The sequence below is a fragment of the Macaca nemestrina genome, chromosome 10, assembly GCF_043159975.1.
Source record: "Macaca nemestrina isolate mMacNem1 chromosome 10, mMacNem.hap1, whole genome shotgun sequence".
In the NCBI taxonomy this organism is placed as follows: Eukaryota; Metazoa; Chordata; class Mammalia; order Primates; family Cercopithecidae; genus Macaca; species Macaca nemestrina.
The window spans coordinates 72197646-72269734 of NC_092134.1; the positions used below are offsets into that span (position 1 = coordinate 72197646).

At 34.8% G+C, this 72089-nt stretch overlaps 1 long non-coding RNA gene across 1 annotated transcript; it reads left to right on the top strand.

Annotated features, from left to right (window-relative positions):
- The first annotated feature begins 24527 nt into the window (after positions 1-24527).
- On the top strand, positions 24528-44507 carry LOC105474048 (uncharacterized). Its single transcript, XR_982641.2, has 5 exons — positions 24528-24657; positions 33258-33363; positions 36506-36680; positions 38671-38752; positions 44251-44507. It is a non-coding gene; the product is annotated as an uncharacterized lncRNA (long non-coding RNA).
- The last annotated feature ends 27582 nt before the right edge of the window (positions 44508-72089 follow it).

The window sequence follows — 72089 nt, forward strand, 5'->3', positions numbered from 1 at the left end:
ATGTTACAGTCTTTTAAATTTGCAATAACATGTCTAAACAATGTATATAGCTTAACTAAAAATACTTTATTGCTAAAGCATGCTAATGTGGATGTATATAAGAAGCACATGCTTTTGGAAAAATGGTGCTAATAGGGTTGATCAAAGAAGTTGCAACAAATCTTCAATATGCAAAAACACAATAATTGTAAAGTACAATAAAGTGCATTAAAATGAGGTTTGTCAGTACTCAGCATTGTACTATTAAAAATAGATGCCCCTTTACAAATTATTTTATTGCTATCTCCAATAATAGCCTCCTCCTAACAAACAGGGATATGGGATGCTTAATACTGAAGGTCACTATTTTAAGTCTTCTTTGCTACTGAAGTTTAAAGTGCTGATTGTCATCACTGTAATCTGAATTGTCTTAATTTAACAAGTGCAGTATAAATTCTTTAATTAGTGTTAATTTAATTAGAAGCCCAAAGAAAAAATATTAATATAATTATAATTTTTGCTAATAATAAATTGCCATGGTACACTGGGGCAAATTCAAGCTCTGCACTTCAAGGCAAGGTCAATAAAATTTTTAGAGAAAGTAAAAATTCAGTTGAATAAAGAAAATAACAGGGAAATTTTTACTCCAAAAAGAGTGGAGTCAGTATGTTTCAGGCAAAAAAGACTTGGTGAAAAGGTTGAACAAAAACAGAAAATGATCCAATTTGATCTGTTAGTCATTTTTACTTGTTAATATATTAAATATTCTTTAGCATAAATAAATTAGTTTTTCTAAATATGCACATTTCGAGCACTATACAGTAGTCCTCCTTATCCGTGGTCTCACCTTTGGGTGTTTCAGTTAATCATGGTCAACTGTGCTTCAAAAATATTAAATGAAATGTTTCAGATATCAACATTTCTTCAGTTTTAAATTGTGCGTCATTCTGAGCAACGTGATGAAATTTCATGCCACCCACTTCATCCTGCCCTAGACATAAATCCTCCTTTTGTCTGGTGTATCCACACTGTATATGCTACCTACCTGTAGTAACTTAGTAACCACCTGGGTTATCAGATTGACTGATGTGGTATTGAATTGCCTGTGCTTAAGTAACCCTTACTTTACTTCATAATGGCCTTTAAATGCAAGATTAGTGATGCTGACATATTGTTATAATTGTTCTGACATATTGTTATAATTGTATAATAAATTGTTCTATTTATTATAATTGTTGATATCTTACTATGCCTAATTTATAAATTTAAACTCTGTCAGATGTATGTATGTATAGAAAAAAGTGTTCTTAATTTATATAAATATAATATTATATATGGAGATATATATAAATATATATGTATAAATACATATGCAGATGCAGATGAGAGGGAATTACTGCAGGTATAAGCATGGTCTTTCCAATCTTACTTGCACAGAAGAGAAATCTGATCACATATAATTAGGGTATGGTGCATGTGGGGATGAATATAGCTATAAATATTCTTGCAAGTGTCCCTGCAAATTCTTGAAAGATGTTGGATCAGGAGCATGATGGATCCTGAGAGAGGAAGTCCAGCTGTGCTACCTGAAGTTTATTCTCTGAAGCAGCTTGGAGCAGACAAACATGTGCAAGACCTTATCAGCTTCTGGGGCACCACAGAGCAGGTCATTTAACTTGTCCTATTTAGAGTTTAATTATAGAATCACCACTATATTTTTTCTTGAGGCAGAGAAAAGGTCAATATTTTGAAAGCTGAATGTAGAATTTTATGCTATGTTGGTCAAGCCTTATTACTGAAAGTTGCTTCCACAAACTTTTGAAAAGTATTAAATAAAGTGAGCTTGGGGTGATTATACTTTGACAGCTAAAACTAAGAGACATTATTTCCCAGCTTCTTGAACCATTTCAGTATAGCTGAGCTCATGCTGTCCATGGTGAATTATTAGAAGTCACTCTGTGTGCTCAGTTTCAAAGAAAAATGTTCATTTCACCCAGCCTCAGTACCATTGCTTTGTTTGGTTTTTATAGCATCTAACAGATTTTGTCATCTGGAAATTTATATTGCTGCAAAACTGGCAGAAAAGTACTGAGAAAAGAGTATATGAGGCAGTTTAAAGCAATACTGAATGATGCAAAGCTCAATCAAAAGAGGACACATGAGGCCCCATTTGTTTACTACCTTAGTCTGAACTATTTAAAACTTGTGTCTATACTGAGACAGTGGCACATTTCATGCACACACAAGAGAATAGTGTAGTTAGTTTCCATAACATTCACAGGAGTGGTTTCTATGAGTGAAAACTCATACATGTATATATCTGAACACATATATACACATAGGTATATGGGTACATTATATCAATGTATATGTACATATGCATATGTAATATAATGTATTGATATTATATAATGTAGATATTGATATATGTATTTATAGCACCTAACAGATTATTTTGCCTTAAGAAAAAATAGAGTGGTGATTCTATAAACTCTAAATAGGAGTTTAAATCTGTTAGATGCTATAGATCATTGATATATGTGTTTTACATTTATCAATGTCTATATTATATAACATCTATACATTATATTAATGTATATAAAATACATATATGCATACACATTTTATACATAGATGTATAAAATACAATCCATTCAAATATACTGTATAAAATACACTTTATATATGTTATACATTTTATACATATACATAAAATATATAATACATTATAAATATATAGTATATTTTATACATACATGTGTTTATATATGTATTGCACACATATATCTATGTGTTTTAACATGACTGAATTTACAAAAGGAAGAGCAGGTCATATTTCAGTGAAAATACACACTAATTATGTATAATTTCATTATTATGTCATAATATTAGGGATATATTTCAGTACACACAGTTTATTCATTCCTTTAATATATAGAGAGAGTAGCTATTTTATGCTACATATTGTGCAAACATAGAAGACACTACATGAGTCTGATCCTTAACTGCTTAAAAGAAATTTTAGGCCGGGCGCGGTGGCTCAAGCCTGTAATCCCAGCACTTTGGGAGGCCGAGATGGGCGGATCACGAGGTCAGGAGATCGAGACCATCCTGGCTAACACGGTGAAACCCCGTCTCTACTAAAAAAAATACAAAAAACTAGCCGGGCGAGTTGGTAGGCGCCTGTAGTCCCAGCTACTCCGGAGGCTGAGGCAGGAGAATGGCGTAAACCCGGGAGGCGGAGCTTGCAGTGAGCCGAGATCCGGCCACTGCACTCCAGCCCAGGCGACAGAGCAAGACTCCGTCTCAAAAAAAAAAAAAAAAAAAAGAAATTTTAAAGGTAAATTTCAAGTTGAAAAAAGATAACAAATAAAAATATGAAAATATATAAAAGTATAAAACTCCCTTGTAAATGTAAGTATCTAGTCAAATTTAAAATACTTGAATACTTTAAAGGTGGTATGTAAGTCATTCTTAACTTTAGTATAAGAGTTTAAAAAAATATTAAAACAACTCTGACTATAAATAATTGGTGAATAAACACAATATAATTAGATGTAAAGTATGACATCAAAAGTGTACAATGTAGTGGTTGGAAAAGAAGTAAAATTTAGAGTATTTGTATGCGATTGAAGTTAAGGAAACATCAGCTTACATTAGTTCATTATAACAATAATATGCTTAATGTAAGCCTTATAATAACCACAAGAATAAAACCTCCAGTAAATACACAAAAGATAAACAAATAATTCAAGCATACAACTATAAAAATGCAACAAATTAAAAATACAGTAGCAAAATTGGAATAGAAGAACATGATGACTACAGAACAGTTCGTAAAAGTAACAAAATATTACTAGCAAATCTTTACCTATCAATAATTAATTTACATGTAAATGGATTAAATTCTCCAATCAAAAGACAAAGACTGGCTGGATGGATTTTTAAAAGATTCAACATATGGTGCCTACAAGAGACACACTTTAACCGTAAGGACACACAGAGACTGAAAGTGAAGGGACGGAAAAAGATACTGTAGGCAAATGGTGACCAAAAGATTACAGGGGTAGATATTTAAACAAAATAGACTTTAAATGTAAAACTATAAAAAGAAACAAAGAAAATCGTCATGAGAAAGAGGTCAAATTCATTAAGAAGTTGTAAAAATTTTAAATATATATGCATCCAACATTGGAGCACCTAAATATATAAAGCAAACCTTATTAGATCAGATGGGTGAGACAGGCTGCAATTTAATAAGAGCAGGATACTTCATTACACTTTCACCAATAGACAGATCACTTGGACGTAGAATCAATAAGAAAATTGTGAACTTGAACAGCATTATAGGTCAAATGGTCTAACGGACATATACAGAACATCCTACCCAATGGCAGCACAATACACATTCTTCTCAAGCTCACATGAAACATTCTTTAAAATAAATCATATATTAATTTGCAAAACTAGCCTTAACAAATTTGAAAAGATTGAAGGTAATACTTATAGTTCAATACAAAGAAAAAAGGAAACTATATTTTATATGCCAAATTTAATCAGTTGTTAGTGCTCTCTAGCATGACAGCAATATAAATTACTAGTCTAGTATCACCAATAAAAAAGAAAAGAAGGATGAGGATGAATTTAAAAAGAAAAAGGGAAAAAAACAAGGATGCTACATTTGAATTGTGGGTAAGGAAACCATTGATAATTCTCTAATCTTCAACTTTTCTATGTATAAAGTTAATAAAAATTATGCTGGCGTTGCCTACCCCATTTGATTTTAGACAATATCAAATTTGGTAAAATATGTAAAATGTTTAAACTCAAATCGCTACACTTTAATGATTATTTTGATATTTTACAAGTGACTAGAGATACATGTTGGCTGGCAGAAATGCATTACTTCATATGTTTGATCAAGAATTCATAATTTCCTTTTATAAAGAGTGAGTGATAATTTATGTGTCTTCTGACTTGGAATTTAAGAAAAGAGAAAGGGCCAGTTTCTATATTTTACAATGCTCGGATAGATAAAAGCACATGAAAACAAAATGAGGCACAATATATTTTTAAAATGCTCTATTTTCTCTTTAATTTCCAAATTCTAAAGGGAAAACAGATAATATTTTCTGCAGTGCTATACTTTAAATATATGAGAACATTTAGATGTTTGAAACATTTTTAACATTCATTTATTCTTTAAGTAAATGAACATTTCTCACAAAGCTACTGTGTTAGTAAGTGAAATGTAAAAACAAATGTAAGAGTCTTTCTTGCTATTCAGGACTTTGCGAAGCAATCCAGATTTTTATGTCAGTCAACAAAGGTGAAACTGTGGCAATATGGTATTGTGGTTAGGACCACAGGTTTGCATGCAGGCGGGGGTTTGAACTATTCTAGTTTGGCAATGTACTAAGGTACAATCTCAAGCATGTTATTCCATCTCTGTAAGGCTCAGATTCTTCTCAATAGAGGATAAATGCACATGTCAAAGGGGAATAATAATAAAAGTATATACTAAACAGTTGTTGCCAAAATTGGTTGAGGTAATAGATGGAAAATGGATTACACAGTATTTGACATACACAAGTGTATGATAATGGTAGTTATAATTTTTATGTTTTATCAAACATATATTTAGTATTTTTGTTCTTCATAAAAAAGAAGACTATTTTAGAATGAAGAATACTATATGAAGACCAGAAATTCAGGATAATGGGAAATATTAGAAGTGCTTTATGTGGTTTCAGTTGTATCTTTTATTCAGCCATGGAAACTTGCAAAACATTACTTCACACTATTTTATTTTGTTTCCTCTTGTAATAAACAGCGTAATAACAGCTACTCTCCAAGACTGTAGAAAAAATCAATGACATAATGTAGGGAAGAACCGGAAGTCCTCTTAAAAAGAAAAATGCCTTTTTTTTGAAGGAGTGCTTACATACATATTTTGAGGTAGGAGAGAAGATGCTGAGACTACTAATCTAAGTCATGTCCTCTCTCCCCAAAATGTTTTCATTAGAAAATAAGAATAACTTCCATTACTGCTGAGAAAAGAAGGGAAAACAATGATGAGCAAAGACCTGATTGACAGGAGAAATGAACTAGTTGTAAATACAATAAAATATTTATATCATTAAGTAATGATGCTATCATTGATACTGTTGCGGGTAACGAGATTCTCAGTTTTCTCAAGTTCTCCCATTTTAGTTGCAATGACTCTGCTCAATTCTGTGGCTCCTCAATTAACTGTAGACCTCTCAATATATTATGCTTCCATGTTGTAATGTGGTAGGATGTAGAAAATCTAAAACCATTGAAATGCATATTTGATTAATGTATTCAATCACATCTAGTTTACCTAATGGCAAGATGACACCTTGCAAAGGGACACTCAGTCAATCAGTACTTTCTTTGTCTCTATAGTATCAAATCAATGAATTTTAGATGCTTCTACACTACTTACCATTGGCTGGGATGAACATTAGTTTAGACAAAATGAAAATGTAATCATATTTGTGTTTTTATTGTAGTTAGTAAAAGTATCTTCAAATCAAATAGAAACTCTTTCAACAAACCTGATTTGTTTCTTCTCGTATGAATGAAGCTAAACCACTCACCAAGCAAATACCTGGAATGCCCAAAAACTTGTTAGGGTCACTGGCACCAAAATGGAATCAGAAAATCTTCAATTTAGTTGTGCCACTAATTCTTGTTTTTAAAATTATTAACCCTTCAGGGCCTTTGCTTCTCTGTTATTGTTGTTTTGGTTTTCTTTGGAACTCAGCTCTAGGAATTAAACTGCCAATTTCAATAGATAATATACAAAATTTTTATTTGTCTGCTTTTATCCATAAAAAGCCCTAGGATGTTGACTTCTATATTTGCTTATGGCTCCATGACTACATTTAAGATGAATCTAGCCTAAATACTACCAGCTAGGCTTTGCAGTGTCTATAGGGCAGGTTCCTAAAAGAGCCGACTTCTCACAAAACTTGCCCTCAAAATCAGCTTTCGTTCACAGCAATGCGACATCAGATCCGGTGAAAAGCAGACTTCACTAATCATAATTATTGTAGGTAAATACAATTTTATAATACATAAATCTGTGGATGCCAGAAAGGAATGGAAAACTGCTTTAGCCTGTTTTAGGGCAAATTTACATGCTAAGACTTTATAAAAAATAAATATTAAGGCAGAAATAGTAAAGTGAGGCAAGGAAGGAGGAAACACAAATACATTGTTATGTCTTACTAAGCTAGTCACACCTTCATAAGAAAACAAGTTGTTAAGTCACAGTATTTTCTGAAGGAGCCGTGTGGAATTGCCCCACTTGGGACAGACGGGTGGTAGGAAAAATAAAGTGAGAAAAATGGATCTGCCAGAGGTTTCTTTCTTACCTAAACTCACAGCACATAGCACTAGATCCCTTGAATTTCCTGGTTTTGATACCTGTCCCCTTCAAGCAACTGCCAGGGAAGTCAGATCCTACACACACAGAGGAGGAGCCACTGACTTAACTCAGGCTGTGGCAGACACAGTAGAGATTAGGCCACCTGGAGGAACATGAGACAGGTGGTGAGGCTACAGAGAAGGCAACCAGAGTTTTACAGTGATGAAGTTGTTGAGGTTTAGGGCAGATTGGTTTGATCAAATCTGGGTGGATTTATACATTTGGGAGGTTAGAGAAATTTTAAAATCAGAATTGCAACCCTCAAATTGATGCAACAGATGACAATCTGATATAAACTCGAGAAAAAGAGCTGGTGATGTAATGGTAATGCAAGAATTAGAAACAAGGTTTTATACTTTATGCTATAAATTGGGCAACAGAAAAGTTGCTCCCAGTAAAAGGAAGTTATAAGAATACCACTCTTTAGGAACAAGAAGGTTCACTTCTGTATTCTGAGTAGAGGAAAAAAATCCCCATAATAAATTGTAAAGATAAGCATCTAAAATACATAAACGTGGCCAGGTGTGATTGCTCACATCTGTAATCCAGCAATTTGAAAGGCCAAGGTGGGAGGATTGCTTGAGACCAGAACTTCACACTAGCCTATGCAACACAGTTAAATGCCACCTCCACAATTTTTTTTTTTTTAATTAGCCAGGTGTGTTAGCACATGCTACTTGAGAGGCTGAGGCAGTAGGATGTCTTGAGTCTAGGGGTTTGAGGCTGCAATGAACTGTAATTTTGCCACTGCACTCCAGCCTAAGTAACAGAGTGAGACGGTGTCTCTAAAAATATAAATGAATAAATAAATAAATAAATAATAAAATACATGAAAGCAAATTCAAAATTATACTGCCCTTCTGGGGCAGGAATTCCCAAGTAGAAAAATTATTTTTAGAATAGTTCTGTGAACTTTTGAATATCCTTATTACGGTGTTATGAATTGGCTATTATCAAGTGATTAAAATAAAACTCTTGCCTAGGACCTTGGATATTGAGTTCTTGGAATTTTCCTGCCACATCAAATTGGACAGGGAGCACTCACTCTACATCTGCCCCAAATATCTTTATGAAGCTTAAAACTGCCTCCACACATAATAATCTCTGAAAATAACCTTCTTTTTAAAATCTGAAACTCACTTTTTTGGCACTCTGCACTGTCAAACTGAAAATAAAGTGAATGATGAAAGAAACCATATACTGTGATATACAAACGCACCAAGCAAAAGTAGGAAAATGCTGTCTTGATTACGTATCCTTAAGAAAATTAATTTTGTGACAGAACATTGCCATTTTATATGTACATTATTAATATGATATTGTTAATAATGATACTGGTCTTATTCAAAATTGACTTCAGATCATTGAATAAAATAAATTAGAAATTATACTTATGTTATTAATAATCAGGATTTCCACATAGAAAGAACAAAAGATATGGTATAAAATCAAAGAAAGGAAGAAGGACTGATGTCACTTTGGAACAAAATTGAAAATACCAGTGTTCGCTGATGATTTTTAAAAATTGTGAATTAATTTTAGCTCTGTACAATATAATCATCTAACAGAGATGCCATTTTACCAGGATAAACCTAACATAATGCTCTTGCGGTTCAGATTATCATTTGCCACTCAAAGGAACCATGGCTTTCTACTTGAAGCAATGGTCAATTTCATGTTTGGGGCAGGAAATATACAGGGTAATACTGGCACATCTTATTTTAGCAGACAGCAAGGAATTTTAATCTGGTTGTGTCAAGAAACTCAAGAACTAGATTGAAAGGTCAATCTGACAGTAGTCAGATTGTGATAATTTAATTATCAAAATAATAATTGCAAAAGGTTGAGACATAGTGCATCTATAAAATACCATGAGTACATAATGATATCACAAATAATATTGAAAGATTATCATAGTGTCAAAAATTTTAATACACACAAGTCTTAGATTTAACTTAAAGTTTAATATGTGTTAATACTTCACTGTTATCTGGTAATGAGATTTTAGGAGAAGACAACCATAACTCTTATTCCATATATTATTTGATAGGCAGCATGTTAACGAGGAATAAAAAGAGTCATGTTCTGTGGATTTGATGATGTCCCTGATTTCTACCCTTCTAATCTTCCAAATCTCTCTTTTTTTTTTTTTTTTTTTTTTTCGGTAAAAGGCTCAGTAGAGGACTATTCTGGTGCTAACATATAACTATATTTTTTCCAGTTGGGATCTAATGAAACATAATCCTCTAATAATCGGTTCTGACCAGAAACTCTTCAGACTCCAAACTAGAGTGTAGGCAATCAGATGTAAGATATTATTACGCCTTTTTCATGAGATAATCATAATGCTATACAATATGTTTAGTCAATCAATACACATTTTCTCTTGTTTCATTAGTGAAAAACTAATTGTAAAGTTTCACAATTGTTCTTAACAAAGCCTCTGGTAATAAGTAGTGGTCTATATATCTATTTTGCTTATCAAAAATATATTTTCCAAAAAGGACCTAATAATTATAAACGATCAATTGCTTTGTTTGCAATACCAGCCTAGAAGATTCTAATGAGCCTAAACTCAAATTTTAATAGGTTTAGATGAGACTAGACTCAATATTGAGTCTCAGTTTTAAGTATTTCCTGCCATTCCACATGAGATTCCCAGGTCTTACAACCAGGCTCTTCCAGGCAAATGGCACAATAAAATCTCTTCGTGGATATAATGGACTAAATAAGTGCCCTCTCAAAATTTATATGCTGAATTTTGAACCCTCAGTGTGACAGTATTAGGAGCTCAGCCTTTGGGAGGTAATTAATCATGCAAATGAAACCCTCATGAATGAGATTAGTGCCCTTATGAAAGAAACTCCAAAGCACTTTCTTGCCCTCTTTCTGCCATGCAAAGACACAGCTAGAAGTCTATTCTCTAGAAGATGGCTTTCACCATAACCTGGCTCTACAGGCACCCTGACCTTGCTTCCAGCTAATCAAACCATGAGAAATAAATTTTTGTTGTTTTTAAAACACCCAGTCTATGGCAATTTTTTATAGCAGCACGAAGTGATACAATAGTGGATTATTACAAATAGGTCATAAATTGTATTATTTCCAGGCAAAAAATGACATTCCAGTTATCTGTTGCCTTGGAACAAACCACCATCAAACTCACTAGCTTAATAACAAACGTTTTATTATCTCTTACAATTTTTGCGGTTCAGGAATATGAGAAGAGTTTGGTTGGGTAGTTGTATTTTGGGTTTTTATGATTGTAACCAGCTGTCACATAACACAAGACAACTGAGAACTAAAGCATCCAGGAGCTGGCTGGACATCACTGTCTTTCCCTCTATGTAGCATTAAGACACTAACATGAGGTTCCCATAGGTGGAATAGTTTGAGCTTCCTCACAGCTCAAACTATTTTATTTTCATACTACTTAAATTTTCAATATAATATCTGACATAATTTTCATCCAGTAATAATTTGGCACATATCTTGTATTATCCTGTATGTAAAAAATGATAGCAGCTACAGTTAAAAATCTTAAATTAGAGGTGCGTAAATTTGCCTGCTACGAATTTGCCTGCTGAGGGAAGGAAAGGAACCCTCAGCTTGACTCCACCATTTCTATTTGTATAACCTTGGGAAAATTATTTAACCTCACTAGGCCTGAATTTTCTCATTTGTAAATTGTGAATAAAAATACCACCTTATAGAGTTATTGTTAATATGATGAATGTCAATCCCAATGTTGAGATGAGATAATACATGTCTGAATTTACAAGAGAGGAAGCATTGTTTATATATGATTTTTAAAAATAAGACTAAGGAAGCCTAAATAATTTGACCTGGATCATAAAAAGAATGGGAATAGCAAGTAATCACTTTTTTTCTTTTTTATTTATTTGCTTGTAAACTAGAGTTTTGGACTTGGATAAAACTATTTGTAATTTAATGTCACAATAATGTATGAGAATGGAAAGTAAACCAGAAATGGAGGATTTTAGGGATAAAATAATCTTAACATCTTTGAAAAGAGGTTCAGTCTATACAATATGATAGACAGGCATACCTCAGAAATATTGTGGGTTTGGGTCCAGATCATAGCAATAAAACTAATATCGCAAAAAGCAAGTCACACTAATTTATTGGTTTCCCTGTGCATAAAATGTTACACTATAGTTTATTAAGTATACAATAGCAATGTCTCCAAAAATACTCGTTAATTAAAATACTTTATTGTTAAAAAATACTAAGAATCATCTGAGCATTTAGAAAGTCATAAACATTTTCCTGGTGGAGAATCTTGTCTAGATGTCAATGTGTGTTGATGAATCAGGGGGATGATTGCTGAGGACTGGGGTGGCTGTGACCATTTCTTAAAATCTGACAACACTGAAGGTTGTCGCATTGATTGACTTATCTTGTCCTACAAGATTTATTTGCAACATATGATGTTATTTGCTAACATTAAAAAACTTTTATTTTATTACATGTTTAGGTTTGTTATATAGGTAAATTGCATATTGTGGGGGTTTAGTGTACAGATTATTTCATCACCCAGGTAATAAGCACTGAAACCAATAGGTAGTTTTCCAAGCATCACCCTCCTCTCTCGCTTCACCTTCAATTAGGTCCTGGTGTCCTTTGTTCCCTTCTTTGTAACCATATGTAATCGATATTTAGCTCCCACTTATAAGTGAGAACATGTGGTATTTGTTTTTCTGCTCCTGGGTGAGTTTGCTTAGGAGAATGACTTTCAGCTCTATCCATGTTCCTGCAAAGAACATGGTTTCATTCTTTTTCATGGTTGCATAGTATTCCATGGTATAAATGTACCACATTTACTTTATCAAGTCTACTATTGATGGGCATTTAGGTTGATTCCAAGTCTTTGCTAATGTGAATAGTACTACATTGAACATACAGGTGCATGTGTCTTTATGGTAGAACCATTTTTATTCGTTTGGGTATATAACAATAATGAGATTGCTGGATCAAGTGGTAATTCTGTTCTTTCAGTAATTCTGTTTTGTAATTAATTCTGTTCTTTGAGTAATTAAGTTCTTTGGTAAATTGTGAAACAGATTTTAACAATGACTGAACCTAATTTATATCCCCAACATCAGTGTATTAGTGTTCCCTTCTCTCCACAACCTTGCCAGTATCATTCTGATAGGTGTGAGAGAGAATTTTATTGTGGTTTTCATTTGCATTTATGTAATGATTAGTCATGTTCAGCATTTTTTCGTATGCTCCCTGCCTGTGTGTGTGTCTTTTGAATGGTGTCTATTCATGTCCATTGCCCACTCTTTAAAGTATTTTTGTTGTTTTTTGCTTGAAAATTTAAGTTCCTTTTAGATTCCAGATATTGAACCTTTGTCAGATTCACAATATGCAAGTATTTTCTCCCATTGTGTAGGTTTTGTGTTTACACTGTTGATAGGTCCTTCTTCTGTGCAGAAGCTCTTTAGTTTAATTAGGCCCCATTGTCAATTTTTGCTTTTGTTGCAATTGCTTTTGGTGTCTTCATCATTATAATGATGAACTTTGCCAGTTCCTGTTTCCGGAGTGGTATTTCTGAGGCTATTTTCCAAGGTTTTTATAGTTTTAGGTTTTACAGTTAAGTCTTAATCCAACTTTAGTTGCTTTTTTGTATCTGGTGTAAGGAAAGGGCCCAGTTTTAATACTCTGCATATAGCTATCCAGTTATCCCAGCATTACATATTGAATAAGGAGTTCTTTCCTATTTCTTATTTGTGTCAACTTTGTCAAAGAGAAGAACCAAATAACCATAATCAGAAATGACAAAGGGGACATTACCACTGACTCCACAGTAATACAAACAAACAAACAAACATCTCCAGGGATCGCAGTTCTACCAGATGTATAAAGAAGAGAGTGCACCATTTCTACCAAAAATACACCCCCCCCCACAAAAAAAAAAAAAAAACCAAGGAGGAGGGACTCCACCGTAACTAATTCTATGAGACCAGCTTCATTTTGATTCCAAAATCTGGCACAGACACAGCAAAAAAAGAAAATGTCAGGCCAATATCCTTGATGAACACAGACACCAAAATCCTCAACAAAATACCAGCAAACTGAATTTAGCACGTCAAAAAGTGAAACCACCACAATCAATTAGGCTTTACTTCTGGCATGCAAGGTTGGCTCAACATATGCAAATCAACAAATGTGATTCATCGCAAATAGAATAAAAAATAAAAATGATACGATTATCTCAATAGATAAAGAAAAGGCTTTTGACAAAAATCAACATTGCTTCACGTTAAAAACACTAAAAAAACCTAGGCATTGAAAGAATATATTTCAAAATAACAAGAGCCATCTATGAAAAGCCCACACTAAACCTCACACTGAATGGGCAAAAGCTGGAAACATTCCCCTTGAAAATCAGAATAAGAAGAGGATACCCTCTCTCACTACTGCTGTCCAATATAGTACTGGAAGTCCTAACCAGAGCAATCAGGCAAGAGGAAGAAATAAAAAGCACAGAAATAGGAAGAGGGGAACTTTAAATACCCTTGTCTGCAGACGGTATGAATCTATACCAAGAAAACTCCATAGTCTCTGCCCAAAAGCTCCTTGATCTGATACAGAAATTTTGTAACATTTCAGGAAACAAAATTGTGTAAATACATTGGTAGCACACTTATACAACAACAACATCCAAGCTGAGAGCAAAATCAAGAATACAATCACATTCACAATAGCCACAAAAAGAATAAAATCCATAGGAATACAGCTGACCTGGAAGTTGAAATATCTCTAAAATGAGAATTACAAAACACTGCTCAAATAAATCAGAGATGATGCAAACATATTAAAGCTGATTGATAACAAATCAATATTGATTCTTCCTATCTATGAGCATGGAAAAACATTTAATGCTCATGGATAGGTGAGCATGGAAAAACATTCCATGCCCATAGACAGGAAGGATCAATATTACTAAAATAACTGATAGTTTGATATGAATAGCTAGAAGGCATTTTATAGATTCAATGCTATTACTATCAAAATATTAGTAACATTCTTCACAGAATTAAAAAATAAACTATTTTGAAATTCATATGAAACCAAAACAAAAGCCCGAATAGCCAAGGCAATCCTAGGCATCAAAATAACATCAAACAGCAAAGCTGGAGGCATCATATTACTTGACTTCAAACTATACCACAAGGCTACAATAACCAAAACACCTTGGTACTGGTACAAAAGCAGATACATAGACAAATGAAACAGAATAGAGATCCCAGGTATAATGCAACACACCTACAGACGTCTCTTTTATTTTACCCACAGCATTTTACCCACAATAGAACTTCTTTCAAACATTGGAATCAATGTTCTCAAACTCTGTCACTGCTTTATAAACTAAGTTTTTATAATGTTCTAAGTCCTTTGTTATTTCAACAATGTTCATAGCGTTTTTATTATGAGTAGTTTCCATGTCAAGAAACTATTTTCTTTGCTCATCCTTAAAAGCAACTCCTCATTCGTTAAAGTTTATTCATGAGATTGCAGCAACCTTGTCACATCTTTAGCTTTAGACTACTTCTAACTTGTTTCATTTCTACTCCCACCACCTTCTAATGTTACTTCCTCCACTGAAGTCTGGAACCCCTCTAAGTCAACCATGAGAGTTGAAATAAACTTCTTCCAAACTCCTGTTAATGTTGATATTTTGACTTCCTCTCATGAAACATGAATGTTCTTAATGGAATCTACAATGGTGATTCTGGTTTTTGATTTACTTTGCCCACATCCATTGGAGGAATCATTATCTCTGGCAACTACAGTCTTTTAAAATGTATTTATTTAATAATAAGACTTGAAAGTAAGAAATTGCTCTTTGATTCATGGGCTGGAGAATAAATATTCTGTTAGCAGGAATGAAAACAGCATTAATCTCCTTATAATTCTCCATCACTATTCTTTTGTAACCAGGTACATTGTCAATAAGCAGTACTATTTTGAAAAGAATCTTTTTTATTTTTTAATTCTCAGCAGATAGGTCTTAACAGCAGGCTTAAAATATTCAGTAAATCATTCTGTAACCAGATGTGCTTTCATCTAGTCTTTGTTTTTCCATTTATAAAGCACAAGCAGAGTGGATTTAGCATCATTCTTAGGGGCCTTAGCATTTATGGAATGGTAAATGAATATTGGCTTCAACTTTAAGTCACTAGCTGCATTAGCTCCTAACAAGAGTGCCAGCCTGTCTTTTGAAGCTATAAAACCAGGTATTGACTTTTCCTCTTTGAGAGTTCTAGATGGTATTTTCTTCCAGTAGAAGGCTGTTTCATCTACATTAAAACTGTTTTTTATTGTAATCATTTTAGCTAAATATCCTGAATAACTTGTTATAGCTTCCACATCAGCATGTGCTGCTTCACCTTGCACTTTTAAGATACAGAGACGGCTTCTTAAACCTCATGAACCACCTCCAGCTGACTTCAAACTTTTCTTCTTCAACTTCTTCACCTCTCCTGGTCCTCTAGAATTGGAAAGAGTTAGGGCCTTGTTCTGGATTAGGCTTTGGCTTAAGGGGATGTTGTGGCTGGTTTGATCTTCTATTCAGACTGCTAAAACTTCCTCAATATCAGCAATAAGCCTGCTTTTCTTTCTTATCATTTGTGTGTTCACTGAAGTAGCACTTTTAATTTCCTTCAAGAGCTTTGCATTCACCAGTTGGCTAACTGATTGGTGCAAGAGATATAGCTTTCAGCCTCTCTAGGATTTTGACATGTCTTTCTCACTAAGCTTAATAATTTCTAACTTTTTATTTAAAGTAAGAGATGTGTGACTCCTTCTTTTACTTCACTGTGTAGAGGCCATTGTAGGGTTAGTAACTGGCCTAATTTCAATATTGATGTGTCTCAGGGAAAAGGGAAAACTAAAGAATGTGAAAGAGATGGGGCCATGGCTGGTTGTAGAGCAGTTAGAACACACACAACATTCATTGATTAAATTTACTGTCTTACATGCACATGTTTCATAGTGCCTCAAAACAGTTAAAATGCTAATATCTATGATTAGTGATTACAGGTCACTAAAACAGGTATAGCAGTAATGAAAAAAGTTTGCAATATTGTAAGAATTACCAAAATGTGACACTGAAACACAAAGTGAGCACATGCAGTTGGAAAGCTGTGTCAATAGACTGGCTCCAGGCAGTGCTTCCACAAACCTTCAATTTGTAACAAGTGTTAAAAATCTCCAAAGCTCAATAAAGTGCAATAAAACCAGACATGACTTTACTTTCTTGCCAAGGTTGGAAGTTAATAAGTCTGATCACATCTTTGAGTTTCATTATCTCTATATTATTTAGGAAACACTAATTTAGATCAAAACCACATGGAGATGAATCCCAGCAGCAACAACAACAGCTGAAGATGATTGAACATTTTGCATGTTACTCTTTTTCAGGCATTGTTGCAATAGCACTGCATGGTTTAACTGGCTTAAATTTTACCACAACTATCTACAAGGCATGTTATTATAGTTATTCAAATTTTATATAACATGGACCTGAAACCTGGATCTGTTAAACAGTGTACTGCTATGTTCTGAATTTTTGTGCTTCAGAACAAAATGGCATGGCCCTCATGATTAAGATTTGTGCCCTTATAAAAGAGACTGAAGAGAGCTAGGTAGCCACTTCTATCATGTGATGTTACACTGAGAAGACAAATCTGTCTTAATCTTGGACTTCCCAGTCTCCAAAACTGCAGGAAATAATATCTAGTGTTTAAAACTACCTAGTTTATGGTATTTTGTTATATAGCAGCCTGAGCAGATTAAGACATTAATATGGTTTGAATATTTATTCCCTCCAAATATGTTGAAATGTAACCCCCAATGTTGGAGGTGAGAGGTGTTTCGGTCATGAGGGCAGATCCCTCATTAATGGTGTGATGCCCTCCCCATGGTAATGAGTGTGTTCTCACTGTGAGTGCATGTGAAATCTGGTGGCTTAAGAGTGTGGCACTTCCTTCTCTCTCTCTTGCTCCCGCCATCATCATGTGACATACCTGCTCCCCCTTTGCCTTCTGTCATGACTGTAAGCTTCCTGAGGCTCTCACTAGAATCAGATGCTAGCACAACACTTCCTGTACAGCATGAAGAATGAATTAAACCTTTTTTTCTATATAAATCATCCAGTTTCAGGCGTTCATTTTTAGTAACTCAAAAACAGCCTAACACATACATATATCAATATTACAAAGTTAAAAATCATGAATGAGTTCCAAATTCAAACCATTTAGCTCTAGTTTACACTCATCTTTTACATAGAAGTTACTCCCAGATACAATAGAAACATCCTCAATCACGAACAAAGAATTAGGCCCCTTGTTAGTCTTCCATTCTTTTCTTTGGAGCACAAATTAATGAGAGAAGCATTCCTTATACATTTGGAGATGACTGACATGATTCCTTCTACCTGGCTATGTTTGAACTGCTTCAGAATTTGCTTTATCAGTGTGCATTATAGAAATCTTACCTAAAGAATGTCTGGAAGGCATTTTCACTGATTATGTGTCCATTAATTCTTCATCTAAAACCTCCTATAGTTTCTGTGTAGACTCAATCTAACCCTTACTTTTCTCTAAATGGTTGACCATATTTAGAAAAATCAAGCTTAATATATGTGTCCAGATAAGTCTGCAACTTAAGACTCATAATGATACCAGTGTTTCTGTATACATTCTTGATTCCATAATTAATTACCTTACAGTAAAGCTAATAAATTCCCAAATTAATTAGGTTCACAAAATGTCTATGACAGAAATGTGAATCCACATGCTTCTACACTTAGTGTAGTTACCTTATAACTGCACAAGAACATTAAAATATTTTTAATGGGGAGTAATACAGTATACATGGCTATGCACACTAGAAAAAACTTTCAGTAGTTCAGGCTGTACAAAAATAATAACATTAGAACAAATGTGTTGAAAAGTGAGAGTACAAAGGTTTCCACAAGAGTAACAGAAAATAAAAAAGTAATTTCTCATTAAAACTGAGTTTAGATGTGAATTTAGTTAGTGCCTTAGAACAGCATAAGAGAAAATTAATGTAATCTAATTTTATCCATATTACTTATTACAGCTTACCTCCTGTATTAATTAAATTTCCTCTAGGAAATTAGCAAGTTAAATCTAAAATGCTAATGATTAGACAAAAGACATGTAGTGATTTTAAATTTTTTTTCACTGTTACAGATCAAAGCCATTTATTTTTTGAACAAGAATATTTGCTTTCAGAAACAATGAAACAATAGATTTTTCAAGCTACAAGTTTCCTACGAATTATCTGTCTTGAATAGGAAGAGTTAAAAGTTGGGAATTTTAAACTGATTTGAAGGAGTTTGAGGGATGTATCATAATACGTTAGTATTATAGAGTCCTTAATAAGACATTTGTTAGTTTCTCCTTGAAGTTTGAATGGGAATAATATTCTTTACAGGTAGCTGCAGTACTTAAAAATTGAGAATATCAATTGAGCATAGTTAAATATGAAATAAGTGCCAGAAATAGTTTTTAGCATTTTCCTCTTTAGAGAATATTAAAATATAAGTTGGCTAGATCCTGTTAACACCCAATTCAAAGATTCCCTCTACCTTCTTTTATTTGAGGTTTATAACCTATTGCCATTATAACTTTGATGAATTGATTGTTACTATTTCAACCACGATTTCTTTGGCAGTATAAAGTATTCTTAATTCAAAAAAATGTGTTCTTAAACCTTGAAATAACCAATGTACAATAATCAAGTTTTTACTGTGTACACAAGACAAAATAAATCTGCTTTACCATCAACTTGTGTGGCACAATATCATATTATGTGGCCATAAAAATAATGTCCAATGAGCACTGAAAACAAAGCTCTATTATGATTATGTGCTCTATGTAATAAAGAATTTAATGTCAGCTAAAGAGAGTTCTGGCCCTTGCCCTTGTCTATGGGGAGGCAATCTCTATGCTCTGAGCAAATGTCTTCATTTATCTGGGAGCCTTAAGCCAGTCAGATACTAACAATGTGATTTGTAATGGGGGCTTTAGGTCCCATGGTACAAGCTTAACTTCCAAAGGGGTTGGAGAATGAAGTCAGCCAGGTGGCCAGCCAACCAGGCTTACACGATTTACCCTCAGGAAAGACTCTGGACATGGAGACTTGGATGAAATTTCCAGATTGAAAATCCTCTGTGCATACTGTCACACACTGATGCTAGGAATATAAGAATGTTCATGACACTGGAAACTCCACATTTGGAACGTTTCTGAACTTTGCTCCATACATCCCTGCCCTTGGCTGCTTTTAATATGTATCTTTTACCTTAAATAAACTGTGAGTATAATAGTTCTGTGAGTCCTTCTAGCAAATTATTGAACCTTAGGTTTTGTAATACCCCTGAACTTGCAATTGGTGTCAAAAAGGAAAGTAGTCTTGGAAATCCTGGTTTCATTAAACCTGCAGCCATCTACCATAAAAAGAATTTTTAAAAAATCATCAAATACTTCTTATTATGCTTATGCAATCTTACAGTGAAATCTTTTTCACCAGGTGGCATAAAAATTCTTTTGAAAAGATGTATGTGTGGACAACCTAGAGAAGAAATGACTTTTCTATTTATCTTCTCAATTCTACTAGCTAAAACCCTGCAGTGATATTACTTATCAATGCTATGATCAATAAATTTGAAAAAAAAAAACAAACCATGTATTCAATTTCCATTGACTTACATGGTAGGCCTGTAATAATACTAAAATAATGATGTAGATAACATAATTCTTGCCATGAAATAATTTACAAAAATCTTGCATAATATTATATATACAAAACTATCTATAATTTCAGTTAGAAATGCAATGAAATTAATAATACTCATCCAGTGTAGAAATAAGAATAACCTAGGATGTACCTTAAAATGGATTTGGATATGATGAGTTTTTTATTTATTTGTACATTCTTCAGTTTCTTTCACCAATGTTTGGTAATTTTCATTTCACATGTCTTTTACCTCTTCGATGAAGTTAATTCTTAAATATCTTTTGATATGTTTGTAAATTGAATTACTTTCTTAATTTAGTTTTTGTGTTGTTTATGTTTAGTATATAGAAACCCATTGATTTTTGCCTGTTGATTTTGTATTCTGCTATTTTACCAAATTTGTGTTTGTGCGGGGTGTGTGTGTGTGTGTGTGTGTGTGTAGAATATTTAGGGTTTTCACTTGTAAGTGGGAGCTAAACATTGAGTACACAAGGATACAAAGAAGGTAACAACAAACACTGGGGCCTACTTGAGGATGGAAGGTAAGAGAAGGATGAGGATTGAAAAACTACCTGTTAGGTACTACCCTTATTACTAGGTGACAAAGTAATCTGTACACAAAACCCCTGTGACACACAAGTTACCAATATAACAAACCCATACGTGTACCCCCAATCCTAAAATAAAATTTGGAGAAAAAAATGTAAGGACATAATGATTATGAAAAATCAGGAAAATATGACACACCAAAAGAAACTAAGATATTTTCAGTAATGGAAGAAAAATGAATTTTATTCCTAATGAAAAATTAGATTAGTCACAGTATACAAAATAAAATACATATTTTCCCTATGAATTTCCCAATACTGTACATGATATCTGATTTTTAGTTACATTGGTAAAGAGTTACATATTTAAATAAATATCACAAATATGTATGGAAAAATTGTTTTTGAATATATGTAATTTAGAACGTAACTTTAAAAGCTAGTGGATGTATTGAGAGCTCAGCAGTTCTCAACTTTTTTGGCACCAGGGATCAGTTTCATGGAAGATAATCTTTCCACAGACAGTGGGGAAGGGAGGACGGTTTTGGGATGAAACTGTTCCACCTCAGATAATCAAGTATTAGATTCTCATAAAAAGCACGCAACCTAGATTCCTTGCATGTCCAGTTCAAAATAGGGTTTGTACGTCTATGAGAATCTAATGCCACCACTGATCTGACAGGAGGCGGAGCTCAGGCAGTAGTGCCTGCTGGCCCACTGCTCACCTCCTGCTGTGTACACCAGTTACTAACAGACCATGGACCGGAACAGGTATGTGGCCCAGGGGTTGAGGACCTCCTATGTTAACTCATCAAAGTGTATACTAAAATGCGTGCATTTTAATTATTTTTAAATGGTATTTCAATAAAGTTCAGTCAAAATGGAATGCCAACAGAAAAAGAGAAATGGAATACCAACAGAAACAGATACCTACTCTGTAGTCAACATAATTTTTCTTTTGTATATAGTGTGTAAATATAAAAAAAAAATCCATCCTTTTAATTTAATGAAGCTTGGGTAGGGCCACTGTGTGGGGTATTGAAAAAAGGTGTGTTAGAATGAACTACATCTATATTCTCTTATTGCATGAATATAATATATTATAGCATTAAAACAGTGAGATTTCTACAGCAGTAGAGATTAGTAAAAGGGAAGTCATTTTTTCCAGTTAATCTCTAAAATCTTTTATTTAGTAATTTTTAAAAACCTGTAGAAATCATTTAAAAAGCAAATCAAATAAGACTAAATGTTCAAGAGTGCACTTACAATTTAATTAGTTCTTCCCTGGGGACTGAGATAAGTATCACTAGTTTGTGAGTTAGTCATAGGCCGTACTAATTCTGAAATTATTTTAGTAGCTATGCTTGATATTATCTTATCTGTTTAGCTATTCTTTTTCTCCCAGAAAATATTAAATGCTAATGAATCATCCACAAATTGCTATATTGGTATATTATCAAAATTGTGAAGGCTCTGGTAAGGTAAGGACATCTATAATTTTAAATGAAATATAATTTGAAAATATATATGTTCTCTAAATTCACTGCATTGCGACTAGCATGCACTTTGTAATACTGCAAGGATTTCTTGTCTTAACCAGTTATCAGCTATTCAACAAATACTTTTTGTGTATACGCACTTAAAAGTATTCATCACTATTTTAGGTGTTCTGGAGGTGAATAAAGTATAAAACTTTTCATATGTCCTCTAATGAGCTTCAAATTAGCTGCAGATATAACTAAGAAAGAACAAGAGCCCTGAGCTATTTCAGAAGAAAGGGGATTATCGATGTGGGTTCCCGTAGATGAATTCTGAACTGGTGCATATAACATGGATTAAGAATAGTCTTAACTGGAAAAAATATAAAGAATCAGCAAGTAAACTATAAAGATTCAAGTCTTTTAAATTCTCATTACTCTTGCACAGAAACCAAGGAATTCTGTTGGGCATCTGTTTTGGGTTTGCCTTTCAAGAAAGGGACTTTATCTTTTTCTCTCTCATTTGTAAGGAGGAAATACTTATGTCAGTGGAGAAATAAACAGACTATTATAGTATTATCCAGTGGCCTGGATTTGGTGTATCAATTGCATATTGGATTTGCTGAGAAATACAGCTGCTCAGCACCTTAGGTACTGGCAACCATGGGCACTAACCTCTAAGGGAAATTATATACCCCTCCCCAGAAGAACATAATCTGCACTCATTTTCTTCCCAGTGCTATATGTCCCTCATGTATCTAAAAATATTTTTCCCAAATAGTTGTTCTATTTCTTTATAACCATCATCTATGCTTGTTTGCCACAACCTGGGAATTCTCTTTCTGGATGTTCTCTCATGACCAACTATGTTTTGTATTAGTGCATCAGCTTTTCATCGCTGTTATTGCTGACAACGTTCAAAGAAATTTGGTTTATTAATATCCATGAAAAACTGTATGAAAAATGTAGCTTTTCTATTAAACCAGACTGTAGCCTCCATGGCAATACTGAATTTTGAATTTAACCGTTATCTTCACATCCATTTTATGAGTGCGGAAGGCATGTCTTCTCTCTCCAGATTAACCAGTATGGTACTTTGTTCTGAATCAAAGCCCCAGTGAACCTCTCCTTACTACCTCACATTAGACCTCACTCAATTACATGAAGAAAAATAAAGAACTAAGCCTCTTATAATTTTCACAGCCAAGAAGGCATTAGTCTATGGAGATTTATTTTCTTCCCAGACATTGGGACATTTCACATGTATCTGATTTTTTAAGCCCCTACATGGTGCATTGGTTAATTAATTAACCACCCATTTACCCATATGGCAGCCTGTGGAATATTATTTAATGTCCTTCATGACTGTAGTCATGAGGGGACAGCAGGACCTATGGATTCATAAGGAGAAGTCAAAAGACTAAATTAGGAACATTCCTCTATTAAAATAGACATCTCAAGAAGGTCACTTATTATTCTAAAGACACAAAATATCTGCCTCTCCCCCTGAGAAAGGCCAAAAAATCTCTATTGATTAGATATAAACATATTTGACGCCCTATCTGAACCCCAAGAAATAATGATGTGCAAACAGATCACTGTCAGTAATCACTCTTTTTTCTGTTTCATATAGGGACAGGATAATTCCCAAGATAAACTGAATGTATTTGACAAGCATTGAGCATCAGGGAATGCACCATGATATAATAAGGAGATTGAAAATAAACTTGAAATCTTACTTAAATTTTTAAAAAATTCTTTTAAATTATTCATTCATTGATTTTTTTTGAGAGGAGTCTCACTCTATCACCCAGGCTGTACCGTAGTAGTAAGAGCATTGCTCACTATAACCTCAAACTCCTAGGCTCAAGAGATCCTCCTGCCTCAGCCTCCTGAGTAGCTAGGACTGCAGGTGCATGCCACTATACTTGGCTATTTTTTTATTTTTTATTTTTAGCAGATAATGTGGTCTTGCTATGTTGCCCAGGTTGATCTCAAACTCCTGGCCTCAAGTGGTCCTCCTCCTCAGGCTCTGAAAATGCTGGGATTGTGAGTATGAGCCGTTGAACTGGGCCTGCAATCTCACTTTGATTTTTTGTAACAGAGAGGTTCTTGGGACTAGGAATTCTGCTTTACTAGCAGGATAAGTTTCATTTAACCTTGGTGTTTTTTGGTTTTGTTTGTTTGTTTTTTTCCCTCTAACAAGAAGTTTTGTGCCTGACTCTAACTTCTCATTGACCTCAGGTTCTACAGTTGCTTAGCAATTGTCTTACCCGTAAACTGTTGACAAAATGGTTTGGTGTTAAGACATCTGTTTACAGACCAATGATAAGGTTGTAGTTGCTCTTGTCTCATGAAACTGGAGAGAAGTATGAGGTGGAATACTTTCCTCAGAAAGGTAACCTACAGCACATGCAGAAGAGTGGACTGGGCTCAGCAAAACTCTTTGTGGGGATGAGGGTCTGATTCCCTACCATTCACTAACTTTATCTTCAGCACCCACTTATATTTCTCTCTTCATTCTCCTCCTTTCTTTAGCATCCTAAATGAACAACAGTCATATTTCTAAATATTCTCTTAAAATTGCTGTACCAAATAGAAGATCAGTAGAAACTAAACATCTAGAGCTGAGCTGAGGACTGCAATTAAGGATTTTACTAAACTTTGGAAAAACAAAAAAATTGGTGCTGAATTTCAAATACTGATTACTTTAAATACTTTTTCCTATCCTACCAGTTAATTAAGGTCTGACTAAATTAACTGGTAGCATACGATATGCTATCTCCCCAGTCTGACTCCATGTTTCTCTCCATCTCAGTTTTCCTATCATTTACCTATTCCTCATTCTTTCCACACTTCTCAAACTTTGCTAAATGAAGACATTCCTTTGATTACTGTAACTACTTGCATATTTTATTTCCTCCTTTTGATGTTGGGAAGCTATTTTTTAAGTTTTAGTTTAAAATTAACTTTGTGAAGCATGTTTTCCACCATATCTCATCAACTAATCCAATATCTAAACTGTAAACCAACTTGTTTCTTGTCCTTTTATAACACTTGCTTGTTGTATTATAATTTATTTTCTTATATGTTCTTCTAAAATGTTATGTAATCTTCATAACATTTTATATATAATCAGTACCTTATTCATCTGTGCATCCCTTAAGCCAATGACTAAAATATTTCAATAAATGAGTGTTGAATGAATAAATAAATGACTTTTCTTCCAAACACCGGAAACCCTTAAAGGTATTTGGCCACAGAAGAAGCCATGCACACACCAGAAGGTAAATACATGTTGCTGACTTTTGATCATCCGTGCAGAGAGTTAAAAGTGGTGAAGTTTTAATTCATGCCTTATTTCAAATATATTCCAGCTGTTTCCTGCCTCCTAGACAATATTTATCCAGGCAATCACAATTCCAACTAATATTAGCATGAACAAATATATAATTATATAAATAAACTGACTAGAAAAATATCTAAACACTCTTTGAATTGTCTAGATGTCTATTCCTATCTGTTGACATAGAAAATTGAAGGTTTTGTCTGTTTTAAGCTTTGTGAAACATGCAAACCTTTGTAAAAATGAATATAAAATTTGAAAAAAGGATTTCCCACTTTATCTTTCTTAAGAGAATGTGTAGGTGTATTACAAAATTCTTAATGTTGGTCAGGGTTATAGTAGACCCAGATGCCCTAGCAGTGCCAACATCATGAGAACAGCTATAGGGTACAAAAGAGACCCAGTACATCTACAAGGGAGACATAACACCCCTACAAGTCATGCAAAGCATATATATTACTCACAAATGAGTGGCAATAAATAGAAGCACGTTAGTTCACGTGAGCTGCTATAACAAAATATCTTAGCCTGGGTAACTTATAAATGACAGAAACTTATGGTTCACAGTTCTGGATGATAGGAAATCCAAGATAAAGATAGCAGAAGATTTAATGTCTTGTGAGGGCTCACTCTCTGCTTCAAAGATGGTAACTTTTCTGTGTGTCTTCATATACTGAAAAAGGTAAACAAGCTCCCTCTGGCCCTTTTCATAAGGCACTAATCCCCCTATGTGTATGTGTGTACTCTGTTTTAGAAAATTCCTGTAAAATTTTCTACCACCCGCCAGAGTCCCCACTTCTTAATACTATTAAATTGGGATTAAGTAATAACATATGAATTTTGAGGAGGAACAAACATGCAGACCATAACCCCTAGGATCCGAAGTGAGCCAGTGCCTTAAGCTGCCCAGGGCTTATGAAGGCAGGTCTGTGATGCTCCATTTTGCACCATGGGTGATGAATTTGTAAAGAATGTTACACTGAGTTCCACACCTTTCGTAACTATCACATATAAATGATGTTTTTCACTACACTTCAACTGGATTTAAAAGTGCTTATGGTCTTTATCTACTGATTAACTCATGGTATACCAAAGTCATTTCTCCTTCTATTTTCCAATATGATCTCCTTTACATTATACAGGCTCTGCAATTGTTTGTTTGTTGGTTTGTCTTTTTATAAAGGAAAAACCTATCGGACAGATTTTTAAATGTTTTTGAGACAGGGCATGGCTCTAACTTCAGCATAGAGTGGTTTTTGGGTGCTTGGATGGGTGCTTCTGGAATCCTAAGGTGTTTCTTGGGTCACTCAGGTGATTCTTGAATCACTAAGTTCAAGTGTTGCCATATATCCTGTTCTAGGAGTGATGAAGACATAGCTCAGGTTTTGCCAGCACTTTCTCTTTAACTTAGGATGTTGCATTTTTGTATCTAAGAACTACAAGCACAAGGGGGAAGAAATGGATCAAGCAAGGTTGTCTGGGTAGCCATCCTCCTATATGTATAAGTGTATATATGTGCATATATATGCACAAATTCACATATACATATAAATACACACATATACATATATGAAGATCTGTACATACACATAGACACACATGTGTATATGGTTGTGTACGTGTGTATTCTGTTTTAGAAAATTTCTATCAAATATTCTGATATTTTTACATTACATAATGCTATACTGGCTTAAGTAGGCACTAAGATTAGGCTTCCCTCCACTGGAAATTGACCTGGGAATATCTGCTATGTTTGGACCTGTTATCGTGCATTCAACATGTATGTGTCTAGAATATAATGGAATACAGTCTTAGGTATCTTTCCAGTAATAATTTTATTTATTTGGCTGTTATCTATTTTCAAGTCATTTGAGTCAGTGATCTAAACATTTTTTTTTTAATTATTAGTATACTTTAAGTTCTAGGGTACATGTGCATAACGTGCAGGTTTGTTACATATGTATAGTTGTGCCATGTTGGTGTGCTGCACCCATCAACTCGTCAGCACCAATCAACTCGTCATTTACATCAGGTATAACTCCCAATGCAATCCCTTCCCCCTCTCCCCTCCCCGAAATAGGCCCCGGGGTGTGATGTTCCCCTTCCCGAGTCCAAGTGATCTCATTGTTCAGTTCCCACCTATGAGTGAGAACATGCGGTGTTTGGTTTTCTGTTCTCGCGATAGTTTGCTGAGAATGATGGTTTCCAGCTGCATCCATGTCCCTACAAAGGACACAAACTCATCCTTCTTTATGACTGCATAGTATTCCATGGTGTATATGTGCCACATTTTCTTAATCCAGTCTGTCACTGATGGACATTTGGGTTGATTCCAAGTCTTTGCTATTGTGAATAGTGCTGCAATAAACATATGTGTGCATGTGTCTTTATAGCAGCATGATTTATAATCCTTTGGGTATATATCCAGTAATGAGATGGCTAGGTCATATGGTACTTCTAGTTCTACATCCTTGAGGAATCGCCATACTGTTTTCCATAATGGTTGAACTAGTTTACAATCCCACCAACAGTGTAAAAGTGTTCCTATTTCTCCACATCCTCTCCAGCACCTGTTGTTTCCTGACTTTTTAATGATTGCCATTCTAACTGGTGTGAGATGGTATCTCACTGTGGTTTTGATTTGCATTTCTCTGATGGCCAGTGATGAGGAGCATTTTTTCATGTGTCTGTTGGCTGTATGCATGTCTTTTGAGAAATGTCTGTTCATATCCTTTGCCCACTTTTTGATGGGGTTGTTTGTTTTTTTCTTGTAAATTTGTTTGAGTTCTTTGTAGGTTGTGAATATTAGCCCTTTGTCAGATGAGTAGATTGCAAAAATTTTCCCCCATTCTGTAGGTTGCCTGTTCACTCTGATGGTAGTTTCTTTTGCTGTGCAGAAGCTCTTTTTTTTTTTTTTTAATTTATTTATTATTATTATACTTTAAGTTGTAGGGTACATGTGCATAACGTGCAGGTTTGTTACATATGTACACTTGTGCCATGTTGCTGTGCTGCACCCATCAACTCGTCATTTACATCAGGTATAACTCCCAATGCAATCCCTCCCCCCTCCCCCCTCCCCATGATAGGCCCCGGTGTGTGATGTTCCCCTTCCTGAGTCCGAGTGATCTCATTGTTCAGTTCCCACCTATGAGTGAGAACATGCGGTGTTTGGTTTTCTGTTCTTGTGATAGTTTGCTAAGAATGATGGTTTCCAGCTGCATCCATGTCCCTACAAAGGACTCAAACTCATCCTTTTTGATGGCTGCATAGTATTCCATGGTGTATATGTGCCACATTTTCTTAATCCAGTCTGTCACTGATGGACATTTGGGTTGATTCCAAGTCTTTGCTATTGTGAATAGTGCTGCAATAAACATACGTGTGTATGTGTCTTTATAGCAGCATAATTTATAATCCTTTGGGTATATACCCAGTAATGGGATGGCTGGGTCATATGGTACATCTAGTTCTAGATCCTTGAGGAATCGCCATACTGTTTTCCATAATGGTCGAACTAGTTTACAATCCCACCAACAGTGTAAAAGTGTTCCTATTTCTCCACATCCTCTCCAGCACCTGTTGTTTCCTGACTTTTTAATGATCGCCATTCTAACTGGTGTGAGATGGTATCTCATTGTGGTTTTGATTTGCATTTCTCTGATGGCCAGTGATGAGGAGCATTTTTTCATGTGTCTGTTGGCTGTATGAATGTCTTCTTTTGAGAAATGTCTGTTCATATCCTTTGCCCACTTTTTGATGGGGTTGTTTGTTTTTTTCTTGTAAATTTGTTTGAGTTCTTTGTAGGTTCTGGATATTAGCCCTTTGTCAGATGAGTAGATTGCAAAAATTTTCTCCCATTCTGTAGGTTGCCTGTTCACTCTGATGGTAGTTTCTTTTGCTGTGCAGAAGCTCTTTAGTTTAATGAGATCCCATTTGTCAATTTTGGCTTTTGCTCCCATTGCTTTTGGTGTTTTAGACATGAAGTCTTTGCCCATGCCTATGTCCTGAATGGTACTACCTAGGTTTTCCTCTAGGATTTTTATGGTATTAGGTCTAACATTTAAGTCTCTAATCCATCTTGAATTAATTTTCGTATAAGGAGTAAGGAAAGGATCCAGTTTCAGCTTTCTACTTATGGCTAGAAAATTATCCCAGCACCATTTATTAAATAGGGAATCCTATCCCCATTTCTTGTTTCTCTCAGGTTTGTCAAAGATCAGATGGCTGTAGAAGTGTGGTATTATTTCTGAGGACTCTGTTCTGTTCCATTGGTCTATATCTCTGTTTTGGTACCAGTACCATGCTCTTTTGGTTACTGTAGCCTTGTAGTATAGTTTGAAGTCAGGTAGCGTGATGCCTCCAGCTTTGTTCTTTTGACTTAGGATTGCCTTGGAGATGCAGGCTCTTTTTTGGTTCCATATGAACTTTAAAGCAGTTTTTTCCAATTCTGTGAAGAAACTCATTGGTAGCTTGATGGGGATGGCATTGAATCTATAAATTACCTTGGGCAGTATGGCCATTTTCACGATATTGATTCTTCCTATCCATGAGCATGGTATGTTCTTCCATTTCTTTGTGTCCTCTTTGATTTCACTGAGCAGTGGTTTGTAGTTCTCCTTGAAGAGGTCCTTTATATCCCTTGTAAGTTGGATTCCTAGGTATTTTATGCTCTTTGAAGCAATTGTGAATGGAAGTTCATTCCGGATTTGGCTCTCTGTTTGTCTGTTACTGGTGTATAAGAATGCTTGTGATTTTTGCACATTAATTTTGTATCCTGAGACTTTGCTGAAGTTGCTTATCAGCTTAAGGAGATTTTGGGCTGAGACAATGGGGTTTTCTAAATATACAATCATGTCATCTGCAAACAGGGACAATTTGACTTCTTCTTTTCCTAACTGAATACCCTTGATTTCCTTCTCTTGCCTGATTGCCCTAGCCAGAACTTCCAACACTATGTTGAATAGGAGTGGTGAGAGAGGGCATCCCTGTCTTGTGCCAGTTTTCAAAGGGAATTTTTCCAGTTTTTGCCCATTCAGTATGATATTGGCTGTGGGTTTGTCATAAATAGCTCTTATGATTTTGAGGTACGTTCCATCAATACCGAATTTATTGAGCGTTTTTAGCATGAAGGGCTGTTGAATTTTGTCAAAAGCCTTTTCTGCATCAATTGAGATAATCATGTGGTTCTTGTCTTTGGTTCTGTTTATATGCTGGATTATGTTTATTGATTTGCGAATGTTGAACCAGCCTTGCATCCCAGGGATGAAGCCCACTTGATCATGGTGGATAAGCCTTTTGATAGTTTAATTAGATCTTAACATTTTTATTCAAAAATGACCATTACTGATATGGATTTAAACAGTGCATTGTTGAGCATGTCTTTAACTTTGAAAATAGATTCTTCCAGTCATGTATGTTTCTTAGAGATTTTGAGAAACATTTTTAGATGATTTTGACCAACACAAAGAAGAGACCATTGTTGCCTAACTTACCTTGGAAAAAAAAATATATGTATAAAAGCCACCAATGCCCCTGAGAGATTCTATATTTTTAATCTTCTTCACCGAAACCAATTTTTGCAGTTTACAAGTCTCAGGTATATATTTAAAATATATTTACTTATTTATTTATTGCATTGTTAGTTTTGCTCTGTGCATCAAGCTCAATAAAACTACCTGTATATACAAAGTATTTTTAAATTATGAGATTAAATCATGCTTATGAGAAACCACCACTACAAACAGCAAAATGGGTACACATCTTTCTTACGTTTCTCCTTTCTTTTTTCTGTTTTTCCAAGTTCTGGATAATACATTGTCTAGTTTCTAGTGCTAGTTGTGCCACTAATAAATTCTATAATCTTTCAGAAATTACTCATTATTTCTTGACTTTATGTTCTCAAAAATAATTTGATGCTACTGTAATAGATAAGACTAATAAAGATAAAAGCAATATTTTAGACTCATTATTATGTGTGAGGAACTAATCTAAATAGTTGACCTTTACAACCATAGAGATAAGTAATATTATAATTCTCAATTTACAAAGAGGAAACTAAAGGCAGAAAAGTTAAATAATTTGTCGATAGTTATCCACGTGACTGGGTGACTGTAGATGGAGAATCCTAAACTGATTTCAGAATCCATGAACTTCACCAATGCCTCAGAGGAGATGAAAGTTCTTTTAAATCTCAATGTGTAGTCGTTCTAAAGTCACTACTTAATCTATAAGAACCTAGATCTAAGGTTTTAGAACAAACTGAAAAGGAAATATTATCTTGTCAAAAGATCAAATATTTAAATATGGGATTTGTGTTGATCAAAACATTGAAAAAAAAGGATGATGAGGTCATCTAGAAATTTCTATTTTACTGAAGGAAAGTAAATAGTATTTGATTATGTTGAAATACAATGGCGTAATTACAAACTAGCATTATGTTAATCTATGGCTACTGTAATTCTGTTCATAGTTCACTAAAATTTATTTACATGGAATTTGTGTGTGTGTGCATGCATATGCGTGTTTTGAGTGTAGTGATTACCTGTCAACAGAAGTTCATAAAAGAAGAAATCACTAAAGATTTTTGAAACTCACTTTCTTGTTTACTAATTTATTATATTCAGTAAAAGACATATCTTAGTTATCTTGTTTTTCTGACTTCCAAATCTATAGATAGGATTGACATTCATCCAATTAATAGCATGTGCTGTGGAATGGAAAGGTAAAAGGCATACACTCTATTTAATTTACTACACACATGATATGGTTTGGATCTGTGTCCTCTGCAAATCTCATGTTGAACTATTAATCCCCAATGCTGAAGGCAGGGTCTGGTGGGAGATGACTGAATCATGGTGGCAGTTTCTCCTAGTGCTGTTCTCGTAGTAGAGTGCTCATGAGATCTGGTCATTTCAAAGTTTGTGGCACATCCCAACTCTCTCTCTTCCTCCTGCTCCTGCCATATAAGACATGCCTGCTTTCCCTTCATCTTTTGCCGTGATTGTAAGTTTCCTGAGGCCTCTCCAGAAGCAGATCCTGCCATGTTTCCTGTACAGACTACAGAATCATGAGCCAATGAAACATCTTTTCTTAGTAAATTACCCGGTCTCAGGTATTTATTTATAGTAGTGCGAGAATACACTAATAATGTGTGTGTATGTGTGTGTACATGTGCATGTGTGTACTCTTCTATAGTTATATATATTTTTTCCATACAAACTCATGAAAACATTTGCAGATGGAAAGAAATGGAACATTTATCTGGATTAAGTAATGATAATTTAAAAGTAGGCCTTAAGGTCAGTGAGTTTACAGAGCTTTGGCATCCTGCATGCTTTTTTATTTCTCTCTGACCCTTCTTGCTTCTGGCTTCCTACATTCTCTCATTGTTTTATATATATATATATATATACACACACACACACACACACACACACACACACATATATATAATATATATACATATATAAAATATATAAATATATATTATATACATATATAATGTGTATATATGTGTAAATGTATGTATATACATATATATTCTCTCTATATATATATATGTGTGTGTATATATATATATAAATAAAAACATGCTTTCCCTTCTCACTCTACTACTTGTTTCCTTATTCTTTCCCATGCCAATTCTTTAGGTTTCTATGTGGAAACAATGAGTGCTGCCAGTACATGAATGGCTAAAAAAGGACACTAAACTCATGTATTTCTTCTTCCCCCAACTACAAGCTCGTATTGCCCAAGGTAAGTCCCATAGACCTTGGTTTTTTTTTGTTCATAAAGAGACACTGACTTATCTCGCAAGAACTGCTACTGAGGAAAATGAATAATTACAGTGCACAAATACTGATTATAAATATGGAATTCAAAAATTTCTAGGTTTTTAAAAACCTATAAATCCCAAATTACATTACTGACTTTATACATTTCATCAAAATGCTTATAAATGTTATGTATCAGGGGATGCTAGGGGCTCAATAAGTAAAAGTGAACTATGAAAATTGTTTAATTTAAAGGGACCTAAAAACTATTGGGGAGTGACAACTACATGAAGAAAAACTTTGATGCAACGTGATAATATGAAAAGTAATTTTGGGTATAACAACATTTGTAAGACAACAATATTACATGTAATGCCAGCACTTCAGTTAGTAGCAATTGCTTCTCCACAGGGTTTAAGTCATTCTTTTAAAAATATGGTAAATTCAAAATGACAATGATAGATTGAAGAACTCTGTCATTATTTGGAATAGAAACTTCAAGATTGTTAATTAGGTTCTGGATACAGATAAACATCTTCTATGTATTTTATTTCATATAAAATAAATTCCTACATGCTTTATGAGTGGGAAGTGTTCATGTTCAATACCTTGATTTTCTACTTATCTATTTTGTCTGTGGTCATCCATTTGTAAGTTTAGGGGTTAAAATTTTATTAAAAAGCTTATTAGATTCAGTATTTCTATATTGTATTTGAAATTTCCAACATTAAAATATATTAACTGTAAGAACAAAAGTCTTCAGTATAGTAAAATTTTGAAAGACATGGAAGTAAGTACATTAGAAAGTTATATCTCCCGCAGCAACAGTAACTCTGCCCCTGTTCACAGATGGAGCATTTTGGCACAGCATATGTACTCTAATGCGTATGTCTTTTTATATATACTACATGTAGCTTGCCAGAGCTATTTTCACTCTGGGAACCATTAACTGAAATTTTCTGACCCAGGTGTATTCATAAGCAAGGTCTTAAATTCATAGTAATACAGTTTTTGGCAAACATTTCCTTTCCTTCTTTTATTTTCAAAATATATGAAGAAAATAGTGATATTGATTGCTCAGAGAAATGAAGGTAGTTTTGAATAAATGTACATTCATAAACTTATATTTTATAACTACCTAACAGAAGACATACAGGTTCTGTCGAGGGCCCAGTAACTTATTATTTTAATAAAACAATAGTAAAACTACATGCTTTATGATGATAGCTCCTTATTCTCTAGTATTTTGAGGCCAATTTGCAGCAGCAATAATAACCCTTACTCTCTACCTTAAAGAGAAGTGGTAAAATTTGATCTATCCAAATATTCATCCACGAATTATTTTCTCTTTTGTATATTTTATTTTCACTGATCTGAAGTATTTATCACACTGAAGACAAATGAGAGAGACACTTTTATTGATAATTTTCTTTCTTGAATACTCTGATTGATTTTCTGGAGTATAATATATCCCAAATATATATCCTGAATGATGTTGGAATGCTTTATTCCTTTGGACTGGAAATTATTATCCTTTTGGTTGGTGAGGGTAATGGTCTTGCCATGAAACTAAAGAAAATGACATGATATTGAGTGTGATACTAGAATGGCCCTATCTCATTTGGTCACAAATTTAAGACTAGAAATATTGCTTCAGTCGTGTGCTGGTAAATGTCTAACAACAAGCTCTCTGAAAGGAATTTTTAAAAATCTCTGGTTTAGGCCGGGCACGGTGGCTCATGCCTGTAATCCCAGCACTTTGGGAGGCCAAGGTGGGCAGATCACGAGGTCAGGAGATAGAGACCATCCTGGCTAACACAGTGAAACTCTGTCTCTTCTAAAAATACAAAAAACAAAACAAAACAAAACAAAAATTAGCTGGGCGTGGTGGCAGGTACCTGTAGTCCCAGCTACTTCGGAGGCTGCGGTTTGTAGTATTTCTGCATTTTCATGATGTAATTATTCCCACCAAAGTTGATTTCAAGCTATAAATGCAGCAGCAAACAACTTCGAGAGTTTTAAAAACCAGCAATTAGGTATTGTAAGCCACATATACTGGTTCTAGCACTGCACTACATTGTTGTTACCTAAGAAGGCATGAAATTGTCCATTTCAAATAACATAACTTTAAGTCAACCTGGTGCCATAAAGAAAAACTCCTGATAAAAGGACATTTACTTTGGTCTAGTAGTTCTTATGCATTCAATATTAATGAATAATTTGTTTCTTCATTTCAAATACCTGAATATTTAAAACTCTAAAGAAATTTCTGTTGTACGTCTATTGGGACTTTCATGGTAATACAGATCTGAGAATGATTTTTGTCTACATTTTACCTGAGCTAGCCTTTGATTAAGAATGTAATGAATTCCCTTGTAATCATGACACATTATGAACATTCTTTAGGAGAGTACAGATCTTTTGGGGGGAAGAATCCAGATGAGATCAATCCTGGTAACCTAGTCGGTATCTAACAGGGGGTTCTGAAGTAGTCAGAATATTGAATAAATATATTTTATTTATTGAATAAATGTATTTGATTCTGGATAAATGAAGAAATGAGTGAGTGATTGAAAAATTGTGCTCTTTGGCATCTGACATGCAAGCATATGTCAAGGAATATGAGTATGTTACTTGTAAAATAGATTTGAAATAAATGATTTATTGTTTCATTATTCTGACAGAGGAAAACAAATGTAATCCCTGAACTTTTATTTGTTTTAAAAAGGAAAAATAATTTGAAGTCTGTAGACACCACTGTGGTAAAGACTTTTGTAAATAGAATTTGAACAGGCTAAGGACTTATTGATTTAATAATCACAGCTTTGTTACAGTAGGTGGAATTGAGGGACTCTACGCTAATGTTGTTTGATGAAGAACAATGGGAAAATAGACACAGACATTGTTACATAGGAGTATATCTTACAGCGATTCATGTATAGGATATTCTATTAAATATTCAATGAGCTATGCACATCATTAGACATTCCTGCTGCCACAATGAATCACCTTTCTGAACACTCTGATGCACCTAGACATGGGGTGGGGAGCTCAGGCTGGCTGACTTGCTTCTAAATAAGGATCTGCTGACTAATTCACATAAACTTCTCTTGCATTTCTAATAGGTTCACAGAGACTCCTTTATTAAAAAGCAGCATCTGAAGACAAACAGAAGCTCCCATTTCACGTATTGCTTTCTACTGAAAAGATTTTGGAAACGTCAGAGGGAATTTCTTATTTCTACAATGACTGTCATTCAATTTCATGGGGAAGAACACAGAGATGGAGAGGATAGAAATGGTAACTTTTTTTTCTTTTGAGACAGAGTTTCACGCTGTAACACAGGCTGCAGTGCAGTGACACAGTCTCAGCTCACTCCAACATCCATCTCCTAAGTTCAAGTGATTCTCACGCCTCAGCCTCCCCAGTAGCTGGGATTACAGGTGTACACCACCACGATTGACTGATTTTTGTATTTTCAGTAGAGATGGGGTTTCACCATGTTGGCCAGATTGGTCTCGAACTCCTGACCTCTAGTGATTCACACACCGTGGCCTTCCAAAGTGCTTGGATTACAGACATAAGCCGCCATGCCCAGCCCCCGGAAATGGTAGCATCCTTGAATACACAGGATATTCCTGTGCAATATATAATTGTCCTGTCCAAAATGTAGATTAATGTGCGTGATGGCCAGCCTCTAAGATGGCCCTGAAAGACTCCCAACTCATGGTGTGCATACACTTGTATATTTCCAGCCTCCATGTTGTACCAGGGTGGTCTGTGTGTTCAATTGTATATGGCAAAAGAAATGATATGTTACTCCTGAGGTTACACTATAAAAGACACTTAGTTGCACTTGCTTTCTCTCTATCTCATGACTTGCTCTGGAGGAAGCCAGCTGTGCTGTCATAAGGATATTCATGACTGACTAGGAAGAGGTTCACAAGTCAAGGAACTGATGTCTCTACCCAACAGCCAAAGGGGAACAAGTTCTGCCAACAGCAGTCTGAGTGAGACGGGAAGCAGAGTTGTAGCATTTGTTGAGCCCCAGTTGAGTATTCATTTGACTGAAGTCCTGGCCAACAGCTTTACTGCAATCTCATGAGAAATCTTGAGCCAGAACCACCCAGCTAAGCTGCTCTCAGAAATCTGGTGGCAAATATTTTACTGATTTATCTGAGAAATTCCATACCCATAGATAATTGGTCTATTTGTATTCTATACAGAACCTAAAATATTCCCTACCGGCAAGGAAGTTTTTGAGACTTCCAATGTGGTCTTTAGCATAGATTAGAAATGATGTCATATGAAATATTTTTATAGTCTATTTTTCTTAAGAATTCTATAATATATTTAAATATGTATATTATATGACACCTTTATAATATTCAGTTTCTTGTTGGTTATTTGAAGGAATTGTTCAATATTCGCAATATGTTCAGTGTAAATCCGCTTAAATATCCAATTTGATATTTTTCTCTTTTGATGTTATACATTATTGTGAGTTGGATATTAAACTAATTGAATTGGTGGTGGGACAAGAAAAAACTAAAAGTATGAAACCATTCCACTTTATGTAAACCTTAAAATCATTTCTCTTTTGTTAAATAAATGGTTTTAAAATTGCCTTGTTTGAAAAATCTATTTTATTCATTTATCCTATTGAAATATTCATGTATTACTTCAGATGCTCCACTGTGCTGATAACCACATTGATTAAAATGAAAGTCATAGTGATGAGAATAGAGAATTTTCCTATATTTAGAATCAGATTTTCAAACTGGGAGTATGAGAGGAGACACAATAATTTGTGTCTCAATATCGTTGTCTGTGACTTAGAAGTGTAGAAATTTACTTGGCCTATTTTGTGGATAAAGTTCAACTTCACTTTTATTCTTTAGATTGGTCTTGACCCTGGCTGGTCCTAGGAAATGATAGGAGATGAGAGATTTTTGAGAATACAAGAAAGGAAAAGAGAAAAGAGTGTTGCAAACAAGGGAAGTGTTGATATAATAAGATTTAAGGTCAAGATTCTGTAAATGAGTATATTTAGCAACTAAGATAATCATTCCTGAGCATGGGCAATCTGTATAACACAGTGTAATCGGGAAAATGCTGATAATTTAAAGTCTTATACTGACATACTTGGTCCTATGGGTATGAATTCTGATTTATGGTTTATAATATTGACTCACAAAAGGAATATAATTCCTAAATAATGCTTGGACTACAGGATTACAATGTTTCCTTTTATTTGAAAACAATAATAATTTACTGAATATCACTGTAGGCTCTGGGAACATTACCATGAATGAAGAAGAAAAATAAAGTCCCTGTCCTCATGAATGTATTCTAGTGTGGTAAGACAACAAGTAAGTAAATATATAACACACTTTGTATATCAGGTAGTGTAGTAGTTTGAATACTATCTCCCATAAATTCTTGTCCATCTGAAACATCAGGATGTGACCTTATTTGGAAATAGGGACTTGACTGATGTAATCAAGTAAAGATAAGTAATACTGGACTGGCGGGGGGACCTAAGTCCAGTGGTATGTGTCCTTATGAGTAAGGAGGAGGACACACAGAGGAGGACCTGAAGGTGGAGGGAGATTTGGAGTGGTGCATCTTACAGACCAGGGAACACCAAGGATTGCCTGGAACTGACAGAAGCCAGAAGAAGAAAGGAAGGATTCTTTCTAGATTCTTGAGTGGGAAAGCATGAGTTTTCTGACACCTTGATTTAAAATTCTTGCCTCCAGAACTGTGAAAGAATAAATTTCTGTTGCTTTGAAACATGCAATTGGTAGTATTTAGTTAGGGTAGACCTAGGCAAGCAATATAGAAGATCATGAGAACTACAGAGAAAAATAAAACACAGAATGTGGTTAGGGAGTACCAAAGTAGGAGAGCGCTATTTTAAATAGGTTGATATAAAAAATCCAGTGATGAGGTGACATTGAGAGAATTTGCTATTGTGCATTCTTCATAAGGCTGGGCACTAGCCTCTGAATTCTCTATGAATTTCCTTTTCTTCTTTTAGTAGCAGGGGTAATTTGAGAAGACCGTAACACAGGAAAACACTCTTATCTACTGTCTGGGCTTCTAGTCATCTCAATGATACAGAATGCAAAAAAATGCAAATGAGTGATAACATATGTAATATGTAAAAATAGATACCACTGAAAACAAATACTTTTATATCAAAAAAGCTTCAGTTTGATAAAGTAAAATTATTTGCTAGTTTAGCAAACTTAGTTCTCTTGTAGGTAGTACTAAATAAAGTACTAAAGAATGTAGGCAGAGCCTGTGTAAAGCTGATCTAATGAGAAGCGATAATGAACAATAAGGATATACAGAAGCAATGATAAAAGTAGCTATTGCCTATTCAATGTAGATGCAAATGACTCTGTATCCCCAGGTAGAGCCTGAGAACAACATTGGATTAAAATAATGTGGTATTTAAAAATACTTATTGATTTACGATTTTTAAAATTTTCTCCATGTTTCAGTCATTCAGGAAAATCCCTGGCAAATGTCTAATACATGTTATTGGAATTATGGCCCCTTACATGGCCCAAGTTTATAGTCATACGCTTACTGGATTACAGATACATACAGAAGGGATTAAAATATTACAATATATGCTTTATTATTTGGTTAGTTTTAAGTGCCATGAGAAAAGTAAAGAGAATAATCAATGCAGTCTACATTGTTGTAGGAAGGTGTCTCAGGGTATTGTCATTTGACCTGAATATTTCGGGATATGTAAGTTAGCCTCTAAGAATGGGTATGCACAAGTAAGAAAATGAATAACATGAGAAAAGATGGGTATTTAAAACTTTCTATGATTTATTTTATTTTAAAGACTTTTTTTTTCTCGATTAACTAGAACAATTATTCTTAATTCTGACTTTACAATAGAATTTTCAGGGAACTATTTAAAAGAAACTTATGCCCAGGTCCCACTTGTGACCAATTAAATAAGAATCTTTGAAGATGGGACTTGGGTATGATCGTTATTTAAAACTCTTTAGGTTATTTGAATGTAAAATCAGCATTTAGGACCGCTACCTAGAAAATATTCTAAACTGGAGAGTTGGTAGAAGTTGATCATAGAAAGCCACATTGACGGTAGCTTTCTGATGAATAACCTAGTATTACATAACAGGGCACCTGGACATGATGTTTATAGCCATAAGTCTAGATCATCAAATAGATTACTTATAGTAATAGTTCCAATTAAATTGTAAAATTGAGCATTTGGATAAAATTGGTAAGAAATGGTATAAAAAATGTCACTGTGTTTTCTCATTAACTTATTGCGGAATTTTCTCAAACTGGAATCTGTGGACAGATGTTGCTCCCTGATTTATTTTCTGGGGCCTGAAGGCCCTCAAGATTTGTTTTCTCATATTACATTTTCATTTTAGTTATAATTTCAAAAATATATGACTATATAGGTCATATTTTGCATATGTACACTCAAATATATGTGTGTATATCTCATATGTATCTTCTGGTGACTATGTTGTAAATAAATATTACACAACTATCTGTACTTAGAATCATATTAGAACTAAGTAGAACTACTTATCAGGGGACAATACAAAAGGAAAAGAGGCAGATTCACAAACATAAACCAAAGGCTCGCTGATGGCACACCACAGCATAACATAGAAATACGGGTTTCATGTATTCCAAAGAGAGACAAAAGGTAGAAAATTGAGATATCACATAGTCAAACATGGATTTAGGCATATGCAACCAAAGTGAACTTGTCCTATTAGCAATCAGCTACATAGTCATTGTGAGCAATGATGATTAGAATTTAGTGACAATTCGGTCATGTTAACTTGAGCTCCATTTTAATTTTGTATTTTTCTCAGCAGATACTCTTTTTTACTTTGTTTTTATGATTTTTAAAAGTTATTACTGAGTATGCTTAGTTTTAAATAATAATGTACTTTTAAAAATGAATGTCAACACTTTTCAGAAAATTACTTTTATATAGAAATTATTTCTATTTTAAAAATACACACGCACAGGTTTTTTTTTTTTTTAACTTAGCTTTAAAGGTAGAAAAGTTTAATGGAGGGAATATATAAGATGACATTGAAGAATGCATATTAAACTAATTCCATCATTGGTTAGTTTCGTACATTTTATAAAACACATAACTTCTATGAGCTTTGATATTTGGTATGCAAAGTGAGATTAAGAAAACATTTCTTCAGCATCATACCTAGGATTTTGTGAATATTAAATAAGATTACTTACATTAAATATTTTAGAAATTAGTAGACGTTAAACATTCCTGGCTTATAGATTCTATGAAACTATTTGCAGCAACTTTCCCTCTCTTACTCATCTGTCTTTTTCTGTGTGTGTGTGTGTGTGTGTGTATGTAATGTGATGGCAAAATGGTACTCTAGAAAAGGCTCCCAGAGCCTTAAAGCACCTACCTTTTGTAATCTACAGCCCATGAGTCTCCTGATAATATCAAGAAGAAACAAAGAGAGGGGTAGTGATTGATTGGGGAATACTCAGGCAAGAGGGCCCTGTGCTAGGGCCAAAGCCTGCACATGGATTTGGTCTTAATAACTTTCCATTACACACACTTCCTTTGGCACCAGTGAAACAAGGTTTGATTTATTTTTGATGGATCTTCTCGACGTCGGAACTCTATTGCTTTCAAAGCTGTTGCTGCAGCAACACCTGAAGTGATTTTTATCACTGCCATAAAAACATTAAATGATTTCAGGTGCCAGAGACCTTTTTCAGGTTCTGCTGTTTGATAAGTGAAGTCAGTTGTTAAAAAATGTTTTTCTGCTGCTTTAACTTTTGACATGCCCCCTAGAAAATCTATATTCTGTACCCAACAGGATGTGCGATGCTTTACAAATGTGGGGAAACACTGACAGATTGAGATTTGTGAGGTATTTGTAATATTCTATGCAGAATCACTAGAGACATTTAAGCAAAATTATATGATTGTAATTATATATTGTAATTATTGTTTGTTAGGATTATTTGAGACCAGTTTGGTTTAGTTGGCTTTCATGCGGTTTTAGCAGGTGGAGTCTGTTAGAAAGAAGGTTGTGGGAGGATCCTATGTGCTCTTCTTCCAATTTAGAGAATTAAAGGCTAATTATTCTAGAACATCCCTCACTGATTAGGCAATTATAACGAAAGCAACAAATATTCTATTTGACTCTAATTTTAATGTCCTCTGGCCACTGATTGTTCAATGTCCTACTGAGGTGGATTATAATATCTCTCTACATCAGGTCAGCTCCACGGGAAAAATAGTACAAATGAATGACAAAGATATGCAGTTAGAGAAAACTAACTATATGAAGATTGCACAAGCATTGGTATAGTCACCTGTGACCTCATTATAGGCTCAGATTTAAGACATCGAGAAGTAATATTTAGAGAATCTTTCTATCATGGAATTAAATATTTTACTATGTGTTAATAGCAACTTTCTCAAAAGCTACATTATTTATTTCTCTTTCAACACATAAATATTATTCTGAAGTGTACAAATTTTCACAAATAATTGTAATTATTTCTTAGTATTTTGAAAATTTTAAAAGGTCCTTATTTTTATAATCCTTCTGTTGAATTAAGCACATTTCTTTAAATTTTAGAATATTAAAAAAAATTCAATCCATATTATTGGAGGAAATTATTTACATTACAGTTAGAGTTGACATCAATCCTATCAATCTGGCCAGGGTGCATATCCATAAAAATTTGGATCAACCTACTTCTGGCACTATTTTTATCTTCAAAAATAGTATGAATATCTCTAATAAAAAATCAAAACATTTTTTTAAATGCTTTGACCAGCAAGTACCATCTGATGCTAGACCTAGACCTTTCTTTTCCCAGTTTTTGGAAAATAAACCAACAAGCAACAACAACAACAAACTCTGTTGGGAACAGGCCCCCAAATCTGGTCATAAACTGGCCCCAAAACTGGCCATAAACAAAACCTCTGCAGCACTGTGACATGTTCGTGATGGCCATGACGCCCACGCTGAAGGTTGTGGGTTTACCGGAATGATGGTAAGGAACACCTGGCCCACCCAGGGTGGAAAACCGCTTAAAAGTGTTCCTAAATCACAAACAATAGCATGAGTGACCTGTGCCTTAAGGATATGTTCCTGTTGCAAATAACTAACCAGAGCTCATCCCTTTGTTTTGGCCCATCTCTTTGTTTTCCGTAAGGAATACTTTTAGTTAATCTATAATCTATAGAAATAATGCTTATCACTAGCTGGCTGTCAATAAATATGTGGGTCAAACTCTGTTTGGGGGCTCTCAGCTCTGAAGGCTGTGAGTCCCCGGATTCCCCACTCGATACTCTATATTTCTGTGTGTGTGTCTTTAATTCCTCTAGCACGGCTGGGTTAGGGTCTCCCCGACCAAGCTGGTCTAGGCAAAACTCAATTACTAAGTTTGATTAAGAAATAAGAAATTGGAATCAATTTCGTTAATTCTAGGATCTTTCAGCATATTTTTGTTTCCAAAATATGTAAATAATAGGTTAAACAATGTACTGGATAGACTGTGTGTTGGTCTAAGTTTATCTAGCTATATGAACTAGTCATCATATAAACTTGGGAAAGTAACTTAATATATGTTTCTCAATTTTCTCATCCACAAACTACAAGTGTTAAGAGTCTTCCCTTTTTGTTATTATGTAACTAAATTTACTTAGAATATGGGACATATTTAGTGTTCTTTCAACATTATGCAGAATACTGTATCACAAAACATATTTGTAATTATTTAAGATACAATATTAATATTAAATATATGTAGTAGTGTCTTAGCCTGTTTTCTATTTCTTTCATAGACTACCTCAAACTGGATTATTTATAAAGAAAAAAATATTTCTCACAGTCCTGAAGGCCAAGAAGTCCAATATCAAGGTGCCAGCAGCTGTCAAGGGCCTCTTGCTGAGTCATCCATGGTGGAAAGACAGAAGGGCAAAGGCGCATCCATGAGAGAGAGAATGGAAGCAGTTCAAATTTATTCTTCTATCAGGACCCACCCTTGAGATAACTAACTCATTCCTATGATAATGGCATTAAACCACTCATCGGGGCAGAAGTTTCATGATGTAATTACCCTTTAAAGATCTCACCTCTCAACACTGTTGCATCGAGGATTAAGTTTCCAACACATAGACTTTGAGGGACATATTCAAACCATCACATATAAGATAGAATATGTACACATATAGGATTAAATAAAAAAAGGAATATTCAGGTAGTTTTTGTTCTGATATAAGATGACATAGGTTCTCTTTTCCTTCTGAATATGTATTTCCTTCAGGAAATATAATTTCCTTCCGTGTATGCTTCCGAATACACAAAATACCCTAGAAATAACTGGACAGATATTATCTAGGACTGTGAACGGTGAAAAAAGTGTGAACTGACTAGTCTTTGAGGACTTATATCATGACACTGAAATGAATTTTTCTGGAATTTTTAAAATCTCCCACATATACCAGATTGAGCTCCTCCAGACTCTGCAACTTAGAAGTGCCAATAGGGATAGACAGAAGAAGAAAGAAGAAGAGGAGGAGGAGGAAGAGGAAGAGGAAGAGGAAGAAGAAGAAGAAGAAGAAGAAGAAGAAGAAGAAGAAGAAGAAGAAGAAGAAGAAGAAGAAGAAGAAAAAGAAGAAGAAGAAGAAGAAGAAGAAGAAGAGTAGGAAGAAGAAGAGAGGAGTAGAAGGAGAAAGAAAAGGAGAAGGAGAAAAAAGGTTTTTTTTATTTTGCTTGTTTTGTTTTTGCCAGAAGACTGGGAGAGAGAAAGTTTGCCAGGAATGTAGTAAAGTGACCCACACCTAGAAATAGAGGTGATCTGGCTATAGCAGCAGTACCAGCAGAACTCATTTGAGTCTGGCCATATTACATCCCATGCCTGCTGAGAGCAGTGGACCTGACCTGCCAGCAGTAGACACAACAGCAGAATTGGGACAGGCCCACTACACTATGCTCTATCTCCACTGAAAGCAGCAGCCTCTTTACTCACACTAGGAGTGCCAACCATGCAGTGTCTTCTGACCCTTCAATGAATGGCAAAATATGTTCCAGGAAAGGCATTTTTAAATCTTTCATCCAACAACAGAAAGCCATGCAGTCCCAGTGACTCCTGGCTTTCCAGGAGTGGCAGAAGAAAACCCAGGCCAAGAATTTCATAGCCATCCACTCAATGACATAAGGTAATTTAGATTTGAGGTCTCCTGACCTTTCATAAAATGGCAGAGAACCATTTATATTTCTAATCTCCTGGCCTTCCACACACAGACATAAATTAGCCCAGGTAGATGTTTCCATCCACCAGTAGTACAACAGTGATAGAGCTGAGAGCCCACCAGGACCAGGTGACCTCAAAACAGACCTAGGGAAATGCTATCCCTTCTACAGGTCTGTCATAACCCATCCTATATCAAATGACCAGAACATCAAATGAAATGACTTCCATTACTGAAAGAAGCATCGTTAGGAATCCAGAAGGAGCTCAAACAGAGCCAGGAAAAAGCAAGCCAGATTAGCACTGCAAGTGCTCAGAAAATGAAGTCATCATTAGAAACACAGATCACAAAAATCAAAACCTACAACTTAAACCTAAACAGAGTACCTGCTACAATATAATATTTAAATATTATCAACCCTCTTCTAATATAACATTTGAAATGCTCCAAATATAATAGAAAGACACATATCATAGCAAATTCCGGAGGAGTCATGCCTTATGTGAGAGAAAACAATCAACTGATGCCAATAGCAAGCTGAATCAGATGTTGGAATTATTTAACAACACTTCTAGGGCAGCCATCATACAATTCCTTCAACAAGTAATTAAAAATATTCTTGAAATAAATGAAAAAATTGAAAATGTTAGCAACGATATAAAAATTATTTAAAAGAATGGAATGGAAATTATGGAATTCTTAATAGCCATTAGATGAGACCAATACTACAGTGGTGACAGAAAATAAAATTAGTGAATCTGATAATACAAGAAAACAATGTGCTTTATCTGAACAACAAAAAAGTGAAACTAGAAAAAAAAAAAGAACAATGCCTCAGGCATCTGGGGGTTGATAAAAAATATCCAAAGGTCATATTATTGGAATATCAGAAAGGGAGGAGAAAGAGTAATATGAGTTGAAAAAGTATTACAAGAAATAATGGCTAAAATTTTCAAAAATTTGACAAAAGACATAAAACTACAAATTGAATAAGGTGAATGAATCCTAAATAGAAGCCCAAAACATTTATGCTAAGATATATCATAATTAAATTTCTGAAAACTAAAAAAAAAAAAAAAAATTAAAAGCAGCCAGAGATTATCTGTAAGTGAACACCCATTTGAATGACAGCCTATTTTTTAATCTCAAAATATGCAGGTTAGAAGGAAATGACACATTTTTCAAATGCTATAAAAACAGAACCGTAAACTGCCAATTTTATATATGGTGAAACTCAACTTTAGATATGAAAATGAAATAAAGACATTCTGAGATGTAGGAAAACTAAAACTGTCACCAGTAGATGTACCCACAAGAAATGGGATATCTCCAAACAGAAAAAAAAAAAAAATTATAAGAAAAGAAGGTCTGGAACTTTAGGAAAGAAAGATCAACATTGTAATATAAATATCTTCCTCCTCAAATTCTTAAGTTACTGTATTAATTTCTTATTGCTGCTGTAACAAATTACCACAAACATTGTGGATTACCACAACGTAAATGTATTATTTTACAGTTTTGGAATTCAGAAATCTGGAATGGGTCATCCTGGACTAAAACAGAAAAAATTGGCAGGAGGCCTCCACCTTTATGATCTCATGTAAAGTTGATTATGTCCCAAAGGGATCATCTCAAAACACCATAAAATTGGGATTAGGACTCCAATATATGAATGCTCAGGGCACATGATTTAGTTTATAGAATTCCCCTAGAGCTATCAGAGGGAGCATGTCCCTTTCAACACCTTGATTTTGAACTTCTTGTCTCCAGAAATGTGAAAGAATAAATTTCTGCTATTTTATGCCACCCAGTTGGGGATAATTTATTATGGCAGTCCTAGGAAATTAATACAACTATGAGCCAATATCTCTTGTGAATTCAGACACCATAGTCTCAAAAAAAAAAAAAAAAAAAGATTAGCAAATCAACCCAACAATGTAAAAAACAAATATGCATCATGGCCAAGTGTGACTCCAAGTATGCAAGGCTGGTTCAAAATTCCAAAATCGTTTGATGTAATCTACTACATGGACAAGCTAAAGAAGGAAAATTACATAATCACATCAAATGACACACAAAAAAAGCATTTAACACAGCATAATACCAATTTATGATTAGAAATCTCAGTAAGTTAGTAATAAAAGAGATCTATATCAGTTTTCTAAAAGTCATCTTAAATAAAATATAGTTAATATCATAGTTAGCATTGAAAAAGTAAATCACTGCTTTTTAAGATCCATCCTATGGCAAGTGTGTATGCCCTTGTCACTCTTATAGGACATAGTACTAAAAGTTTTAGATACTGTAAAAAGTAAAAAAAGAAGGAAGGAAGACGGAAGGAAGAAGGTATACTGATTGGAAAGAAATATAATCACCCTTATCTTCACTGACATGATAACAAACAAAGACAATTCAAAAAAGTTTTAGTAACCTCTGTGAATTAATAAGTAAATTCAGTATGATCACAGAATAAAAGGTCAACACAAATAAAACAAAGTTTCATATTCTAGAAAATTATATTTAAAACTATATCATTTATAATTGCTCCAGAGAAAATGAGATACTTAGATATAATCTTAGCAAGACATGTTCAAGATTTCTATAATGAATATTACAAAATTTAAAAAAACAAAGGATTTAATAAATAGAAAGATACATGATATCCATGAATTGAAAGACTTAACATTATAGTTTTCATTTTTTTAATTGTTCAATTTCTTTTTTTTTCTTTAATTTATTTATTATTATTATACTTTAAGTTGTAGGGTACATGTGCATAACGTGCAGGTTTGTTACATATGTATACTTGTGCCATGTTGGTGTGCTGCACCCATCAACTCGTCATTTACATCAGGTATAACTCCCAATGCAATCCTTCCCCCCTCCCCCCTCCTCCCTCCCCATGATAGGCCCCGGTGTGTGATGTTCCCCTTCCTGAGTCCAAGTGATCTCATTGTTCAGTTCCCACCTATGAGTGAGAACATGCGGTGTTTGGTTTTCTGTTCTTGTGATAGTTTGCTGAGAATGATGGTTTCCAGCTGCATCCATGTCCCTACAAAGGACACAAACTCATCCTTTTTGATGGCTGCATAGTATTCCATGGTGTATATGTGCCACATTTTCTTAATCCAGTCTGTCACTGATGGACATTTGGGTTGATTCCAAGTCTTTGCTATTGTGAATAGTGCTGCAATAAACATACATGTGCATGTGTCTTTATAGCAGCATAATTTATAATCCTTTGGGTATATACCCAGTAATGGGATGGCTGGGTCATATGGTACATCAAGTTCTAGATCCTTGAGGAATCGCCATACTGTTTTCCATAATGGTCGAACTAGTTTACAATCCCACCAACAGTGTAAAAGTGTTCCTATTTCTCCACATCCTCTCCAGCACCTGTTGTTTCCTGACTTTTTAATGATCGCCATTCTAACTGGTGTGAGATGGTATCTCATTGTGGTTTTGATTTGCATTTCTCTGATGGCCAGTGATGAGGAGCATTTTTTCATGTGTCTGTTGGCTGTATGAATGTCTTCTTTTGTGAACTGTCTGTTCATATCCTTTGCCCACTTTTTGATGGGGTTGTTTTTTTTTTTCTTGTAAATTTGTTTGAGTTCTTTGTAGGTTCTGGATATTAGCCCTTTGTCAGATGAGTAGATTGCAAAAATTTTCTCCCATTCTGTAGGTTGCCTGTTCACTCTGATGGTAGTTTCTTTTGCTGTGCAGAAGCTCTTTAGTTTAATGAGATCCCATTTGTCAATTTTGGCTTTTGCTGCCATTGCTTTTGGTGTTTTAGACATGAAGTCTTTGCCCATGCCTATGTCCTGAATGGTACTACCTAGGTTTTCCTCTAGGATTTTTATGGTATTAGGTCTAACATTTAAGTCTCTAATCCATCTTGAATTAATTTTCGTATAAGGAGTAAGGAAAGGATCCAGTTTCAGCTTTCTACTTATGGCTAGAAAATTATCCCAGCACCATTTATTAAATAGGGAATCCTATCCCCATTTCTTGTTTCTCTCAGGTTTGTCAAAGATCAGATGGCTGTAGAAGTGTGGTATTATTTCTGAGGACTCTGTTCTGTTCCATTGGTCTATATCTCTGTTTTGGTACCAGTACCATGCTGTTTTGGTTACTGTAGCCTTGTAGTATAGTTTGAAGTCAGGTAGCGTGATGCCTCCAGCTTTGTTCTTTTGACTTAGGATTGCCTTGGAGATGCGGGCTCTTTTTTGGTTCCATATGAACTTTAAAGCAGTTTTTTCCAATTCTGTGAAGAAACTCATTGGTAGCTTGATGTGGATGGCATTGAATCTATAAATTACCTTGGGCAGTATGGCCATTTTCACGATATTGATTCTTCCTATCCATGAGCATGGTATGTTCTTCCATTTGTTTATGTCCTCTTTGATTTCACTGAGCAGTGATTTGTAGTTCTCCTTGAAGAGGTCCTTTACATCCCTTGTAAGTTGGATTCCTAGGTATTTGATTCTCTTTGAAGCAATTGTGAATGGAAGTTCATTCCTGATTTGGCTCTTTGTTTGTCTGTTACTGGTGTATAAGAATGCTTGTGATTTTTGCACATTAATTTTGTATCCTGAGACTTTGCTGAAGTTGCTTATCAGCTTAAGGAGATTTTGGGCTGAGACAATGGGGTTTTCTAAATATACAATCATGTCATCTGCAAACAGGGACAATTTGACTTCTTCTTTTCCTAACTGAATACCCTTTATTTCTTTCTCTTGCCTAATTGCCCTAGCCAGAACTTCCAACACTATGTTGAATAGGAGTGGTGAGAGAGGGCATCCCTGTCTTGTGCCAGTTTTCAAAGGGAATTTTTCCAGTTTTTGCCCATTCAGTATGATATTGGCTGTGGGTTTGTCATAAATAGCTCTTATTATTTTGAGGTACGTTCCATCAATACCGAATTTATTGAGCGTTTTTACCATGAAGGGCTCTTGAATTTTGTCAAAAGCCTTTTCTGCATCTATTGAGATAATCATGTGGTTCTTGTCTTTGGTTCTGTTTATATGCTGGATTATGTTTATTGATTTGCGAATGTTGAACCGGCCTTGCATCCCAGGGATGAAGCCCACTTGATCATGGTGGATAAGCTTTTTGATGTGTTGCTGAATCCGGTTTGCCAGTATTTGATTGAGGATTTTTGCATCAATGTTCATCAGAGATATTGGTCTAAAATTCTCTTTTTTTGTTGTGTCTCTGCCAGGCTTTGGTATCAGGATGATGTTGGGCTCATAAAATGAGTTAGGGAGGATTCCCTCTTTTTCTATTGATTGGAATAGTTTCAGAAGGAATGGTACCAACTCCTCCTTGTACCTCTGGTAGAATTCAGCTGTGAATCCATCTGGTCCTGGACTTTTTTTGGTTGGTAGGCTATTAATTATTGCCTCAATTTCAGAGCCTGCTATTGGTCTATTCAGGGATTCAACTTCTTCCTGGTTTAGTCTTGGAAGAGTGTAAGTGTCCAGGAAATTATCCATTTCTTCTAGATTTTCCAGTTTATTTGCATAGAGGTGTTTATAGTATTCTCTGATGGTAGTTTGTATTTCTGTGGGGTCGGTGGTGATATCCCCTTTATCATTTTTAATTGCATCGATTTGATTCTTCTCTCTTTTCTTTTTTATTAGTCTTGCTAGTGGTCTCTCAATTTTGTTGATCTTTTCAAAAAAAAACAACTCCTGGATTCATTGATTTTTTGGAGAGTTTTTATCTCCTTCAGTTCTGCTCTGATCTTAGTTATTTCTTGCCTTCTGCTAGCTTTCGAATGTGTTTGCTCTTGCTTCTCTAGTTCTTTTAATTGCGATGTTCGAGTGTCAATTTTAGATCTTTCCTGCTTTCTCTTGTGGGCATTTAGTGCTATAAATTTCCCCCTCTACACACTGCTTTAAATGTGTCCCAGAGATTCTGGTATGTTGTATCTTTGTTCTCATTGGTTTCAAAGAACATCTTTATTTCTGCCTTCATTTCGTTATGTACCCAGTAGTCATTCAGGAGCAGGTTGTTCAGTTTCCATGTAGTTGAGCGGTTTTGATTGAGTTTCTTAGTCCTGAGTTCTAGTTTGATTGCACTGTGGTCTGAGAGACAGTTTGTTATAATTTCTGTTCTTGTACATTTGCTGAGGAGTGCTTTACTTCCAATTATGTGGTTGATTTTGGAGTAAGTACGATGTGGTGCTGAGAAGAATGTATATTCTGTTGATCTGGGGTGGAGAGTTCTACAGATGTCTATTAGGTCTGCTTGCTGCAGAGATGAGTTCAATTCCTGGATATTCTTGTTAACTTTCTGTCTCATTGATCTGTCTAATGTTGACAGTGGAGTGTTGAAGTCTCCCATTATTATTGTATGGGAGTCTAAGTCTCTTTGTAAGTCTCTAAGGACTTGCTTGATGAATCTGGGTGCTCCTGTATTGGGTGCATATATATTTAGGATAGTTAGCTCTTCCTGTTGAATTGATCCCTTTACCATTATATAATGGCCTTCTTTGTCTCTTTTGATCTTTGATGGTTTAAAGTCTGTTTTATCAGAGACTAGTATTGCAACCCCCGCTTTTTTTTGTTCTCCATTTGCTTGGTAAATCTTCCTCCATCCCTTTATTTTGAGCCTATGTATGTCTCTGCGTGTGAGATGGGTCTCCTGAATACAGCAGACTGATGGGTCTTGACTCTTTATCCAGTTTGCCAGTCTGTGTCTTTTAATTGGAGCATTTAGTCCATTTACATTTAAGGTTAAGATTGTTATGTGTGAACTTGATCCTGCCATTATGATATTAACTGGTTATTTTGCTCGTTAGTTGATGCAGTTTCTTCCTAGCCTCGATGGTCTTTACATTTTGGCATGTTTTTGCAATGGCTGGTACCGGTTGTTCCTTTCCATGTTGAGTGCTTCCTTCAGGGTCTCTTGTAAGGCAGGCCTAGTGGTGACAAAATCTCTAAGCATTTGCTTATCTGTAAAGGATTTTATTTCTCCTTCACTTATGAAACTTAGTTTGGCTGGATATGAAATTCTGGGTTGAAAATTCTTTTCTTTAAGAATGTTGAATATTGTCCCCCACTCTCTTCTGGCTTGGAGAGTTTCTGCCGAGAGATCTGCTGTTAGTCTGATGGGCTTCCCTTTGTGGGTAACCCGACCTTTCTCTCTGGCTGCCCTTAAGATTTTTTCCTTCATTTCAACTTTGGTGAATCTGGCAATTATGTGTCTTGGAGTTGCTCTTCTCGAGGAGTATCTTTGTGGCGTTCTCTGTATTTCCTGGATTTGAATGTTGGCCTGCCCTACTAGGTTGGGGAAGTTCTCCTGGATGATATCCTGAAGAGTGTTTTCCAACTTGGTTCCATTTTCCCCCTCACTTTCAGGCACCCCAATCAGACGTAGATTTGGTCTTTTTACATAATCCCATACTTCTTGCAGGCTTTGTTCATTTCTTTTTCTTCTTTTTTCCTTTGGTTTCTCTTCTCGCTTCATTTCATTCATTTGATCCTCAATCGCAGATACTTTTTCTTCCAGTTGATCGAGTCGGTTACTGAAGATTGTGCATTTGTGACGTATTTCTCGTGTCATGGTTTTCATCTCTTTCATTTCGTTTATGACCTCCTCTGCATTAATTACTCTAGCCATCAATTCTTCCACTTTTTTTTCAAGATTTTTAGTTTCTTTGCGCTGGGTACGTAATTCCTCCTTTAGCTCTGAGAAATTTGATGGACTGAAGCCTTCTTCTCTCATCTCATCAAAGTCATTCTCTGTCCAGCTTTGATCCGTTGCTGGTGATGAGCTGCGCTCCTTTGCCGGGGGAGATGCGCTCTGAATTTTTGAATTTCCAGCTTTTCTGCCCTGCTTTTTTCCCCATCTTTGTGGTTTTATCTGCCTCTGGTCTTTGATGATGGTGATGTACTGATGGGGTTTTGGTGTAGGTGTCCTTCCTGTTTGATAGTTTTCCTTCTAACAGTCAGGACCCTCAGCTGTAGGTTGTTGGAGATTGCTTGAGGTCCACTCCAGACCCTGTTGGCCTGGGTATCAGCAGCAGAGACTGCAGAAGATAGAATATTTCTGAACAGCGAGTGTACCTGTCTGATTCTTGCTTTGGAAGCTTCCTCTCAGGGGTGTACTCCACCCTGTGAGGTGTGGGGTGTCAGACTGCCCCTAGTGGGGGATGTCTCCCAGTTAGGCTACTCAGGGGTCAGGGACCCACTTGAGCAGGGAGTCTGTCCCTTCTCAGATCTCAACCTCCGTGTTGGGAGATCCACTGCTCTCTTCAAAGCTGTCAGACAGAGTCGTTTTCGTCTGCAGAGGTTTCAGCTGCGTTTGTTATTGCCCTGTCCCCAGAGGTGGAGTCTACAGAGACAGGCAGGTTTCCTTGAGCTGCTGTGAGCTCCACCCAGTTGGAGCTTCCCAGCAGCTTTGTTTACCTACTTAAGCCTCAGCAATGGCGGGCGCCCCTCCCCCAGCCTCGCTGCTGCCTTGCCGGTAGATCACAGACTGCTGTGCTAGCAATGAGGGAGGCTCCGTGGGTGTGGGACCCTCCCGGCCAGGTGTGGGATATGATCTCCTGGTGTGCCTGTTTGCTTAAAGCGCAGTATTGGGGTGGGAGTTACCCGATTTTCCAGTTGTTGTGTGTCTCAGTTCCCCTGGCTAGGAAAAGGGATTCCCTTCCCCCTTGCACTTCCCAGGTGAGGCGATGCCTCGCCCTGCTTCAGCTCTTGCTGGTCGGGCTGCAGCAGCTGACCAGCACTGATCGTCTGGCACTCCCCAGTGAGATGAACCCAGTACCTCAGTTGAAAAATGCAGAAATCACCAGTCTTCTGTGTGGCTCGCGCTGGGAGTTGGAGACTGGAGCTGTTCCTATTCGGCCATCTTGCTCCGCCCCTTAATTGTTCAATTTCTATACAAATGTCAGAGGGGTTTTTTTGCAGACATAGACCATAGGCAATCTTATTCTAAAATTTTTACAGAAAGGCCCACGTTCTAGAATATCTAAAACAATCTTGAAAAATAAATGAACAGGAATGATTCTACTCAACGGTAATGGTTACTATAGAGCTACGGTAATTAAATCAGGACCAGGGGGAAAATGGCAGACAGGAAGCAGAACTAGATTGCAGCTCCCACTCAGACAGACAGAGCAGTATGTGTGAACTTTTACTCTCAAACTACTGCAGGAATAAACCAGGAGAGCCAAGAGAATCCACAGACCCTCTGAAGAAAGCAGATTGCTCCTGTGGGACCCAGAAGACATCCCAAATACTGTGCTGGTATCCATGACCGAGAGACCTGCAGACAGTTCACATCACACATCACAGGACTCTGCAGATAACCTTCACTACCAGCCCAGGGCCTGGCAGACCTCCTGGGTGTCTAGATCTGGAAGAGAGATAACAACCACTACTGCTTGGTTTTCAGGAAGCCACATCCCTAGGAAAATGGGAAGAGTACAACATCAAGGGAACACCTGTAGGACAAAAAGAATTTGAAGAGCAGCCTTGAGCCCTTCCCTCTGATATAGCTTCAGCAAGTAGACAACTGAGAATGAACCAAACAAGCAATTCATGTAATATGACAAAATAAGTTTCTTTAAAATCCCCCAGATATCACACTAGCTCACCAGCAATAGAGCCAAACCAAGAAGAAATCCTTGATTTACATGAAAAGCAATTCAGAAAGTCAGTTATTAAGCTAATCAAGGAGGAACCAGAGAAAAATAAAATCTAATTTAAGGAAATTAAAAAATGATACAAGAAATGAGGGAAGGAATTTTCAGTGATATACATAGCATGAAAAAAAGACAACCACAACTTCAGGAAATGAAGGACACACTTAGATAAATGCAAAATGTTCTCGAAAGTCTCAGCAATAGAATAAAACAAGCAGAAAAAAGAACTTCAGAGCTCAAAGGCAAGGTTTTTGAATTAACCCAATAACAAAGACAAAGAAAAAATAATTAAGAAAGAACAAAGCCAACAAGAAGTTTGGGATTATATTAAGCAACCAAACCTAAGAATAATTGGCATTCCTGTAAGAAGAGAAATCTAAAAGTTTGGAAAACATATTTGGGGGAATAATCGAGGAAAACTTCCCCAGCCTTGCTGGAGACTTAGACATCCAATTACAAGAAGGTCAAAGAACACCTGGGAAATTCAGTGCAAAAAGATCATCACCTAGGCCTACTGTCATCAGATTATCTAAAGTCAAGATGAAGAACAGAATCTTAAGAGCTGTTAGACAAAAGGACCAGGTAACCTATAAAGAAAAATCTATTAGATTAGCAGTAGAATTCTCAGCAGAAACCTGTAAATTAGAAGGGATTGAGGCCCTATCTTCAGCTTCTTTAAACAAAACAATTATCAGCCAAGAATTTTGTATCCAGTGAAACTAAACTTCATAAGCAAAGAAAAGATAACAGCCTTTTTCAAACAAATGCTGAGAGAATTTGGCACTACCAAGCCAGCACTAAAGAATTTCTAAAGGGGGCTCTAAATCTTGAAGCAAATCCTGAAAACACAACTACACAGAACCTCTGTAAAGCAAAAAATCTCACAGAACACCCAAAGCCAACAGAAGTAGCTATTCTTATATCAGACAAAACAAACTTTAAAGCAATAGCAGTTAGAAATGACAAAGAGGAACCTTATATAATGATAAAACCTTGTCCAACAGGAAAATATCACCAATCTAAATATATATGCACCTAACAATGGAGCTCCCAAATTTATAGAACAATTACTATTAGACCTAAGAAATGAGATAGACAGCAACACACTAATAGCGAGGGACTTCAATACTCCACTGACAGCACTAGACAGGTCATCAAGACAGAAAGTCAAAAGAAACAATAGATTTACACTGCACCCTAGAACAAATAGACTTACAGATATTTACAGAACATTCTACCCAACAACCACAGAATATACATTCTGTTCATCAGTGCATGGAAGTGAAATTATATCAAGTACTCTATCAGACCACAGTGGAATAAAACTGGAAATCAGTTTTAAAGCTTCATAACCGTGCAAATACGTAGAAATTAAATAACCTGCTCCTGAATGATCACTGGGTCAACAATAAAATCAAGATGAAACTAAAAAGTTATTTGAACCAAATGATAATAGTGACACAACCTATCAAAAGCTCTGGGATGCAGCAAAGGTGATGCTAACAGGAAAGTTCATAGCCATAAATGCCTACATCAAAAGTCTGAAAGAGAACAAATAGACAACCTAAGGTCACACTCTCAAGGAACTAGAGAAACAAGAACAAACCACACCCAAACATAGCAGAAGAAAGGAAATAACCAAGATCCAAGCAAAACTAAATAAAATTGAAACAAAATAATACAAAAGATAAGTGAAACAAAAAGCTGGTTCTTTGAAAAGATAAATAAAATTGATAAACCATTAGCAATATTAACCTAGAAAATAAGAGAATAAACAAATAAGCTCAATTAGAGGAGAAAACAAAAAAAGGGAGATATCACAACCAAAACCATAGAAATACAAAAAGTTAATCAAGGCTACCATGAACACTTTCACACACATAAACTAGAAAACTTAGAGGTGATGGATATATTCCTGGAAAAATACAACCCTCCTAGCATAAATCAGGAAGAATTAGACACCATGAACAGACCAAAAACAAGCAGCAAGATTGAAATGGTAATTTAAAAATTACCAACAACAACAAAACAGTTCATGACCAGATTCAGAGCTGAGTTCAACCAGACATTCAAAGAAGAATTGGTACCAATGTTATTGACACTATTCCACAAGATAAAGAAAGAGAGCTCTCCCTAAATTATTCTATGAGGCCTGTATCACTCTAAAACCAAAACCAGGGAAGAACATAACCAGAAAAATAAAACTACAGACCAATATCCCTGATGAACATAGATGCAAAAATCCTTAACAATATACTAGTTAACTGATTCCAACAACATATCAAAAAGATAATATCCAGGCCGGGCACGGTTGCTCACGCCTGTAATCCCAGCACTTTGGAAGGCCGAGGCGGGCGGATCACAAGGTCAGGAGATCGAGACCATGGTGAAACCCCGTCTCTACTAAAAATAGAAAAACTTAGCCGGGCGCAGTTGCGGGCGCCTGTAGTCCCAGCTACTCAGGAGGCTGAGGCCGGAGAATGGCGTGAACCCGGGAGGCGGAGCTTGTAGTGAGCCAAGATTGCGCCACTGCACTCCAGCCTGGGCGACAGAGCGAGACTCCGTCTCAAAAAACAACAACAACAACAACAACAAAAAAAAAACAAAAAGATAATACACCATGATCAAGTGGGTTTCATACTATAGATGCAGGGATGGTTTAACATATGCAAGTCAATAAATGTGATATATTACATAAACAGAACTATAAACAAAAAATCACATGATCATCTTAATAGACTCAGAAAAAGCATTTGACAAAAATCAGCCTCCCTTTATGATTAAAACTCTCAGGAAAATCAGCATACAAGGGACACACTTCAATGTAATAAAAGTCTTCTATGACAAACCCACTACCAATATAACGTTGAATGGGGAAAAGTTGAAAGCATTTCCTCTGAGAACTGTAACAAGAGAAGAATGCCCTTTCTCACCACTTCTATTCAACATAGTACTGGAAGTCCTGTCCAAAGCAATCAGAGAAGAGAAATAAATAAAGGACATCTAAATCAGTAAAGAGGAAGTCAAACTGTTACTGTTTGCTGATGATATAGTTGTATACATAGAAAAATCTAAAGACTCCTCCAAAAACCTCCTAAAACTGATAAATGACTTCAGCAAAGTTTTAGGATACAAAATTAATGTACACAAATCAGTAGCTCTGTTATACACCAATGGCAAAGCTGAGAATCAAATCAAGAACTCTATTCCTTTTACACTAGCTACAAAAAATTACAATGCTTAGAAATATACTTAACCAAGGAGATGAAAGAACTCTACAAGGAAAACTACAAAACATAGACAACACAAACAAATGGAAACATGCTCATGTATGGGTAGAATCAATATTGTGAAAATGACCATACTGACAAAAGCCATCTACAAAGTCAATGCAATTCCCATCAAAGCACCACCGTCATCAAAACGCTGGGATAGTTGGCAAATCACATGTAAGAGAATGAAACTAGATCCTTGTCTCTCACCTTATACAAAAATCAACTAACGATGGATCAAAGACTTAAATCTAAGACCTGAAACTATAAAAATTCTAGATGATGACATCAGAAAAACTCTTCTAGACATTGGCTTAGGCAAGGATTTCAAGACCAAGAACCCAAAAGAAAAAGCAATAAAAGCAAAGATACATATATATATATGTATATATATGGTGGACTACTACTCAGCCATAAAAAGGAATGAATTTAATGACATTTGCAGCAACTTCTATGGAACTGGAAGCTATTTTCTAAATGAAATAACTCAGGAATGGAAAATCAAACGTTATATGTTCTCATTCACAAGAGGGAGCTAAGCTATGAGGATGCAAAGGCATAAAAATGACACAATGGGATTTGGGGACTCAGGGGAAAAGGGTGTGAAGATGGTGAGGGATAAAGACTACAAGCTGGGTTCAGTGTATACTCTTTGAGTGATGGATGCACCAACATCTCACAAATCACCACAAAATAACTTACTCATGTAACCAAATACCACCTGCTCCCCCAAAATCGATGGAAATGGAAAAAAAAAAAAAGACAGTGTGGTATGGGGACAATGCTGCAGATAAGCAGTTTACAAATAACCCATTTTAAGATGGGACAATAAAATGCTGAAAATCAGAACCCACAGTGGGAGGCAATCCACATCTATTTACAAAGAAAAAAAATCATCTTGTTTGTGCTCTAATTGAAGAGGGCCGACCAGTAACAGTAGAAACGATAGTCGATACCACTGATTTCTCAATTACTTCAGCCTGCACAATTCTGACCGAAAAATTAGAGTTGAGCAAACTTTCCACTAGATGGGTGCTGAAATCGTTGTATCCAGATCAGTTGCAAACAGGAGCAGAACTATTAATGAAAATGTAAAGCAAGTATAATCGAGATCCTGATGCATTTTTTTTGTGTGTGTGAAGAATTGTAACAGGAGATGAAATATGCTTTTACCAGTACAATCCTGAAGACAAAGCACAATCAAAGTAATGGCCACCAAAAAGTGGAAGTCCTCCAATCAGACCAAAAACAGAAGTGTCATAAGCAAAGGTCATAACAACCATTTTTTCAGGTGCTGAAGGCATTTTGCTTGTTCAGTTTCTGGAGAGTCAAAGAACAATAACATGCTTATTATGAGCATGTTTTGAGAAAGTTAGAAAAAGCTTTAGCAGAGAACACCTGAGAAAGTTCACCAGGGAGTTCTCCACTATGACAATGCTCCTGCTCATTCCTCTCATCAAACAAGGACCATTTTGTGAGAGTTTCAAAGGGAAATCATTAGGCATCCACTTTATAGTTCCGATTTGGCTTCGTCTGACATTTCTTTTTGTTTCATACCATTAAAAAATCTGTAACGGGCACTCATTTTTCTTCAGTTATTAATGTAAAAAGATATTATATTCACATGGTTAAATTCTTAGGACCCTCTGTTCTTTAGAAATGAGCTAAATGGCTGGTATTGTCACTTACAAAAATCTTTTGAACTTGATAAAGTTTGTGTTGAAAAATAAAATTTATACTTTTTACTTTTATCTTTTTATTACATTTTCCCTGAACTTTGTGAAGTCCTTTTATATATGTTTTATTTTTAGATATTGACCTACATGATTATGGAGCTGCCATGTCCAAAGTCTGCAGGGTGGGCAGTCTGGAGACCTGGAAAAAGCCAACAATATAGTTGAAGTCTTCAAGTCCAAAGACTGTCTGCTGGCAAAATTCCGTGTTGCTCAAGGGGGTCAATATATTTTTCTCTATTTCGGCTTTCACCTAATTAGAGGAGGGTCATCCACATAATGAGGGACAATTTGCTTGACTCAAAATCCACCAAGTTAAATGTTAATCTCATTCATATCACCTTTACGGAAACACACAAAATAGTGTTTGCCCACATATATGAGCACCTTGACTTAGCCACGCTGACACATAAAATTTACAATCACACAGAGGTAAAGACCAGAGTGGTGGTATACGGCTGGCAGGAAGTAGGTGTGGTTATAAGAGTAACAAAAAAGATCTTTTTGGTGAGGGAACAGTTCAGTATCTTACCCATAGTAATATATATGCAAATCTGCATATATGATAAAATTGCCAAGAAATAAATATACACAGAGACACACAAATAAAATTTAAGAAATCTGAACTAGATTAGTAGATTGTGTCAATGTCAATACCCTGATTGTGATATTATATTGCAATTTTGTAAGTTATTATTGAAAGAAGCATGGCAAAGAGTAAAAGGGATCTGTCTGTATTAATTCACACAACTATATGTTAATCTATAATTATCTCAAAGTCAAAAGTTTAATTTAAAAATAAAGACATGTTACTTTACTCACAAAAGTGATTTTTGAACTTATTTTTGATACTAATGACATTTGATGTTGTTTTGGTTATAAATATACAGTACCTGAAATTTAAAATTATTACCTACAAAGTGCTTTGTTGATCCACACACTCTTTTTACATGATCTTTGAATATTACACATTACTGATTTATCTCTGTGGTTCCAGAACTTATTCCTCATCTCTCAAAACCAGCTTTTGATCTCCCACTTATTAAAATATTTTGACATTTCCCTTTCAACATTTTGAAATCCTGTTCCATGCATTTGGAGATGTTCCTTTCTTTAAAAAATATAGGATTGGATCAAATATTTATTTTCAGTTCACTTAGTGATAAGATCGATTTGCTATGCTCTCTCTGTGTTATTTAATTTTCCTTATTTCAGAAGGATCAGGCTTGCCAAATACCAAATTAGAATTTCTTTTGTAAAACCTCATATGTTCAGTAAGGGATGGGGAAGAAGTCTTGAGAGACTAGGAAAAGGAAGGGAACATAAGGTAAGGAACTAACAAATTGTCATATAGGTCATACAAATGCCTACATCTGTCTGTTTTCTGCTTTCAAATGCCCCCTGCCAAAAGTTAACTAATATGGTTATCCAGACATAAAAATTTGATACACATTTCCCAACAATGAATAAAGAGCCTATAATTTAAATGAAAACAATTGAAAGGTTTTTGTTGTTATGGTGATAGTGGTGGTGGTGATTGTTGTTTTGAGACAGAGTCTCGCTTTGTCGCTCAGACTGTAATGCAGAGGCACAATTACGGCTTGGCTCACTGCAGCCTCATGTTCTCAGGCTCAGGCAATCTTTGTACCTCAGCCTTCCAAATAATTGGGACTACATGCATGTGCCACCATGCCTCAATCATTTTTAAAAATTATTTGTATAGACAGGGATTTGCCATATTGCCCAGGCTGGTCTTGAGCTCCAGGCTTAAGTGATCTGCCTGCATTGACCTCCCAAAATGCTGGGATTACAGGCTCAAAGTATTTTTGTCAAGGATAAAATTTGAAACTTCAAGTGAAAATAAAAATTCTGAAAAACTTGTATTACCCACCGGGGGCTTGAAAGCATCAGGACTAAAATACTTTACTGGTGAGATCAGATATGATATTAAAAATATAGCTTTTTGTTATTGAGTAATGAGATATGTCAAGCATTTGGAATATTTGCCAAACTAAATGAACCAATATGTCCCAAATAATCAATGCTTGATTTTGTAAAATTAATGTATGAGCAAAAGGCCTATTCAAAGAGCGAACAGTTCAATGGATTTTACAAGGCAAAATGAATGCAATGATTATTTTAGATTTCACATTGCAACTAAATATTAAGAAACTACCATTTGTTGACTTTCATTGTAATATCAGGCAATTAGCACATTTCCACAATTATCACATATCTAATTAACTATCCATGTGAGACTGAATTTTCTTAATTGACTTTAACCAAAACAATGTGTTGTTACAAATTGAATGTAGAAGCAAATATGAAAAATACACTGTCTTCTAGTAAACCAGGCACTACAGAGATTTGAGTGCGTGTAATACAATGCCATTCTGCTCACTAAAGTGTTTTATTTGGGAATTGTATATTAAAAAATTATGTTAGCATGCACAATGGTTTTATTGTCTTGTAATGATTTTACAAGTGAATATTTTAATTGCTCAATTTTTATTTCTAACATGAAAAATATTAACAGATATAGCCCACATGAACAACATCTCTTTATAGGCCTCAATATTTTTTAAATATCTAAAAGTCATTCTAAAACCAAAATATATAATTGCTGAGACAAGTTTTAATTAATAAATTTATTAGTAGATTATAGAATTAAACTTTTCCACATTTGGGGAAGGTTCCTTCAGTTTAGTTAGAGTAGTTGTTCTTGGGCAAGAACACCACTTCTTCTCTATGTGTCTTTGCTAAATAATGGAGGGATAATTCCTCTTTATATTGGTGGAATGAAATGAGTGTTCACTGTTTGTTTATTGAAGGGTAGTAAGTATGATTAGCTTTGCATGGTTACAAGAAATGAGTAATATCTAAGTTAGGAATTATTATTTTCCTATATAACTTGGACCCATCTCCACTTGGGTTCACGTTCTAATCTCTAGCTATTTCTGTTTGTCCTTGTTTATCCCTTTCACCTACTTTTTTATTTTCAGAAAAATGTTTTCTTTTCCTCCCTCCCCTCTCCACCTTTATCTCTTTCTGACTTCCATCCCTGTCCTCCTCGCTTTCTTTTTTTCTCTCTAACCTTATTGCATATCAGAGGATTCAGTTTAAAGTGGCTTGTGTTCACTGATAAGATGCTTAGAATAATATTGGATCTTGAAGAATATTTTAAAGATATTATCACCAACATTATCTTGATTTCAGTCTCATTTAATGGTGGAATAGGCAACTGAAATAGCAGTGAGATATCATATAATAATTGTTTGATAGGAAAATAGAATAATCCTTTTGAAACACATGGTAAAATCTATTATGTAGACAACAAAGAGACAAGAATATTGTTCTAAGCTTGATTTCTAATAGGACAATTTGCAAGTAGAGTGTAGTAGATTAGTTAGAAAATACAGTGATGTCTAATGTGATTCAATGTGATAATTCAAAATATATTCAAAGGATATTTAAGAATAATGTAATAGTTGTATGATATACAAATGGAAAATGATATATATGATATATTCAGAATATATACATTCATAAGAAAAAGTGGCACTAAGAAGGAAAGAAAATATACTAAAATGGCCATTTAGTGATTAGATGTTTAGAAATGTGATAGCTATCAGGTGCTTTTGAAATTTGTGAGGAATGTGACAATAAATACTTCTAATAAAGAAAGATGCGTAGCCAGATACTTCACTGTCCAGTGGGCTCTGTGGCAATGTTCTAGTCTGAAACAAACACTTGGGATCTAGTGACTTGCTATGTAGTATATCAGAGTTCCAGGTTTATCTTCTACATGTGAGAATCATTCCTCCAAGAAATCCTGACTGCATTTCATGTGAAATAATATTTTGAATCAAAGTCACAAATGCTCATTGCCATGTGTTGGCCATTGTGTCTCAGTCATTTTCTTTATATTGCATATATTCTTTTTTATCTGGAGACACAAAGACTTTTTTTCTTTTCCTTTAATATCTAGGCATTTTGCTAGGATATATCTTGTTGTTCATTCTAAATTTTTATTTTTGGGTACCAAGTATGCTCTTTCAATATAGTAGTTTCAAATCTTTAGTACTAATTTCAGGAAAGCTTTTTTAAAATTAAGTTTTAAAGTAATTTTAAGTATTAATTTGGTTATTGTTTTGGATCTCTTCTTTAAGATCTCCTTTGTCTAAATTCAATATTTTTACTTTCTCTTGATTTATTTTAATTTCTGTCTTTTTTATTTTTGTGTGTGTATATATATGTACACACATGCCTAATGCACATATGTGTGTGTGTGTATACATATACACACACATAATGCACATATATACACACACACACACACACATAAATATATATATCCTTTCTATCTTCTATTTACCTTAAGGTATAGGCATTTTATTGTGTTGTATTTACTCACTCCTCTGTTTCTTCTAGTTCAGCTTTCATTTATAAAATTATTTTCTTTTACATTGTTTTATTTCTAAAAATCTCCTGGGTTCCCTCATGTTATCTCTGAGTTTAAAAAAATATTTAATGTTACTCTTTCACATATATGATTTCTTAATGTATGTAATGTGTTGTTTTATTTTCAAGCACATAAGACATTACAGGTATAATCTGATTTTTGAACATGTCTTTATGACATACTTTTATTTTCTGTAAGGATGTTGCTTTGCATCTTATTCTCTTTTTTTAGCAACTTATATAGAATTTGGCCTTCAGGATTTTCAATTGATCATTTTTCATGCAAAAGTTTCTGAACTTTTAGAAAGAGGCATAGCTCTGGGTAATTTTCAAACTTTAGAGAGCTTCCTCTTCTGTTGTTTCATGTGGTATTTAAAAACATGGCAGCTTACTCTCTAGAATCTGCTAGAGGCTCTATGGCCCTTCTTTGTCTCTGTTTCTCCTATCTTTCTTAGTTTTGATTCCACTCATAGGCATTTCTCTTCAATGTTTTGTTCTATCCTGGAAAAAACTCTGGCAGCTCAGCTTAAGTGATTTTTGATTGTTAGGTTGTTCCAGTCCTGTCCATACTGCCACAGTACATTCACATTTGCTTTCCAGCTGGGTGGGGAAAACTCTCCCAGTTGCCACTGCAGTACTCAAATCTACCTGTCATGCTTTAAAACCAACAAATGCCTATCTTTCTGCTATGGGTGCCTCTCTGACAGTAAGATTTCATTTTGGAGTTTATTTTATTCACTGTCACTTAGTTCTGTTTTAAATGTCTCCAGAAATTTGTGTTTGTTTTGTTTGTGTTTTTGTTTTGTTTCTCTTCCTGATTTTATGCTAGGATTCAGGAAGTCTCGAAAATTATGCCACTACTGCCATTTTCCCTACATCTGCTACCTATAGTTTAAGTTAATAAGTTACTTGAGAGATAAAGTTTTATCCCCTGGCCCTCATTCAGAAAATTTATTTTTATAGGAACAAAACATGAAGATAATTATCTTATTCACATATCTCCAATTATACTCAATCGATTTTTTAATAATTTATGTCGCACCCAAAGTAACACAGTATTCTCTTCATCATATGAAACTGTGTTGTTGACCTACATACAATGGTGTTTTATGATCCATATACAACATGTAAAGTCAGTAATATTTAGCTTCCCTACATGTGCAGAACTAGGAAAAAAGCCACAGTAATAAAGTTGTTATAACATTCCTCATCTCCAGTATGCTTTTTGAAGTAAGCAGCTACTTAGATTGTACTTATTTCAGCTTATTTTTCTCTAGGCCCTTTAAAGGATGTCACCAAACTATGACTCCTCTTACTTATGCTTTTGCTACTTTTTAAGTTGTATTTTTATAAGGCATAGAGATGGTATTTTAGAAAAGTTATCTCCTGTAAAACAAATGTTTTCTTCCTGTTTGGAAGTTTCCTTACTTGATACTTTGTGCACTCTTTTTTCTTCCTCTTCTTAGTCATCCCCTATCTCAAAACCTCTTTAAAGTATGTACAAAATAACACTAAGAATTATGAGAGCAATGAATCATATTTATCTATCAACTATAACAAAATGTGGTTATGCATAGAATAAGTTGGTATTTACAAATTATGGATAAAAAATGAAAAAAGTGAATAAATAGACTGAGTGTGGCAGCTCACACTTATAATCCCAACATTTTGGAAGGCTGAAGCGAGAAGACTGCTTGAGTCCAAGAGTTTGAGACCAGCTTGGGCAACATTTTTGTTTCTACAAAAAAAAAAAAAAATTAGTCAGGTATTGGTGGGGGCCTGTAGTCCCAGGAACTTGGGAGGCTGAGGCAAGAGGAGTGTTTGAACCCAGGAGTTCAGGATCTCTCCACTGCATTCTAACCTGGGTGAAAGAACAAGACCCTGTTTCAATAAACAAGTAAATAAAATAGAATAGGCAAACAGTTGAAAGTGAGTAGTGGACGAAAGAAGCCAGAAGTCAAAGGAAAAGTAAAGAGATAGAGCTCAGCAATCAAAATGTTAATGGCAAAAGAAGAATCAGCATTCAGAGAATTATTAGAGACAGAACAAAGCAAGCAATAGACCAGAAACAAAGTAGACCAAAACAAATGAACAGAAATAACAGACACTATGATCAAATAGATTATCAGAAGTTCAAAGCAAGCAGTCAGGAGCCTGATGACATAAAGACTGAAGATGCAACCAGCTTGTGAAACAATGGGGACACAGACAAATTATATAAATTTTTTTGAAACAGAGTCTCACTCTATTGCCCAGGCTGAAGTGCACTGGCATGATCTCGGCTCACTGCACCTCTGCCTCCCGGGTTCAAGCAATTCTCCTGCCTCAGCCTCCCAAGTACCAGGGATTACAGGAGTACATCATCAAGCCCAGCTAATTTTTTGTATTTTTAGTAGAGATGAGATTTCACCATGTTGGTCGGGCTAATCTCCAATTCCTGACCTCAGGTGATCCACCTGCCTTGGCATCCCAAGGTGCTGGGATTAAAGGCATGAGCCACCACGTCTGGCCTCAAAGAGTTATAATTAATGATACTTTATGTGAACATGTGGACATTAAAGTATATTTCTGTAAAACAGCTTCTCATGTTCAATCCTGCTTGACTTCTTTAAATGACATGTTTACCCCTCCCTGTGAGATGAATCAAACCACTCATAAGGTCATTTTTGACACCCAGCTCATTTGCATATTTTTTGTCAAATATGCTCTGAACCATGAATATTATTTTCTTTAAATCACAGGTAGTGCCTGCCATGTGAAAAATCTTGCCCTAAGCATTTTAATCATAAAGTTCTGCAATTCTAATAATGATATTTTCAATTTTTTTCACTCTCTAGTTCTCAATCATTTTCAAAATTGCCCAATTTCTGGCCTCACTTTTTTATTTGTTTAAGCTCTCAGCTCAACACATGGAAATAATTTTTATCTTGCTGCTATGGCTTGGACCTATGGCTTCGATTAAAATCCATACCTCTCCTTTGAGCATTCTATGATTGACTCTTTTTCGAAAATCTCTCTCTGAGTCCTTGATACTGAGGAATATGTAACTTGGTATTATGTGTCTTGACTGCCAAGTTGCACTGGCCCTGGAAATGAGATCAGGTACATGATCAATGATTCTTAAAAGAAGCTTCTGTTATTTTAGTAGTATGATGAAATGAAAGAGATCAAAAGAGCCACACTAATAGCCAAGACATTTTGGGGGGAACATTTAACACATTCAATTGTATGCCCCAAATATTTATTAGATATTGATTATGAGAACTTTTGATGAACTGTATGGTTATATTGCAAAATAAATGCCTCTGTTGTTCACATAATCTTATAGTTCTACAAACTTTACAATATTAAAACAGAAAGCATAATAATTACATATGTTAACCTCCCAAACAAAATTAAGGCACAGTCTATAAGACTTTATCATTTATTTATCTATTTTCTGTTTTTAGAAATTTGAAGCCACTAGAAGTATCTCACAAGCTATTAATCATGTTTCCTTTTGCTGTTTAACTATATATAAACAACTTTTAAAATTACAATGTCATCACAAATTTATTTTAGAATTATTTTTCTTATTTGGTATCCTTTTGATATTCATAAGCATAGAAAAATACGCCTATCTGTTTTATCAGCTACCATAGTGCTTTTTAGAGTACTAAGAGTGTGTGATAAATATAAATAAATAAATATGAGTCAAGAACATCTAAAAAGTTTTGTGGTTTCATAGTTCCAGCCATAGGAACTAGTAAATTCTTATGAACATTTCTGTGACTATTGTAATAGATTAAAAACATGTTTTGGTAAAGCGTTTAAAAACCTCTAAATAAGGAGTTCTATGAATTTATTAATACTGAATTCAAGAAAATAGAAGTTATACCAGACTTTTACTGTGCTGTTGCTCAGCGATTCAAGCTTCCCTATATTACGTCCTTGTGTTGTCCCTCCTCATAGTGACTTTGGCCTCAGTCATGGGATTGACTTTGTCCAACTATTCTTACATTAAATAACTGCATAAACTGTGAGAAAATACTTCATTTTGCTGAAGTTTGTTTCTCAACTGGTAAGAAATATTTACCTTAGACGTTTGATGTAATAATTACATATGTTAACCTCTATAACAGTATTAATTCTCCTGTCCTCAGTGCTTGAATTACTGCCAAGTATGATTTAGACATTGGGGAATATTGAGTACAAATCACTTGAGTAGTTAAACTTTTTGTTAAGCTACAAAATAATTAACTCAAAGTACAAATTTAAATTAATTCAAACATTTAATTTGAGTACTCTAAATAGTATGATAATTACTTTTATTTAATTGTGAAGTGTTAGGCTAAGCTATATTAATTCTTATACTATGTTTCCTGAATGTATACAGTGTTTCAGAGAAGTTTCTGTAACTTCTATTTCGTTACTCTACAGAGAATTATCTCTGGTAACATTCTCAGTGGAAAATAGGCCTGAATCAATGATCCTTTCTCATTGACTTTAATGAATTCTGAATTTCTGACTGAAACAAGAATAGAGTTCTTGTAAAAATGGCAGTCACTAAAGATGACCACCAAGGTGAGGATAAGAGTGTTCACCAAACACAGCCTGACTATGTTTTGATGGGAGTAACTTGTTAAGAACCTAGTATCACTCTAAAAAGCTATTAGATATGTGATAAGGTTTTCACTAAAATTGTTATTCTATCTGGAACCATTATTTAAAATAAAAAAAATGTTTTTAAGATGGGTAAGTGGAAAAATGCATCCTCTTTTAAGGAACTAATAACTTTCTACCTGCAATATATGTATACTTTTATTTATTTTAATGTATCAGATAAGTAGCAGTTTGAAAGAAGGTATTATTTATTGTATGTCTTCTAAAGACTTGTAAATATTGTATATATTCAAAAAATATTATAAAATATTGTGAAAGTGAAAGTGTAAAGAGTTAGAAAAAGAAAGTTAAGGAAGAAAAGATGGGGAGAAGAAAAAATAATATACATCTTAAAAGAAAGGAGAATGTATGTGTATATACAAATATATAATTCTTTTACACATAAGTATGTGTATATACATACATTTTTATATATTTGCATATACACATCAATAAATTTATATACACATATTTAAGTATAAATATAAACATATTTACATATTACGTGTATAAATATACATTCATAGATGTGTATATATATACAGATATTTATGTATACACATATATTCCTTAGGTATCAAAATATACTTAGGACAACAAAGAGATATAGTATCTTGTCCAATTTGTTATCTTCCAGAAGCTGCCATCCCATTACTGGGTATATACCCAAAGGATTATAAATCATGCTGCTATAAAGACACATGCACACGTATGTTTATTGCAGCACTATTCACAATAGCAAAGACTTGGAATCAACCCAAATGTCCATCAGTGACGGACTGGATTAAGAAAATGTGGCACATATACACCATGGAATACTATGCAGCCATAAAAAAGGATGAGTTTGTGTCCTTTGTAGGGACATGGATGCAGCTGGAAACCATCATTCTCAGCAAACTATCACAAGAACAGAAAACCAAACACCGCATGTTCTCACTCATAGGTGGGAACTGAACAATGAGATCACTTGGACTCAGGAAGGGGAACATCACACACCGGGGCCTATCATGGGGAGGGAGGAGGGGGGAGGGGGGAGGGATTGCATTGGGAGTTATACCTGATGTAAATGACGAGTTGATGGGTGCTGACGAGTTGATGGGTGCAGCACAGCAACATGGCACAAGTATACATATGTAACAAACCTGCACGTTATGCACATGTACCCTAGAACTTAAAGTATAATAATATTTAAAAAAAAATGAAAGAAAAAAAAAGAAAAAAAAAAAGAAGAAGCTGCCTAAAGCCAAGTAATTAGAACCAAAACAGTTGAATTTAAATGTGTGCATATTTTGTAGAATAATTTACCTCTAATTTAAACAGAATTCAACATATTCATGTTCATTGCTTCTGTAATGCCACTTCCACACTTTTAATCAAAGAAAGTTGCTTAAAATACATTTAAAGATGGAAGTCCAATAATGTCCAACTTTGTTTATTGAACTGCCAGTCATTCTTTAAAGGTATTTTAACCAATATTCTTAGAGTAAATTTTTAAAGAGTTTTAAATTTTTTCATTTTAAATTTGTTATGTGACTTTAAAATTTTAGAGGCATTTTTAAATAGTATGCTTGTGGGGGGCTAAAAAAACTACATGACCAACAGTAAGTCATATGTTTAATATGAAAGGACATAATGTATACAACTGGGCTGTATGTGGCCATAAGATTATGTCATAGATAATATTTAATAATATGGTACAAATATTTGTGATATAGAATTAAAAGGCATTTTACCAAATGAAAAATATAATTTTATATATAACATAAAAATAAAATATGAATTTATATGCATATGAGAAAAATATAAGAATGGTATATGACCAAAATATGAGTGTTTTTCTGTTAGAAACTATAAACACATTTATTTTCTTTTTTATATTGTTCTGTGCACACCAAATATTCTACTATGTGTATCCTCCACTGGAAAATAATGGCTTTTTAATGTCAAAACTAAGTAAAGACTTCTCACGGAAGAGTTACCCAAAAATAGATTCTCAGATATTTGTTACTATATGCTATATCTAGGTCAACATAGCCTGGGATTTGTATCAGATGTTTGGTAACTACTTTCTAATATATTCCTAAGAAGTGTAATTCTTAATTTATAAAATGGCTATCAAACTTTTTATTTCATTATATTGTTTTATAGTTGATTTATTTATAATCCAATTACAATGGCAATGACTTAATTACTGCATTCATTGTGTTGACCAAAAATGCTACATGACTATCATCTGTCCCCAACTCTAAACAACTCCCTAGTCTCCAACACATAATATATTTGATATTCTTTAGGTAATATACAGATACAATATGTCAGGCCTTGATTTTATGCTTGAAAATTTTTATTTTCCAATCCATTAATATCTACACAGATACTCCTTCTAAGATTTTTTAAGGAAAAATGAGTAGACTCCTTTGTTTGACAAGTTTTAAAGTTTATTTTAATTTTTTCCCCCAAGGATATAGTTCTTTTGTGCTAACAATGAGACAGGTGCCCTAGGAGCATTACACGATGTATAATAGGTGCTGACACCTTGTTACATGCGGACATATACGATGAGATGAAGTGAAGGCTCTGAAAATTTCCAACAAGAGTGATGTAGACAAAACAAAGGAGATGTTTTCTGGATTACAGGATGCCCATTCACTTTAAAAAATG